General features: G+C 41.1%; 4 protein-coding genes across 7 annotated transcripts in view; 3 read left to right on the top strand and 1 right to left on the bottom strand.

Moving 5' to 3' along the window:
- Nucleotides 1-3,525: 3,525 nt before the first annotated feature.
- Nucleotides 3,526-30,543, bottom strand: LOC127643138 (melatonin receptor type 1C-like). Its single transcript, XM_052125726.1, is given in 3 exon segments — nt 3,526-3,953; nt 3,956-4,384; nt 30,351-30,543. Coding segments are annotated over 3 exon segments (1,050 nt in total).
- Nucleotides 30,544-42,330: 11,787 nt separating this feature from the next.
- Nucleotides 42,331-46,971, top strand: zgc:113208 (uncharacterized protein LOC550591 homolog). The gene is made up of 6 exons (XM_052125727.1): nt 42,331-42,561; nt 43,064-43,234; nt 43,347-43,445; nt 43,535-43,605; nt 44,545-44,675; nt 45,038-46,971. Exons 1-6 carry the CDS (start codon nt 42,429-42,431, stop codon nt 45,270-45,272), a joined length of 840 nt encoding a protein of 279 aa, XP_051981687.1. The 5' UTR covers nt 42,331-42,428; the 3' UTR covers nt 45,273-46,971.
- A 14-nt stretch (nt 46,972-46,985) lies between these two features.
- LOC127643140 (uncharacterized) lies at nt 46,986-49,999 on the top strand. 2 transcript variants are annotated; one of them, XM_052125729.1, is made up of 2 exons: nt 46,986-48,063; nt 48,227-49,999. In XM_052125729.1, the coding sequence occupies exon 2, from the start codon at nt 48,410-48,412 to the stop codon at nt 49,031-49,033; it is 624 nt and encodes a 207-aa protein (XP_051981689.1). In that variant the 5' UTR covers nt 46,986-48,063; nt 48,227-48,409; the 3' UTR covers nt 49,034-49,999. The 2 variants fall into 2 exon arrangements, with proteins under 2 accessions (XP_051981689.1, XP_051981690.1); XM_052125730.1 differs by having other exon boundaries at nt 48,040-48,063; nt 48,278-49,999.
- A 239-nt stretch (nt 50,000-50,238) lies between these two features.
- Nucleotides 50,239-52,635, top strand: part of LOC127643134 (non-POU domain-containing octamer-binding protein-like) — an 11,893-nt gene continuing 9,496 nt past the window's right edge. For 2 of the 3 annotated variants that reach the window (XM_052125721.1, XM_052125723.1), the window contains exons 1-3: nt 50,252-50,340; nt 50,952-51,018; nt 52,442-52,589. In XM_052125721.1, the coding sequence (XP_051981681.1) occupies nt 52,442-52,589 (148 nt within the window). In that variant the 5' untranslated portion in view covers nt 50,252-50,340; nt 50,952-51,018. Of the gene's footprint in view, nt 50,341-50,951; nt 51,019-52,441; nt 52,590-52,635 lie in introns of all 3 variants that reach the window. The other variant, XM_052125722.1, reaches the window with a different exon arrangement.

The following is a 52,635-nucleotide window of genomic DNA, read 5'->3' as shown; positions in this document are numbered from 1 at the left end:
GATGAATTATTCTCATAGAGATGATGAGAATTATATACAGTTCGATGCCATAGTGTGTCAATGAACTTAGACTAAAATCATTCATGTATTGCTTTAACTTAGGATCTTATTCATCATTTTGACTATTTATGTCAAAAAATATAAATTATTTATATTCAATATTTTTTTTACATCACTTTACTCAGTATAATATAACTCTTTTGTGATGACTTTATGGTAATGTACATGAAAATTCAAGAATCATGATAGATATTAGGGCAATCCCACTGATCTGCTCTTCCCAATACATTTTCTTCAATGGTATTGGTCTACAATTTGAAATATGTAGCACTTGATGAATTAGTTGTTTGAAGCTGATTTGCAATAAGTTATGTGCTGTATCTGTTCTTTTGCATCACAGATGATTCAGGGAGGAGAGAGGATGTTGAGGATAGTACTAGAGTGGAAGATTTAGGAACTGTAGAAACAGGCCCAGCCAGAGCAAAACTCAAAGAATACCCTCTCACCAGCTTTGGACTACAGGGAAGTGGTTGCTAGTGTGAAAATAAAATTGTCTGGGCTAAGCCCTGGATGTCCTTCAATGCTGGAAATGCCTCTGCATCTGATGATAAATTACAATTTAAAAGTGGATTGTTTTGTGCATATTTTTCCATCGCTAGCAGATGAGTGAGGTCTGACACAACAAAAATCCAGTTTAAGCCCTATAGTCTAATAGGGGCCCTGTGCCTATCTCTGGGTTCCTGGCTTAGAAAAAGATATGCACTAAAACAGATTGTGTGTAGTATAGCTTAATTTTGTGCCGATTTTTTTGAATTGTTTATGTTGCCCCCCCAAACAAGCCAAATGCCCCCCAAACATGATATCCTGGTAACCCCTCTGCTTCCTTGGCAGAATCTTTTTAGATCTTATGTCACAGAACTGGCTCCACTTATGTTAGAAGTTTACACAGAGTCATTAAAGAAAGGTGAACTACCACCAACCATGGTGTAAGCTCTGATCAGTCTCATTCTTAAAAAAGACAAAGACCCAAATGAATGAATAAGCTATCATCCAAATTCCCTGATCCAGTTAGATGTAAAAAATATTGTCTAAAATTCTGGCTAATTGGTTAAGCAGAGTAATTACATCGATTATATATAGAGATCAAGTGGGTTTTATACATGGCCGTAGTTCTTCTGATAATATTAGACATTTTATAAATAATACGTGGTCAGTAGTGAATGATCAGACCCTGATCGCTGCAATCTCACTTGATGCAGAGAAGGCCTTTGATAGGGTGGAATGGGGACAATCTTTTCAATATTTTGGAAATGTTTGGGAACACTTATATTGGGGGGGATTAAGTTACTTTATAAACAACCGGTAGCAGCAGTGCAAACTAATGGATTCATTTCAGATTTTTTTTCTCTTGGTAGGGGAACCCAGCAAGGCTGTCCTCTTTCCCCTTTATTGTTCTGTCTTGCCCTGGAACCATTAGCAGCCGCAATAAAAAAAGGATAATTTTCCTGGCATTGTAGCAGGAGGTGTGGCGCAAAAACATCTACTCTACGCAGATTATATATTTTTATTTGTCTCTGACCGATTAATTCTTTCTCAATTTTCAGGATATAGGGTGATTTGGTCTAAATCGGACGCTCTTGCTCAGCTTATTGCCCTGCCACAACTTTCCAACCTGGTGCCTTTCAATGGCCCAAGTAAGGCATTAGGTATTTAGGCATTTTATCTCCAGCAAATTTGAGAGATTTAGTTAGTTAATTTTTATCTGGATAGGTGGGCTTCACTACATCTGTCTATGGCAGGGAAGGTCAATATTATAAAAATGTATTGTATCCCCAAATTCAATATTCTACTACAGTCTCCCCCTCTAGATGTTCCTCTTTCTTATTTTAAACAATTTGATAGTATATCTAAGTCTTTAATTTGGAATGGTAAATTTCCTTGGTTGCATTTCAGTAAGTTACATAGACCAATAGCCAAAGGAGGCTTAGGCCTCCCCAAAAGTTGTATTATTAATATGCTTTTAATCTCAGACACGTGGCCCATTGGTCTCTTCCACCCAAGAGAGCTCCTCCCTGTACAACATGGATCAAGCAGTCCTTGCCTCAATTTCACCATTGCAAAGTCTTTCTATTATTACTACATCATATTATTTCACATTTACATTTAGTATGGACATAGGTTTCTCACATGTTCAATTCAGATACTTACCTAAATGTTTCCTCAAGTATATGGCTGAACCCCAAGTCCCCCTTTTGCTGGAAAGAATCGAGAGGGGTGTTGCAACACTTGGAACCTTTATGAAAATGATGCTTTGATATCATTTAAAAATATAACCTGGCAATTTGTAATTTCAGTTATTTACAGTTGCAGTACTTTGTACTATTTTTGGTGGTAGTACACAGCCCCCTAAAGCTGCAGACACCCTCTGTATGGTGCTCACAGCCTTTGGAAAAGGTCATGAAGCTTCAGTGTATTATTCCTTGTTGATTTAGAGTCTTGTTGACAGGGCCTTAACTGCTCTTAAGAGGTTATGGGAAAGAGATTTGAACATGGTATTGGAGGATGGGGAGTGGGAAAGGATTTAAAAAATATATTAAAACTATGTCTTGGGATGCAAGGGTACAACATTTTGCATCATTTCTACTGGACTCCCTCTAGAATGTTTAGGCTTGGACTAAAAGACACAGCTACCTGCTGTCGATGTCAGTTAGAGGATGGAAACCTAGCCCATGCTCGGTGGTTCTGCGCTAAGATTCAAGAATTCTGGGTAAGACTCCAGAATTTTATCTGTGAGGTTTTAGATACTCAAATTTCATTCTGCCCCAGACAAATTATATAAAAAGCGGGGTCCAAACTAGTGTTATACAGTTCAACTGTCAACTGGTGCTCCATCATTTCAAGAATGGTTTACCATATTGGGTAGGGTGGTGGCATTTGAAGAGATGTAATTTAAACAGCTTGGCAAAATAGACATGTTGGTAAGAAATGGGACCAGTATTTGGCCTTTCTGGAGGGCTCTCAGTGAGGACCATGTGGAGAGAAACAGAATTGTTGTGGTAATTGTAAATTCTATTCTTTGTGGAATTCTTTCTTTTCTCTTTGTTGATTTTTATAGTTTCTTATGTTCTCAAATATTTTCTTTGTTTGTTTGCTTATATGTATGCATGGTATAATTTAGGCTTTGACCACAGGGATATTTGTTGAGGGGCCGGGTGGAGTTAGGGAGGGGGATATAATGGGAGTTAAATTGATTCTGTGTGTATATGTTCTGTTTACTCCACATTTCACATAAGTATCAATAAAAAAATGTATAGAAAAAGACTGACAACTGTTCCACGAATACTGATTTGTGTAGAAATGTTCATTCAACAACCAATACTTCTAAGCCTATCCTAGTCATTCATGCCCCAGGCAGACCATAGCAAAGTTGATCATATAAGTGCTTTTTGCCCCCTGATTGGCTAATCTCATTAATAGGTCTATTTTTGGTGAGTGATATACAAGAAAAGAATGTGTGTCACTGTATTACAGGTAAGCCTCCTTCACATTGTTATTGGTTGCTGCCGGAGACTGATGGCTCCTTATGGCCTCAGTATTGTATCTGGAACTTTCAGTGAACAGCGCTCTTGGGGTACAGAGAGCACGAAGAATCTGTTTGTATTCTTGCCTAAAGTTACGGTTTAGCAACCCGTAGACCACAGCATTCAAGCAGCTGTTGAAATATGCCATGAAGTAGCTGGAAACAAACAGCCACTCTGGGACATTTGGTGCCACTCTTGCAGGATTCAAAGCCACGGCGAGCCCAATTAAGTTCAGGGGTGCCCAGCATACGGCAAAAAGCACAAATACCACAAACATCGTCAGGAAATTCCTCAGGTCAGCCACTCGGATCCTCAGACTGGGCCGCACACGACCTTTGACCCTAATCACCAATGTCCATATGCGAAGGTAGAAAAACAAACCACGCCCAGCGGAAAGAGGAAATGGATCAGCACAACACAAACAGTGTAGGAGGAGCTGGCTGTCTGGGTGAATGTGCAGGAGAAGACACGTGGGTCATAACTTAGGGAACCCACTAGGAAGTTGGGAATGGTGGCCAGAGCTGTTAGCAGCCAGGTGAGAAGCAGGTACAGACAGGTGTTCCGGCGTGAAAAAAGCCAGTCGTAGTGAAGACTGTGACAAATGTAACAGTAGCGGTTGATGGCGATAGCCGTGATGTTGAAGACTGAGCCGATCACACTCAGTCCCATAATGAACCCGCTCAGCTGACAGTGCAGGGAACCCATTGTCCAGCCATTATGGAAGATAGCTAGTAGAGCCAGGGGATAGGGGTACAGCGCCACCACCAGGTCAGCAACAGAAAGACTCACCACAAAGAGATTACCTATGAGAGAAGAGTGTGAGGAAAAGAGATACAGGGAGAGATAGAGATAAAGACAGGAGACAGCATGAAAGAAAAATAAGAGTGAAGGAGAGACTGTGAATATATAATGTGAATGCCATTTCATAAAACCATAATACAATGCAAATGAAACATGATTATTTATATAACATATTGGCAGGGTACCTCAGGGCCCATGGGCTCACTGTTCCATGGGACCCCTCTGCCAGTCATCCACTGTTGTGGGTGGGTCTTGCGGAGCGGACTTTTATTCTATCAATATGCGCTACACGGACGGCCTTCACTGTTGTGCAACCTCTCCGTGTTTATATCAGCATCTCTCACTGAACTCATAGATGCGTGCTTCTCCCAGAACATCAACATGGGAGAGAGGGAGCCCACCTCAGGGAGTTGTGGGCCCCTGGGATTCAAGTGGAAATTCTTATGGAATTCTATCTTTTCCAACCCTGGAAAACACCTGCATTGCTGGTCACCAGTATATGTTGGGTTTTGTATGCTGGTGCCTAGCTTGACCACTAAGCCTCCCTTGGTCAACAAACATCATAATTTTTTTTTAAACATGCTGGTTAACCAGCTTTTTTTTGCTGGTGAACAACATGGTTATGCTGGTCCACCAGAAAGATCAGCACTAACCAGCATAAACCAGCATAAACCAGCAGGTAAAAAGTCAACCAAAAGTAAACAATGGCAAGCTATTCGTACATTCAGAAATTAAATGTCACCTTGACGAAAACTGACTAAAGACAACAACACCTAAAAATAGAAATGGCTAGAAAATAAGTCTGCCAAAAGAAATTGGTTGTGTCTGCATTTCAGTCTCAAAGTAATGAAATCTAGAGCATCCTTATTGACTGCATACATCACATATTTGAAAAAAAAAAACTACCTATGAAAATCGCTGTAATACTTACAGCGATTTAATTGCTGGAGGTCGCCTGAACTTTTGGTTGCTATAGGCGTTCTTATTTGACTGCACCCAACTGTATAATGAGGCAGATCCCATTGGTAGTTGCTGTGTCACATGCATTTGCATTAAGTTGGAGACTGCTCAACTTTATTGCATTAACAATGTCGCTGTTGCTCATGTCACCTCAAATCACCAACTCTCATTGCAAATGAATGACTTCCAGTCACTTTGTCACTGCAAATTGCTGTCAGTGTGAATGCCCCTTTAGGGGACCAAAAAGACTGCTATCTGGACAGTATGCCTTTGCCTGTTAGAATATAAGAGCAACATTAAGTAACCTTGACTCCTTGTCTCTATCACTAAACTTTTGTATTGTTACTATTACTCTTTGTAAATTCATTTTTTCACACTTATTTTTATACTTCTTAATTGTAATCATCATTGTACATTACTTCTTTGATTTAATTGCTTTGCACTGTTTTAGTTTAGAAAGAGGCTAATTGAAATAAGAGTAAATAGTCATTCTGTTTTATTTACTTTATTCACAATTTAAGTATTTAATTTTCAACAGCTAATCAGCAAATGCTTTGGCATTGCAAATGTATCATATTTGAATGTAATTGAGGTAATAAAAATAAAAATTACAAGAGAGAGCACTGACTTTTTCCACTTTATTTTCTCCACTGTGTTATTAGCAAATAGAAGGAAAGGAAGAGCCGTTATCTGCATTTCTAAGAGAAAAGTGGGAACAGACTGTGTGTGGTTGTACATGAGGAGAGATTGCGTGTATATGTATGTGTATGCATGAACTAATAGAATACAGACACCGATTAGGAGGGCACTGTAATAACTATTATCCCTGCTGGCTTAGATTAGGTCTCCTTACATTGTTCAAAACAATAAAGATAAGAAAAATGCTTCACTGCCAGTCTGTCTAGCTGTTTTTAAAAGCTCAGTAATTTAACCCCATGTTCCCTCTCAAAAAACTTTCAAGACTGTCATACACATCTGTCTACTCTAAAATGACCCCAATGTATTTTTGATTGAGCTGCCCCCATAAACCCATTTACAAACCTTTCACTGAATTGTAATGGCACTCATTTCTGAACTTTTCATTATTTTTTGACCCTCCACACCACTGATCATGTCACAATTGTTTTGTTTATATTTTTGAAATCCATGAACTCTCATTGGCTGTTGCCCTCCATCACACTCAAAACATGCAGTATCCATCTTGCATGACAGCAGGAGCTGAGAAAATTATGTGCCAGGTCACATTCACTGCCAGATTTATACATACTTTCAAATCACATCAGATTGGGAGGGTAGAGTCACATGGGGTAACCTCCTCATGGTTGCTATAATGTGGTTTGCTTTGCACCCTGTCCGGGTGTGGGTGATATATCTCCCAGTTCGCCTGAAACAACAGGTCTGTGCGTAGAGGGAGGGGCCACGGTTGGGCATGCAGAAGAGGAATTATCTCTGCCAGCCATGGTGGCTTGGGCCACCTGGGTGCTATCAAAATGAGGGACAGACCCTGCTGTCTCACCCTGGCCAGGGTAGGTATTAACAGGCACAGGTGAAGAAATGCGTAGAGCAGCACTTTGGGCCACGGGTGGGCTAGTACGTCCACGCCGAGGGGCGCGTCCTCGTCCTTTAGCGAGAAGAATATAGGACAATGGGAGTTTTCGCGCGAGGCAAAGAGATCTACGTTCGCCTGTCCGAATCTTTCCCACAACTTGCCCACTATCTGGGGGTGGAGTCACCAGTCTCCATAGAGCGGGTTCCACCTCGACAGAAGGTCTGTGCCCTTTCAAAATGCTTGGAACATGGGTCGCGCGTAACGACAGGAAGTGCCGCCTGCTCCAAACTAAAAGCCTGTGAGCTAGGGCATGAAGCTTGGGCGAGCGCATGCCGCCCTGGCGATTGATGTGTGCCACTGCTGTGGTATTGTCGCAGTGAACGAGCACATGATGCCCCTGCAAGCGGGAAAGAAAATTATTCAGAGCTTTCCATACAGTCATGAGCTCCAAATAATTTATGTGGGCTGAACAAAGTTCGCTCTGCCTCAAAAGAGTGGCTCCCCACCCTGTTAAGGACGCATCTGTCGTTACCACTTTTCGCAACATAACAGCCCCGAGAGGGGTCCCATGTGCGTAAATGTCTGCGCTCCAGTGGCGCAAGGCTGCTGTGCACGAGCGCGTCACTGGGACAGAGTGACAGAGGACGCATAATGGGCTGAAGTGGAGGGATAAAACCCACTTCATGAATGCCCTCATTCGCAGAAGGCCCAAAGGCAAAACCTGAATAGCTGATGCCATAAGACCCTGTAATCTGAGACATCTGCGATATGGCACTTTCGTCCCCTCATTGAATTGTGATAGACAATTCATTAGAGAGCGAACACGTTCTTGTGGAAGGTGGGCGCACATGGAGATTGAATTCAGCTCCAGACCCAGGAATATAACACTCTGGGCAGGTGTAAAATTGCTCTTGTTCACATTCACTCTGAACCTGAGTGATGTGATGTGCGTGAGCACACGGCGACTGTCTTGCACCACTTTCTCCCTGGAATTGGCTATGATTAACCAATCGTCTATGTATGTTAGGATCCTTAGACCCGTTATTCTCAGTGGCGCTAAGCCCGCCTCCGCACATAGACAGAACACCCTTGGAGAGGTCGAAAGGGAGGACTGTGAATTTGTAGCATATGCCCTGATAGGCAAAACAAAGTATTTCCTGTGTGGGGGTAGATACTGATGTGGAAAAAAGCATCTTTCAGATTGACTGATGTGAACCAGTCGTTCTGATGAATTGAGCGCGCGAGCGTGCCGTGTGTTAACATTCTGAAATTGTATTTCCTCAAATGTTTGTTTAACACTATGAGATCCATAATAGGATGGAGAGAGCCGTCCATCTTTGGAACTAGGAAATAACGTGAGTAAAACCCCTGATTGCATTGATCTAGGGATACTACGTGACTCGCCCCCTTCGCGAGGAGGGAGGAGATTTCTTCTTTCAGAATGTGAGCAGCGCTCTTCTCTGTGTGAGAAAAAATAACGCTGCCGAAAGGCGGGAGGTTTCCTGGCAAAGTGGAGTCTGTACCCTTTCATTATGGTTCGAATCACCCACTCTGGAGCCGACACAGCCTGCCAAGCTGTTGTGTGGCTCGCAAGTGTCCCCACCTGAGCCGGGGAAACGTTTATTGCTGCGTCTATGCCCGATTTGCTCATTTGAAATGCAATGGCGCCATCTAGTGGACAACCTAGGGGCGACCTAAGGGGTTGCAGAGAGATGTTCTCTCGCTGTAATGGATTTATTAGATTTTTTGTGAAACACTGGGGCCGAAGCCTTTATTGAATGCGTGGGAGAGATGTAATAGGGGCTGTGTGGTGACACTGCTCTCATACTTTTTTCCACTGTAAACACTTCCAGCACGGGGAGGTTTCCCGACATGAGCTGGACAGGGGAACACACATTGTTCTGAACTGAACACACAGGGTGGGCACCCACTGGTGGGGGTGGGGGCTGATCCCACCGAGTGAAAACCTCCTTTTTTTGTGAACTAGGAGGGTAGAATAAGAGGCCCGAGAACGTGGACTCAAAGCCCCCTGAGGCCGTGCATCAGGCCGGCCGCTTACATTTAGAGTAATGTTTTCTTGGCCACAGCTGTGGCGAAAGACATTCTACCCTAGGGCTTAGCAGAGGATGGGTTACTCTGCTGAGGAGGTGGCTTATAGCGTGGCTTTGCCTTACCAGGGTGCTGGAAAGGACGCCCCGAGGCGGTCGCGCGGGGGGCGCCTGCCGCGGTGCCGCTTTCCTAGGAAGGCATAATTTGAGCCCTTCGTCCTCCTTTTTCTAGTCATCGCAACACTGTTACATTAAAGCGACGGCAGGGCCAAAGAGAGCCTGGCCAGGCTTTATAGGGGCCCCCGCAATGCACCTCTTCTCACTGTCAGGGAGGCCCGACAGATTAAGCCAAAGCGCATGTTCTCCAGCCACTGAGAAAGCCATAGAGCACCCGCAGGCTAGGACGGCCTGACGGGCATTACGGAGAACAAAGTCATTGACTGTGACAATCTCCTTCCACAGAGAGGGTGTGGGGGTCCCTTTCTCTAGTTGCTGCCCCATGTCGACCAGGATGCAGAGAGAAGGGAGGAGACGTTGAGAGCCCTAACAGCCAAGGCCGAGGCTTTGAAAGAGGCCTGGTGTATGGAGGCAGAAAATCGGTCCATTTTGGACAGGGAGAAGTTGTATTCGTCGTTCACGTTCCTCTCTTGGTCAGTGGCACTTTGTAGGGCTGGCCATTCGATATTGAGGCGACTGGCCGCTCGCTCACAAACCTTGATGAGAACAGACTGAGGGAGGGCCGTTAGCCTGGGGAGTCATAGAAAACGGGATGGTATCCTCGTCCTCCGAACCCTCGAGAAGGCCCGCATCGTCTTCGTCACCAGAACCAGCCGGCTCATTGGCGAACAAGGGGTCCCCTGAGAGAATGACCTAAGGGAACGCCGGGTTATTTTGATCGGCCCAGCTAAGAGAGGCTGCACCCCGGGAGGGACCCAGGAGTGCGTCGTCATCACCGTTTCCCCCATCGGAGTCGGAGAGTTTGAGGTCGGTGCACTGGGTAGCGGCGACCTTGAGCCTCCGGTGCCAGAGTTTTTTAGGCAGCGCCAAGCAGTGGCTACAGTTTTCCGGAAACTCTAGAGCCTCCTCTGCGTGTTTGAGACCCATGCACACGACACAGAAAGGATGAGGGTCTCTGGCTGCGATGAGGGCACTGCACGCGGCCGGGCAGGCACGCGATAGGCTGACCCCGGAGGAAGCCGTAGGTTTGGAAAATGCCATATTGGGGTGAAACTCCATAAAATCCTTTTTTATGCCAAGCGTGGGCGGCTTGCAATAAACAGCTAATCCTGCTGAAACAAGACAGTCATGTCTGGCGGAGGCTGATCTGAGCGATGTGTCCTCCTGTAGACAAATTAGTGAAAGTCAAAATCCAACCGAGCTGAGAGAAAACAGAATGTCAACTGAGAAGCAGCAGCGCGTGCAGGTTGTTATATGCTCTTAGGTAAGGGGGTGGGTCCTTACCGAGCATAGGTCACGCGCTTCTGTCTGTCTAGCCAGACTTGGTGCAATTGGACGCTTCTGCAGAGGTCAGGTACGGATGCCCTTCCCATAGGTGGATCTCGAACACAAGATGATGAAAGAGAACACGCATGCATGCACGCACACACACACTACTGTCATCCCAAACAAGCCTAAAGTGTGCACCTTTCTCTAATCAACTTGTAACATTTAGCAGCATGAAAAATGTATCTGAACATTTCCTTCAAATCTATGGTGGCATTTTGACTAGTCTCAGCCTGCCAAACATTTGATACAGCTTGCAGGAAGTGTGCTTTGACAAGTTCACCCTCTCCTGCCATTAGTCTAGCACATGTCCAATAACCCAAAGCTTCTCACACAGGACAAAAACAGGGCTGCTTCAGGTCTCTATGTTGAAGGTCATTACCAGAGTCATTCATGGAAAAGCGGTTGGCAAAATTATATCTAACCTCAGCAAATCACATCACTGGATGGCTTTGTTCTTTGAAAACCACCATCACCGAGAAGCAGCAATCAAGTAGGGATGGTAGGCTCGACCCTGAAACGTTGAGACTTGTCATATTGATGTTCCACAAGGACCCCCTTAAATAATAAATTATGGTTTCTTATGTAATTAGTAATTGAATAGTCATCGAGTTTTTTCACACCACTTGGTTTTGTAATGTTATAAATTTGTATATAAAAAAATGCTTTAAAATTATTGATCATGTCCTTTAATTGTTAATAAATGATAAACAAAAACAGAGGCCTCATAATGTGCTGTTGATTAATTATTAAGAGTGATGGTGATTTTTGTGACTTTTAAATTGATATTATATTAAAGGGCTATAATTACCCATTTTATCCTGAACCCTAAAAATGGCTAGAATAAAAAGGTATCTTTAAAAGTTAATTAATTGCTATTTTCCAACACATTAGGACCCACATAACACATTTCCATTTTTTATTTCATATAATTTGTTTATTTTGCTGCTTGTGGATATCATGAAAATAACATTGTGTCGAGGCACAGATCTGGGGAAGGCTTCAACAATTTTGGGCTGCAATGAAGGTTACTAAGAGCACCGTGGCCTCCATAATTCCAAAATGGAAGAGGTTTGGAACAACCAGGACTCTTGCTAGGGCTGGTTGCCCAGCCAAACTGAGCAATCGGGGGAGAAGGGCCTTGGTAAGTGAGATGACCAAGAACCAGATGATCATGTGTGGAGATGGGAGAAACTTGAAGAAGGACAACAATCACTGCAATACTCCACCAATCTGGGTTTTATGGCAGAGTGGCAAGACGGAAGCCTCACCTCAATGCAAGACACAAAAAAGCACCTAAAGGACTCTCAGACTGTGAGAAACCAGATTCTCTGGTCTGATGAAACAAAGATTGAACTGTTTGGCCTCAATTCCAATCATGTCTGAAGGAAACCAGGCACCGCTCATCACATGCACAATACCATACCAATGGTGAAACATGGTTGTGGTAGCATCATGCTATGGGGGTGTTTTTCAGTGGCAGGGACTGCGGGACTGGTCATTGTTAAAGGAAAGCTGAACTCAGAAAAATACAGAGATATCCTTGATGAAAACCTGTTCCAGAGCACACGGGGCCGAAGGTGATTTTTGTGACTTTTAAATTGATATTATATTAAAGGGCTATAATTACCCATTTTATCCTGAACCCTAAAAATGGCTAGAATAAAAAGGTATCTTTAAAAGTTAATTAATTGCTATTTTCCAACACATTAGGACCCACATAACACATTTCCATTTTTTATTTCATATAATTTGTTTATTTTGCTGCTTGTGGATATCATGAAAATAACATTGTGTCAAGGCACAGATCTGGGGAAGGCTTCAACAATTTTGGGCTGCAATGAAGGTTACTAAGAGCACCGTGGCCTCCATACAGGTGAAACTCGAAAAATTAGAATATCGTGCAAAAGTTCATTAATTTCAGTAATTCAACTTAAAAGGTGAAACTAATATATTATATAGACTCATTACAAGCAAAGTAAGATATTTCAAGCCTTTATTTGATATAATTTTGATGATTATGGCTTACAGCTTATGAAAACCCCAAATTCAGAATCTCAGAAAATTAGAATATTGTGAAAAGGTTCAGTATTGTAGGCTCAAAGTGTCACACTCTAATCAGCTAAACACCTGCAAAGGGTTCCTGAGCCTTTAAATGGTCTCTCAGTCTGGTTCAGTTGAATTCACAATCATGGGGAAGACTGCTGACCTGACAGTTGTGCAGAAAACCATCATTGACACCCTCCACAAGGAGGGAAAGCCTCAAAAGGTAATTGCAAAAGAAGTTGGATGTTCTCAAAGTGCTGTATCAAAGCACATTAATAGAAAGTTAAGTGGAAGGGAAAAGTGTGGAAGAAAAAGGTGCACAAGCAGCAGGGATGACCGTAGCCTGGAGAGGATTGTCAGGAAAAGGCCATTCAAATGTGTGGGGAGCTTCACAAGGTGTGGACTGAGGCTGGAGTTACTGCATCAAGAGCCACCACACACAGACGGGTCCTGGACATGGGCTTCAAATGTCAAACGTCTTACCTGGGCTAAAGAAAAAAAGAACTGGTCTGTTGCTCAGTGGTCCAAAGTCCTCTTTTCTGATGAGAGCAAATTTTGCATCTCATTTGGAAACCAAGGTCCCAGAGTCTGAAGGAAGAATGGAGAGGCACACAATCCAAGATGCTTGAAGTCCAGTGTGAAGTTTCCACAGTCTGTGTTGGTTTGGGGAGCCATGTCATCGGCTGGTGTTGGTCCACTGTGCTTAATTAAGTCCAGAGTCAACGCAGCCGTCTACCGGGACATTTTAGAGCACTTCATGCTTCCTTCAGCAGACAAGCTTTATGGAGATGCTGACTTCATTTTCCAGCAGGACTTGGCACCTGCCCACACTGCCAAAAGTACCAAAACCTGGTTCAATGACCATGGTATTACTGTGCTTGATTGGCCAGCAAACTCGCCTGACCTGAACCCCATAGAGAATCTATGGGGCATTGCCAAGAGAAAGATGAGAGACATGAGACCAAACAATGCAGAAGAGCTGAAGGCCGCTATTGAAGCATCTTGGTCTTCCATAACACCTCAGCAGTGCCACAGGCTGATAGCATCCATGCCACGCCGCATTGAGGCAGTAATTAATGCAAAAGGGGCCCAAACCAAGTACTGAGTACATATGCATGATTATACTTTTCAGAGGGCCGACATTTCTGTATTTAAAATCCTTTTTTTTTATTGATTTCATGTAATATTCTAATTTTCTGAGATTCTGAATTTGGGGTTTTCATAAGCTATAAGCCATAATCATCAAAATTATATCAAATAAAGGCTTGAAATATCTTACTTTGCTTGTAATGAGTCTATATAATATATTAGTTTCACCTTTTAAGTTGAATTACTGAAATTAATGAACTTTTGCACGATATTCTAATTTTTCGAGTTTCACCTGTAATTCCAAAATGGAAGAGGTTTGGAACAACCAGGACTCTTGCTAGGGCTGGTTGCCCAGCCAAACTGAGCAATCGGGGGAGAAGGGCCTTGGTAAGTGAGATGACCAAGAACCAGATGATCATGTGTGGAGATGGGAGAAACTTGAAGAAGGACAACAATCACTGCAATACTCCACCAATCTGGGTTTTATGGCAGAGTGGAAATTTCCAACAGGAAAATGACCCTAAGCACACAGCCAAGACATCACAAGAGTGACTTAGGGACAACTCTGTGAATGTCATTGAGTAGCCCAGGCAGAGCCTGGACTTGAACAAAATCGAACATCTCTGGAGAGACTTGTAAATGGCTGTCCACCGATGGTCCCTATCTAACCTGCAGAGAAGAATGGCAGAAAATCTCCAAATCCAGTTGTGCTAAGCTTGTCGCATCATACCCAAAAAGACTTGAGGCTGTAATCGCTGCCAAAAGTGCTTCAACTAAGTACTGAGTTAAGGGTCTAAATACTTATGTCAATGTGATATTTAAGTTTTTGTTTCGTTTTTTAAAACTGCAAATTTATTATATTTTTTTTTGCTTTGTCATTACGGGGTATGGAGTGTAGATTGATGTGAAAAATAAATATAATAATTTAAAGCATTTTAGCATAAGGCTGCAACATAACAATATGTGAAAAAAATAAGGGGTCTAAATACTTTCTGAATGCACTGTATACAAAGTCACATGAACTTCAAAAATGTGACCAACTCACTCATTATTCCTCTCCCAAACCTCTTAAATGTTTGGATCCTCCATAATACAAAAAGTTTTTAAGATTAAAATCACACAAATACAAAAGTTCTGATTATATGATGTTTATATAACTTACAGTAGGCGATCATATTTAAGCTATTTCCAAGATGACTACTTTATTATTTAGGTAAAAGCAAAAAGCCAAGGTTGCATTACCTTTTCTACTGAAACACTTTCAGTTAGAAAAAATTATAAATTCAATTCAAATGTCTCAGTAGTCTGATACTCTCCTGTAGACTAAGTTCCTAAAACTAAGCCCAGCAGTTTCCAACTCCTTTCAAACAGCTACTTTGAAATGAAGTGGTCAAAGGACTGCACACAGGACACCGTAGCTGTAGGTCCTTTGCACTGCCATTCAATATCCCAATTTCTATGGGGAGTCAATGCTGTTAGCGGATTAAGATGTCATCTAGGTGTCATCTCTGTATTTCTCTAGGTGTGCCTCCTTGTGCTATATTTTGATGTCTGGATGAACCTGCACAGCTGTCAGAGAATCACAGTCACATGGCCAATGGTAAGGGTTATGCATCAGTTCTTTAGGGAACTGTACATCAACATCGAATAATGGCACAGTACATCATGAGAGATACAGTATGAATATGAGACCTTTCCTTTATCACTTTCCTCCAGCTCAAATGCAGGAAGGACTTTGGTTTTTAGTTCCTTGTCAAGGTTGAGGGACATAAAGACACAGCAATAATGACAGGCTGATTTCACAAGGGGCTCATTTATCATGTGTTGCCTCTGCTTGCTCTTAGAGAAACAGACAGAGAGTGAAAGAAAATGAGAGAGAGAACAGGATTTATTTTGTCTGTGGTTCAGTTCAGGACAGTTCCTGGGATGGAACGCTGCCTGCAGATCAAAATAAATCCACATGATTATCCTGTATTGAACTATGTAATTGGTTCCCTCTCTAGCAACTTTCATGATACAGACTCTACACAAGAAAATATATTCTGCAGGCCTGAATGATAGATTTGGAGAGCTGTGTGTGTGTCACGTGAAATGGTAATATTTTGAGGGATCTCAGCAATAGTCTTTAAAGTCAACATGAAATCCAAATTGACTATTTAATTCATTCAAGTACATACTGTAAAAATTAGTTGCTACTGCTATTTCATTTTGACATTAACACACACAAAGAGGGTCGGCCACACAAGCAGATGAGGTGATAGACAGTTGCTTTGCCAACTCAGGAGATCAAACTGACACCTCTTTGAAATTATCGCACCTCTCAATCTAACGTTAAACATGTTTACAAACTATCAGCCTGGCCATTAGACATGGCAAAATTCCAAGTATCTGCTGTATTCCATCTGACAATGTTTTGGCTTCAGAAATGCATGCATTGCAGTCTTTGCACTGCCTGGGAAAGCCCAAAATAGATTACAGATCATCTTTGTTACCTTCAATTTACAGCTTCATTAGCTCACATTTTTGTTTGCTTACACAAACAATATTTTAGGCTGGGTTTTCCAAAATACTTTAGTAGCACATACATAATCTCAAAAATTTCCCAAAATGCATCATTATCTCAGTAGTACTGTAACACGCACAAGAAGAGATAGTCACAATGTCGGGTAAAACTGCTTTATTGGCAGAATGGCAAAAAGTACAAAGAGGCAAATCCAGAGAAGCGGAGTCAAGGGGAGCGTAAGGTCGAAGCCGGGAGATTTACATTTACATTTATGCATTTGGCAGACGCTTTTATCCAAAGCGACTTACAGTGCACTTATTACAGGGACAATCCCCCCAGAGCAACCTGGAGTTAAGTGCCTTGCTCAAGGACACAATGGTGGTGGCCGTGGGGTTTGAACCAGCGACCTTCTGATTAACAGCCCTGTGCTTTTAGCCACTACACCACCACCACTCAAATCAGAATATAACAAAGGGGCAAATCCAAAGAAGCGTAGTAAGGGGAAGCGTAATGTCGAAGCCGGGGAATCAGAATACACAGAGACAAAACAAGCGAGTGGTTTAAACAGGGGAAGCTAGCGAAACACTAGAGCTGGCAAAGCAAAGGGGAAACTAAACAATAACCAACAAGTGTGGGGAGAAAGGGCAGGGTATAAATAGAGGAATAGAACAGTGCAGGTGAAACTAATATTCCGGTGATTGGGAGCGAGTGTGAGAGCTAGAGGGGGCAGGGTGAACTTGGGGATTGGCGTTCGTTACAAGTACATAGACTATAAATGTTTGTAGCCTCAGACCATGTTAGTCAATTGTGTGCAACTTTAACAGATCTTTCTCCTTTTTTCCCCATATATTATTGCATCTTGATTATTGTAAAGATATGTTCAAACTATTCAGACAATTCTCAAAAACTTTTTTGATAAGTTTTGCTTTTAAAATTCACATTGTTTTCAATGGTGATTCTCATTACCATAACAGTATAGATTTTTTAGTGTATTGCACAACACTATATTTTTTAAATTTTTTATTTAAAATAAACAAAATTAAAAAGTCCATCACAGTATTTGAGGAAGAACCCAAGATGCAGGAAGACAAAGGCTTTATTAGAAATGAAAAAATAAACAGACTACAAACAAAACCTCACAAAGAAGGGAAACAAAATCAAGACAAGTACGTGAAAAATTACAGAAAACAAAAATGCTAACAAATACTAATGGAGAGAAAAAACAGAAAAGACAAGAAAGAATTATTAACAAACTAACTAAGAACGGGAACACACAGGAACTCACATGCACCGACTGAAACAAAACTGGAGCGCATACATAAAAATGATCTGGCAATGAAGACGAGACAAAGGAGAGAATATATATATATGTGTGTGTGTGTGTGTGTGTGTGTGTGTGTGTGTGTGTTTTAAATGATTCTCTGCAGTCTGTGCATGATAGGCCTGATTTTACATGACAGATAGGGTAGATCATGAGGTGGAGACAAAGTTTTGGACTTTGTTCATCATCTCTTGGTCTGACAGCTCCCATAACAATGCCATACTTAAAGGGAAAGCTCACCCAAAAATTAAACCTCTGTTGATCCAAATCAGTATGACTTTGTCTTTTATGCAGAACACAAAATTTGTTGTTATAGGCAGAATGACAGCATTTAAGGAATGTTCTGTGACGTCACGTTAGAGCAAGCCTTGCCCACGACTGGTGAGGGACAAAACCCTATTATCATAGATCCTACCATGAGTGATCTACACACAGTCTACCATTGTTTCAGCACTGGAGCAGATAAAGTGAGAAGAATAATGTCTCAGCTTCATAAGCATCATAAGTGTTCTGTTGTTGGTGGTAAAAATAAACATAAGATTCTTCATGTACTCCCGGCATCAGAGCCACTGAAGACGCAGTGGACAAGTGTGCCCCAAAACATACAAGAATTTGTGTATGTTTGTCCAAATCAGTACCGACTGTTCGTGCTCAAGCTTTATAGCCTGTATTAAGTATCGCACTTTATATTTTGTGAATGTTTGCAAATCGCCTTTCCGAATGTACTCCGATATTTACGCTGTCAGTCATATTGGCTCTGATTTGTTGTTGCTGTAGTATCTGAAGCACAAGCTGTAAAGGCACAGTCTTCTTCTGGAAAGGGGAAGCAGCAGCTCATTTGCATTTAAAGAGACACACATGAAAACAGCCTGTTTTAATGGAGTGGTGGTGGTTAAGCACATAACTGTAAATCAGATGGTCGCTGGTTCGATTCCCACAGTCACCACCATTGTGTCCTTGAGCAAGGCACTTAACTCCATGTTGCTCCAGGGGAATTGTCCCTGTAATAAGTGCACTGTAAGTCACTTTGGATAAAAGCGTCTGCCAAATGTAATGTTTTTGATTCCACCCAAAAAGAGGCATATACAACATGGTATAATAAATGAACCATGGGGTATTTTGAGCTGAAACTTTACAGACATATTCTTGGGACACCTGAGGCTTATATTAGATCTTGTAAAAAGGGGCATAATAGGTATCCTTTAAGAGCATGATTTGCATCATAAATGGGCAAACCTTAAAATCTTTAGTCAGTGTTTTTCAGTTGAAGACCAGGGTGTCAATTTAATGAAATCTGCCTCATTAAAATACTGGAAGTGTTTATGGTTAAAGATTTCTTGTGGAAAGAGATGGACCACAAAGCTGAAAACTAGGATTTTATCTTTTGTAAATTTACCATTTAGATGTGCAGAGAAATGCAATAAAGCTGTGGTTTCTGCAGAGGCAATTAAAAATGCAATTACCTGTTAACGTTCCTTCAGTACCTCTCTGAGCCTGATGTTATCTCTTATCCGTGAATTATATAGTGGAGCTGTAAGGATGGTTCTGGCTGAACTCAGAATAGCGTTCTGATAAATGCATTTAATGGATATTCTGGCTCTGCTCATCTGGAGAATCTATGCTGGAATGCTGATTATATGTGTTAAAAATTAAAAGCTGCTATTCGTCTTCTGTTTAATTCCTTTTGGATTATAAGGATAATGAGATACAGGCTCCTTCACCAACCCCAAAAACTCTGACCAAAGCTCCTATCAGTCACACACATAGCACCTATATACATTTGTACATAACCATGGGAAGTAAGGGTACTCAATACCAATTTCGATACCACAGCAAAACTATGCTAATATTATAATGTGCTATTGAACACACCCATTTAGTTATTTTTAATAATTGTTTTAATAATTATTATAATTTTCCAGAACTTTGTTTTAAAGTATCATTTAATTTCATCAACAAAATTATGTCTAATCAATTCATTCTTAAACTTTTAACAAGTGAAAATAGAACTTTTCAACATGTCATTGCATTTTTTTCAACAGCAGTCTTGCTTAATTATTATTATTATTATTATTATTATTAATAATAATATTACAGTGAATATACAATTTTACTATACAGTTATTATATATTTCTGTCACAATTTCTTCAATTTCAGGCATCTAGCTATTATTTTGAATAAAGCATTTATTATTATGTGTTTTTTTGCCAGATGCTTCACTTTTCCATTTCAGTGTAAAAGGAGTAACAGAGCACATGTTCAAAATAAGCCTGTGAGCAATTTAAAGCTGTCGTGTGTCAGTCATACTGCGCACTGTACCAGATAGAGTCGGTACTACCGGTACTGCAGAAACCATCCAGGTTACTGTTGTAACCCCCATTCCCTTATGGAGGAATGAGACGTTGTGTCGAGGTAGTGACACTACGGGTCTTTCTTGAGAGCCTCGGTTGCCTCTGAACTTTGAGAAAAGGCCAATGAGAAATTGGCGAAAAGAATTTCCATATCCCTCCACCAGACATACGGGTATAAAAGGAGGGAATCGTGCATCTGTTTAGTCAGGTTTTGTTCTGAGGAGCCGAAAATAAGGTTTGGCCGTTACAGCGGTTGGTACAGTGTTGTGGCAAGAGGGACACAACGTCTTGTTCCCTCCATCAGGGAACGGGGATTACAACAGTAAACTATACGTTCTCCTTCTGGCACTCACTCGACGTTGTGTACATGTAGTGACACTAGGGGCCCCTATCCAATAACGCCACGACATTGAACCGTGTTACATGAACTGCTTATGCAGGTGCAAGCAAGCTGTTGCGTGCCAAAGGAGCAGACCGCATCAGGCTGCACGTAACCTTCCCCAACACCCCATAAGACGTCATATCCCTGCATCCCTGAGGGGGTGAACAAGCGACGTAACAAGCATGGGAGCAGGCCGTGCCAGCCGCAGACTTTTCTCTCTCTATGTTTTCTCTCCATAGAGTGTTAGATGTGGCTGGGGCCATCTAACGCTATAACATGCATCAGGGAAGGTGTTCTTTTCCAATCCTATTCTTTCAGGGGGAAAAGACCCTGCGGAGACCACATCCTACCCAGGCTGGGGAGGTCAACATGTGGCAAATACGTCACATAAACTTAAAAGCCACACATGGAAGTGGCGTGGAGGTAGGTCCTGCCTAGTTAGGGAGGAGCTCTACAAACACAGCGACTGGGGGTAGAGGGGACTGCCCAAGGGAGATGCGGGTCCGCCAAGAGCGGGACCGTACCGTGGAAAATACGACACAGGGGGTTACCAAGATAACTGACACCTGTGGAGCACCTATACCAGTACAGAGTAATTAGTACCCATAGTTGGTTTGGTTGGGAATTCCTCCGCCGAATTCGCAAGCCAGAGGGTTAGGGAGGAAGGACATCCAGGGAGCACAAGTTTTGTGGGCTGCCTGGGAGTAAGAGTGCACGCATTTGCCTCTGAGGAGGGGAAATGCGCTATGCGCAAGCGATACACCTGGTCAGCTGTTATGTATTACCGAGTTCTACGTGCTCGGACCTGACAAAACAAGGGACGAGACTAACTCAACCTGGAGATTTTAGAATCTCGCAAAGGTATTGGGTGTTGCCCTGCCCACTGCTCTGCAGATGTCTGCTGGAGAGGTACTGTTGGCCAGTGCCCACAAGGATGCCACACTCCTCGTAGAGTGTGCTCAAACCTGCAAGGGGGTGGGCACGGCCTGGGTGTGATAGGCCAATGCAATGGCGTTGACAACCTAGTGGGCAGGCCTCTATTTCGAGACAGCGTTCCCTTTCTGCTGTCCACCAAAGCAAACAAAGTGCTGCTCATAACATCTAAAGCTGCATGTGTGGTCCAAATAGGTGCACAAAGCATGCACCAGACACAGCAACGATAAGGCTAGGATCTTAGGTCTTAGGATGACATGAGCATCTGCCAGACCGAACTCCAGGCAAGTGTTGCTGACAGAGAACACTTGCAGGTCCCCAACCCTCTTGATGGAAGCGAGCGCAATCAGGAGGGCGTCTTCAGGGAGAGGGCTTTTAGCTCAACTCTAGTGGCTCGAGGGGGCTCTCTGAAGGCCTGCAAGGGACAGCCACACCTCCATCCTCTCCTGCAGAAATGAGAGCACTGACCCAACTGTGCACCTCTGTGGGTCTTCTGATCGGGAAGAGCACCAGTTTGCAAACAGACACCACTTTAGGGTGTAGAGTTGCCTGGTAGAGGTAGCTCTGGCTTGGTTGATCGTGTCTACGACAGCTGGTGGTAGGCCACTTAGATCTTCCGTGTCATGTCCAAGGGCCAGACGTGGAGGTTCCAGAGGTCTGGGCACAGATGCCAGAGGGTACCCTTGCACACAGCACCTGTGCAAGTAGGCTCACTAGGGGAAATGCATATTTGCGCAGCCCCCGGGGCCTGCTGTATGCCAGTGTGTCTGTCCCGAGGGAAGCCTCCAATAGGGAGTACCAGAGCGGGCAGTGGGGGTTTTCCTGGGAAGCAAACAGGTCTACCTATGCCTCGGCATATTGGTCCCAAATCAGCTGGACCATCTGGGGTGGAGCCTGTGATATGAGTGGCATGCGGCGACCTCAGACTTCAGAGGAGGAGATGGCAGGCGCGTTGTGACATTTGACGAGAGCGCACTCCACCATAGCGATTTATGACCGCTACCATCATGGTGCTGTCTGAATGGATCAAGACGTGCTTGTCCCAAATCAGCGGGAGAAACCTTTGCATGGCAAGAAATACAGCCAGAAACTCTAGGCAGTTGATGTGCCAACAGTAGTCCGTGGTCCTGTCCAGGAGCCGGTGGCTGCATCCCCATTGCACACGGTGCCCCAACCCAGTTTGGAGGCATCTGTGGTGACAACGATGCATCTGGAAACCTGCTGTAGGAGGACTCCTGTCCGCAGGAAACCGAAGTCTGTCCAGGGGTTGAATAGCTGATGGCAAAAAGGGGTGAAGATCACATGGTATGTGCCGTGGCGCCATGCCCATCTTGGGACTCGAGTCTGAAGCCACTGCTGAAGCGGTCTCATATGCATCAACCCGAGCGGCGTGACCGCCACTGAGGATGCCATATGCCCTAGGAGCCTCTGGAACTTTTAGAATCAGCCAGTCATCAAGGTAATTGAGTATGCTGAAGCCCACTTCCCTTAGTGGGGCAAGGGCTGCCTCTGTGACCTTCTTGAAGACGCGAGGGGACAGGGACAAGCCGAAGGGGAGGACCTTGTACTGACAAGGCCGGCCCTTGAACACAAACCAAAGGAAGTGTCTGTGTCGGGGCAAGATTGAGACGTGGAAGTACGCGTCCTTCGGATCTACCGCTGCGAAACAATCTTGATGCCGAACACAGTTAGAATATGTCTCTGCGTGAGCATCTTGAATGGGAGTTTGTGTAAGGCCCGGTTGAGAACTCGCAGGTCCAAGATTGGCCACAACCCACCGCCTTTTTTTGGGAACAATGAAGTAAGGGCTGTAGAAACCCTTCTTCATCTCGGCTGTGTAAAAGGGTTGCAGTTTCCACCCGCAGGGTGTTGGCATTCTCGCCGTGCACCGAAGTGAAGCGGATGCTCCCTGAATCGCATAGCCGAGTCGGGTGGTCCTGGCCAGCCAGCGCAATGGGTTGGAGAGCAAAAGTCAAGTGTCCAAGCTCCGCGTGAGGGGCACTGAGGGGACGACCGCATTTGACGTACTTGGTGGGGCTTTGCAAGGTTGCGTCCTGAGGCATCTGTGCTGAGGAAAGACTCAAAGCACTTACCTTGCTCTGCGTACCCGGCAGGGGGCAGTTGGTGTCTGAGGAGGAGGTCCTGTGGAGATGTCCTCTGGACTCATCAGAACCGGCCGGCCGGGGGTCTGTATGTGATACAGTCTCCACCGGGGGATGGAGTGGTCTGTCTATGGTGAACATCTCGTTCCTCAGGTCATCCATTTCAGGAACACTTGGGAGCCTTCCAGGTCCTCGAAGAGGTTCGAGAGACGGGGGGCGTCCGCTTCCTGTGGGGCACTCTACATGGGGGCTGAGAGCTTGGACCAGGTTGAGCCAGAGCTGCCTGTTGTCTTGCAGCCATAGGGGGACACCCCCTACGAGCAGACAGGGCTCAGCAAGAGTTGGAGCGGCACCGAGCATGATGTGCTGAATCGCCTCTATCTGCTTTTTCACCGGCAAAAACTGCTGGGAAATGTCTTGCTGAATAGGCCGAACTGGGAGATGGAGGCCTTGAGAAAGCGGGCTTTGTCGGTGTCCCGCATCTCGACCAGGTTCAGCCACAGATGTCAATCCAGTGGGAAGAAGGTACGATGCAGGGGGTGGCTGTAGTGGTGTTTCCTTTCAGAAAGGAAAGCCGTGACTGCAACGTTGCCATGGTCATGCTCTCAGAGTGAGAACATGAACCATCCACAAACGCTGCCTCGGTGTGATCGCAGCCCAGACACACGAGACAACGCCTGTGGCCGTCTGAAGCGGAGAGCACTCTACCGCATCCAGGAACTACGCAGGGGAGGAAGGGCATCTTTATAAAGACGCATCCTGAAAACGACGTTCAACGCCCGATGCGTACTGCTCTTTTAGAGAAAATAACTCTTTTAGAGAAATCACTCTTTTATGGAACTCTTTAAGTTTCTTTGCGCTGTCGAAGCACCAAGGGGCAAACTGCACTGCCGTGCAGAGAATGGAGAAAGCCGCTGTAATGCGTCATCGAATCCAACAGGCAAAGCGTCAGAGGAAAACAGGAACAGGTGTGTGAATCGCAGCTGACTGCAACCCTACAATTGGCTCCGAAGAAAATTTCTGAATGAACTCGACGTATTTGCCCACTTTTATACCCGTATGTCTGGGGGCGGGGTATGCAAATACTGTCTGCCTAATTCCCATTGGCCTTTTTTCATAGATCAGAGGCATATTCGGCACTCAAGAGAGACCCCTAATGTCGCTTCTTCGACACAACGTCGAAGTGAGCGACAGACGGGGAACCCAATTTTTAATGCACGTATCCTCCAAATGTATGACCTCTCCATCCCCAAAAATACAGAGACTGGGGCTGAATGAGATTTGAGTGTTCAACACATCACATACAAAACTTTGCACCTTCAACCAAAATTCTTGGATCTTACGACACCCCCCAAAAATATGGTTGGTGTCCCCATCTTCTGAATGGCATTGCCAGCAGGTGGGTGTGTCCTTAAGACCAAGCCAATACAATTTAGAAGGGTTCCGATAAAATCTATGTAAAATCTTAAATTGCATAAGGTGCACCCTTGTATTTCTAGATGCAGACTTGACATTTTTTAGAATCCTTGCCCACACTCCCTCCTCCAAAAACAAATTTAAATATTCCTCCCATAATCTTTTGAGAGAATTTAAAGCTCCGTCCCCCAGACTCTGAATTATCATTGAGTAATACACTGATGCCTCATGACCCTTCCCAAAAGCAGCAATCACCACTCCCAAAGTATCTGCCGCTCTAGGGGGTTGCGTGCTACTCCCTAAAACAGTACAGAGCAGGTGGCGCAGCTGTAAATACTTAAATAATTGAGATCTGGGAATCCCAAAATGTTGAATAAAATTTTCGAAAGATCTCAATACTCCACTCTCATATCGGTCATCGAGTGTATTAAGGTCACAATCCAATCTGACCAACAGAAAGGGGACTTATTAATACATAGTTTAGGGTTCAGCCATATGCTCGAGGCTACATTTAAATAAACATCCAAGTTAAACACTCTGACTGTATTGAGTGTAAATGTGAGATAACAGGGTGTGACTTAACTTCTACAATTAGTTTGATAGAAGGGCTTTGCAGTGGCGAGATAGGGGCAAGAACTTCCTTTTCAGTACAAAACCAGGGAGGGGCTCTCTCAGGTGGAAGCGACCAATGAGCCAAATGTCTAAGACTGAATGCATAATAATAAAACAAACTCTTGTGTAAGCCTAACACACCTTTATTAATTGGCCTATGTAACTTATTGAAATTTAACCTGGGATGCTTATCATTAAAAATGATAGCTATGTTATCAAATTGCTTGAAATAAGAGAGGGGGACATCTACAGGGAGAGAAACAGGTATTTTAATTTTGGAATACAATTAATTTTAATTAGATTAACCATCCCAATCTTAGATAAATGTAATGAAGCCCACATCCTTTAAAAATCTTTTTATTAAGGGATCAAAATGACCTCTGACTAAATCAGACAACTTTGCTGGGAAAAAAGCCCAAATACTTAATGCCCTGTTTGGGCCACTGGAAGGCCGTTACTGGAGAGTACACTGTCAGAGCCAAAGCTTGGGATTTAGATCAATTGACTTTGTAACCTGAGAACTTGGAAAAGGAATTCATAATTCTGTGGAGGCAAGGCATAGATCTAGTAAGGTCAGAAACAAATAATACAATATCATCTGCGTAAGAGCAAAAGCTTATGCACCACACCTCCCGCCATCACCCCTGGAAAATCGTCTTCCTTTCCTATCATGGCTGCTAATGGTTCCAGGGCAAGACAGAACAATAATGGGAAAGAGATTCAGAGTAAAATAATCTGAAAAATAATACATTTGTTTGTACTGCTGCTACAGTGTGTCTAAAGGAACTTAACCCAACCAATAAATGTACTCTTGAATCCATACATTTCCAAAATGTTAAAAATATAATCCCATTCTAACATACTAAAAGCCATTTCGGCGTCAAGTGAGATGGCAGTGACCGGAGACTTATCATTCGCTACTGACCACATAATACTGATGAAACACCAAATCTTATCAGAAGAGCTACGGCCCCTAATAAACCCACCTGATCTATATGTATAAGAGATGTCATAACTTTACTTAATCGATTAGCCAGAATTTTTACATCTAGCTGGATCTTCTACACTCGCTTGGATCTTTGTCCTTTATGACAATCAGACTGATCTGGGCTTGCGTCATGGTTGGCAGAAGCTTCCCATTCTTTAATGATTCCATATAAATTCTAACAAAAGTGGAGTAAATTCTGTAGCATAAGATCTTAAAAATTCAGCTGCAAAACCATCTGTCCCCAGAGCCGTGCCTGTAGGTAAGGTATTAATTACCTCATCAAGCTTCTCCTAGGTTATCTCAGAAACAAGATAATTTATTTCACTCAGTCGTCAATTTAGGGCGTTCTAATGGTTCCAAAAATGGTCTAATATCCTCATCAGTAGATGAAGACTTGGAACTATAAAGACCAAGATATAACTCTTTAAAGGCATTATTAATATAAATGGCCAAGGTAAAAATGTCATCACCAGCAGATTTCACTGAGGGAATGATAGAAAAATATTCTCTCTGCTTTATATATCTAGCCAAAAGCTTTCCTGCTTTGTCCCTCAACTCAATGTATGATTGGCATGCCCTGAAAAACCAAAACTCCACTTTCTGCAACAAAATAGTATAAAATCTTTATTTCAATTGGGTCAATTCTCTGATGCCATCAGACAACATTCAGCACTTCAGCTCTGCCTCTGCACTTTTAATATTCCCTTCCAAGTTCTCGTGCTTTGGATTTTCTGGTAAATGAGGCCTCCCAAGCCATGCCCACAGAAGATACTGAGGACCAGTTGGTCTCCATATAAGCATTGAGTTCAGTCTTTAACATTTGTAACATTCCCTAATTTATCTTTAATCTGTTTGAGACATTTGAATTGTAGATGTTTATTTATCAATATAATGACCCCCCTGCTCTTAAAAGCCATACCTAGTCTGCTTTTTTCTTAGAGCCAGCACTCTAGAGCCAGATTTTGTAAATTGTCTAAAATATTCCTTTGAGTGAAATGGTTTACTCAAAAATAAATTCTATCGGCTCAAAATAAGGAACAATTTAAAGACTGTTTGTCATGCTTTAATATATGAACCAACAAGCATATACATCTGTGAGTCATTAATGCCAGTCATTCACTTGCTGCACAATGCAGCCAATCAGATCAGGCCACTTTTTTGTTTATGCGTATCACTTTACTACATTTGTCATTCTAAAAATCTAAATGGCAAGCTTATAGCAGTGTGCAGGCAACACCACGATAGTTTGGAGTGTATCGATTCAAACATTTGTCATGAGCACTTATTTATGGTTATTGATCAATTATTTTTTTAAATACTCTCTTGGTTAGTTTTAGTTGGTTAATTTTTGTTCTTTTATTTAGAACATTTAAGGTATAACATACAGTAATTGCACTCCTAAAAGCACAACGGTCCCCACATGATAATATGGTCCAGAACAATCACTGAGAACCAAAATCCCTACCTCCCAAATAACATTTCAGTTTTCAGCACAGGGTTATAAAATTCCATCAACGATCACAAAAATTGTGTCTGAGCTGTGGCAAAGTGGGCAGTGCACATTCGCACAACGCAAAAAAAGCCAGTGTCATGTCCTGATACCATTCCTCCTCTCTCTTCCCAATGGTTTCCTGTCTCTCTCTACTTGTCCAGCCCTTAAAGGCATTGCATTTTGTATAATGTGTGGAGAGGGGTTTTTGTAAAATAAGATTTTTTTTTAATAAGCACAAGCAAAATTGCACAAGCAGATTGCATGCCTCTCTTTTTTACAGCATTCTAGCCATCACACTCAGGATTATGATGATTTCTCTCCACATCACATGCTCAGGAGAATTTCCCATGCCCCATAATGCTTTCAACACTTGTAAACAGCACACTGGGGTCTGATGATGGGCTTTCAGCCCTGATGGAATGCATCATCAGCACAGAGGCTCTCCTCAGTTTCACTCTGTCTATTATATCATACCAACATCTTAGCAGAGTCCAACTATGTGAAAAAACCTAACCAAAACCTTATGCTTCTCTACAGTAGTGAAATCATTAAACACATCTCTCCTTCTTGCTCTCCCTTCTTTCTCATCTATACCAGACTGAAAAGAGAAAAAGAAAAATAGGAGATAATGCAACAAGCATCAGGTAATTTAACAGTGTGTGTGTCTTTTTACCTTATAACGGTCTCACATATCTGGTAATTATTCTGCATCACACTGCCTGCCATATAAAGTGAAGCTCTTTAAAGTGAGTTGGAAGAATACAAACTGCCAGTGTCATGTCCTGATACCATTCCATCTCTCTCTTCCCAATGGTTTCCTGTCTCCCTCTACTTGTCCAGCCCTTAAAGGCATTAAAAGCCCATAAATAGATTTTTTTTTTTAATAAGCACAAGCAAAATTGCACAAGCAGATTGCATGCCTCTCTTTTTTACAGCATTCTAGCCATCACACTCAGGATTATGATGATTTCTCTCCACACCACATCCTCAGGAGAATTTCTTATGCCCCAAAATGCTTTCAACACTTGTAAACAGCACACTGGGGTCTGATGATGGGCTTTAGCGGTCAAATGTATCTGTCAAATGTATCTGTTAGATGACACCTGGCTTTATTTCAAGAATGGATTCGCACTGTGCCAATTTCAGTTGATGAAAATGGTACAGGTGGTACTGTCATACCTTGGGTTACTTTAAATGTGCAAAATCACACAAAGAGCCTTGGTGTGATCATGGACTCATCATTACTTTTAAATAGACAAATCAGTGATGTTAAGAGCAGCTTAAGATCAATAGCAAAATTAAAACACTTTCTCTCTAAATCAGATCTAGAAATTGTGATTCACTCGCTAATATCGTCAAGGTTAGATTTCTGCAACTCGTATACCGGACTGCCTAAAACTGCTTTGTCCCATTTACAGTTGGTCCAGAATGCGGCCACTAGGCTCCTTACAAGGTCTAGAAAGTTTGACCACATTACTCCAGTATTAGCATCCCTACACTGGCTCCCCATAAAATGGAGGATAGATTTTAAAATGTTGCTCTATATAAAGCTCTACCTGTTCTCGCACATCAATATGTCTGTGACTTTCTTGTCAGTTATTCTCCTACTAGAGCACTTAGTTCAGCTGACCAACTTCTGCTGAAAGTTCCTCATTGTCACTACAAATCAAAGGGCGATCGTGCATTTGCTATTGTATGATAGGATCATTGCTTACTGGCTGCTGGGCGAAATGTGCTCATTTTATTTATATATGTATATATGGTGGTATTTTTACCTGCTGAGAAAGAACGAAGAGCTACTAAATGTGTAAAGGAGTCAAAACAGCACCAGGAATTCCTCTGTTGCACACACAAACGAAGATATGCTGCAAGGACAACTGACGGCGGTTCCGACGCCTGTACTGAACTGTAATGGGCAACATAGCTCCTATGATGAGAAGAACCAGTTATGCTTGAGGTCAGTATTAGGCAAATTACTTCCAGTTTTTGGTCCGTTTAGACGTCTTTGGTCCATGTTGCATTCATATATCAATCGAACCGCACTAGAGTTCGTTTGGGAGCAGACCGAGACCCCCTATTCAGGCGCTCTCTGTTCGCTTGTTTGGTGTGCACCAAGGTTCAGGTGGCAGCGTTCACACTTGTTCAAATGAATCGCACAAACAGAGCAATCACACCAGAGTTCGTTTTAATCAAACCAAATCTGCCAAGTGTGAACACACCCTTAATGTGCTTTTTGGAGCATCAAAGTTCTGGCCACCACAACAGAGCTGAGATTTTTTTCTAAAATTCTTCGTTTGTGTTTAGAGAAGATAGAAAGTCATACACTTCTGAGAAGGCATGAGGGTGAGTAAATGGTGAGAGAATTTTCATTTTTGGGTCAACTACTCCTTTAAACTTTCATTCTGCATGCTGTGGCCAATTTGCTCCCTGTCTGTAACAGTGTAATTATTAACTATTATCAAATGAGATAAAAAAAATAAAAAAGATTCGTGCCAAACTGACACCAACAGCTGGAAGCAACTTCAGGCAACACATAATAACGCAATGCTGCTTTAACTTTAATAAGTAAATAGGCCTACATACGCATAATATGCAAGTTCAGTGACATTTCTTATAATAAATAAATAAAATTAGTTCTACAGTATGACATTACAGTTTCGGGGTTGCCACACCTGCATTCCTCAGTTTCCTGTTTCTGTACACGGACAAGATGACAAGTAGATTTCCAATGATATCTGTCACGGTGGTGAAGATGAGTAAGCCGGCGAGGGTGGCCGATACCCCGGGAGACGTGCTCCTGACAGCGAGACAGTGGTTACCTCGGGACAAACTATCGATGCAGCTCAAGTTCACCTTCATCGCCATTCTTACGGAGCACTGTAACGCCAAATTAAAGTTTCTCCTTTGATTCCCTCTCCATGAAAAAAAAAAAAGGCAAAGTTGCGCTTATCGCGTATTCCTAAACGCCCTCCAATCAACACATCCAATTAATTTTACGCATTTGCACTATTGTCTGATAAAATGTGAAATGTTATTCGACACATCTGCCAAATGCAAATAGCATTCAAATGTAATGCAAATGCCGTTTTCATTTGTTTTTCCATCGCACAAAAGAAGCCCCCATGTTTTAGAAGAGGACCCTTCTGAATTTTCCAGTAGCTCCAAATTAATGTTAGATAAGCTTTTGGTAGTCCCTGCATTGTCAGGCGCACAGTTCTCTCTGGATTGTCACCTCGGATCAGTGACTCACACACTCCGGGCAGTTATTCAGATGCCACACACATCACGGCACAGACATCAGCAAGCGTCTGCGTCGCATCCCCGGCGCCGGAGCCTCTCTGTCCCTTTAGATATCTGCACGGGTCTTAAAATGAAACCCGACCCTACGCGGCCAGAACGATACCGTCAGATTTTAAGCCCTAATCCGAAATCGCTTACTAGCCTATCTAATTTCTTCTCCTAGCATTAACTGTTGCAATAGGCTGTATTTTATGTAAGCCTATAGGCAACATTCGTAACAGTACTGAAACAGTACCTAACAGTTTTAACAAGGCACAGCAGCCCCTCAGCACACTGGGGAAAACACTGCCTTACCATTTATGTGCTGAAACTGTATGGGATGATTTTAATCTCAATATGATTAATGAATGCACACACAATTATATATGTACTAGATACAGTTTGTGAATGTATTTTACTAACCACAAACAAATGCCATTTGATTTGAATCTGTGGAATTCGGGATTGAATGATTGTGCAGCGATTTGTACAAATACAGACATGTTTGCAAATAAACATGTTCTGTTCTACATTAATAAATCAAAAATTGCTCTTGCAAAAATGAATCCGTGCATTTGTGGATCAGAAGACACGCGTGCATTTATTGACATCTTGTTCGAATCGATCGTGTTCGGTTCATTTGGATTTTGAGACTTCCTTTTCGCAGTTTACAGCATTCCACCCACACATACACACACACAACTAACGAACAAGCCAGTGCTATTTATTAACGTGAACACGATTCGTAAATGGGTGTCACTATACAATGAAACAAATGCTTTTCAACCGGTGTCTGTAGAATTAAGAATTACATAAATGTGCAGCAATTTGTACAAATAAAGTCATGTTTGTGAGTATAAATGTTCTGCTTTGTATTAAAGTGTGACAATTTCCGCGTGCAAAAAGGAATCCGTGCATTTCAGGCGGCATGCGTGCATTTATTGATTCCTTGTTCGAGTCGATCCTGTTCGGTTCATTTGGATTTTGAGACTTTCTTTCCGCACTTTCAGCATTGAAGATCCACACGCAACTGAAAGGCAAGGCAGGCAGCTACCACTAGATGGCAGTCGCAGAGAATTACCGAGTTGGCCATACATCATACATGTCTAAGGTTTTTACTATGCATTGAAATACACATTGGTGATGTTTTTATAAGCTATTGTATTGATTTGTTTTTATTTTACAAAGAAAATAATTTAATATATATAATCAAAGTTGCATCTGTAATCAGCTACAATAGCAAGTTCTGTGATTTTCGATGAACTAATACATTTTCACATTATATGATAAATATATTATATGAAACGCATATAGGCCAAACCCAAAATGGCCAAAACAGTTAATAAAGAATATGAACATTCGCTAAACTGTGGGAAAACGAACTGATTTAGAAAGCAATATTTGTTTTACTGTGAGCAAAAATATCATGCTGTAAAACTATAATGAAAATAGTATGCTGTAAAATCATTATGAACGAATTCTCCTAAAAGTGGGCTCACTTGAACAAGGCATCTGGCTGTTTTGGGGGCAAACCCCGCACATCATTCACTGACGCTTGTGGATCGATTACTCAACACATGTACTCTCTACCTTCCATGTGTAGATCCCACACACTACCTTTTGACATTTGTCACAAGTGTCCTTAGTTTTGTTTTTCTTGCAGTTTCTCCACGTACAGAAAACATCAGACGAGCCACGCCAACATTCTCTCCTCCCTGATCAGCTCGCACTCTAAACAATAATCTATAATGAAGAGCCAACATTTTTTTGTTAATATCTCATCAAATGAATATTTATAAAATGTAATTAATATGTCAAATATATCAAATGTACATTGATTTTAACTTGCTAGTCTATAGGAAGTTACTTTTTTTTTCTTCTTTTCAGTATGCAATAAAAGAAAAAAAAGAAAAAAAGATTAGTGTTACTTACCCAACCAGCTTGTTGGTTTAAAATGGTATTATCCATGTTTTAAAGGTTCTTCGGGAGAATGCCAAAATGTCCATTATCACCTGTTCTCAAACCAGGGCAGGCCAACTCGGTAATTCTCTGCGACTGCCATCTAGTGGTAGCTGCCTGCCTTGCCTTTCAGTTGCGTGTGGATCCTCAATGCTGAAAGTGCGGAAAGAAAGTCTCAAAATCCAAATGAACCGAACAGGATCGACTCGAACAAGGAATCAATAAATGCACGCGTGCCGCCTGAAATGCACGGATTCCTTTTTGCACGTGGAAATTGTCACACTTTAATACAAAGCAGAACATTTATACTCACAAACATGACTTTATTTGTACAAATTGCGGCACATTTATGTAATTCTTAATTCTACAGACACCGGTTGAAAAGAATTTGTTTCATTGTATAGTGACACCCATTTACGAATCGTGTTCACGTTAATAAATAGCACTGGCTTGTTCGTTAGTTGTGTGTGTGTATGTGTGGGTGGAATGCTGTAAACTGCGAAAAGGAAGTCTCAAAATCCAAATGAACCGAACACGATCGATTCGAACAAGATGTCAATAAATGCACGCGTGTCTTCTGATCCACAAATGCACGGATTCATTTTTGCATGAGCAATTTTTGATTTATTAATGTAGAACAGAACATGTTTATTTGCAAACATGTCTGTATTTGTACAAATCGCTGCACAATCATTCAATCCCGAATTCCACAGATTCAAATCAAATGGCATTTGTTTGTGGTTAGTAAAATACATTCACAAACTGTATCTAGTACATATATAATTGTGTGTGCATTCATTAATCATATTGAGATTAAAATCATCCCATAAAACTGCACCTGGTGCAGAACAATCTGAAGTAATATGAAACAATGTCACAGTCCCTCTATGCAGCCTGAACTTGTTCAGATTGTTGCATCTTTGTGACACCTGTGCTAAAAACAATCTGAATGAAACAGTGCAAAGGTGTCTCAACGCGGTGCAAATGTCAAAGACATTCTTCCAGCATTTGTTTACATTGGAAAATAAGGGGAAAACAGAAAGGAGGCGCGCAAAAATACTTTCGTTGTATTTTTGCGCGTTGTAAAAATACCCTCATCTCATTCATTTTTAATGAGAGCTTGCGACTTCTAGCAACACGAGCGATGGCGACCGTTGGTGACCGGATGTGGGCGTGTCCAGTGGCGAGACAAAGTTGAGACGTTTTAAAATTTTATGCAAATGAAGAGCGACTTCTGGAGCGACAGCCATTACAAGAGAAGATGTTAGAGCTCACGTGATCCTGATATTTTAATAATAATATTAATTGTAAAAAAAAACTCTCCATAAATACCACAAGCGACCTAACCGCCAGCCACTGGCGATATGCAGCGACAAAGTAGCTGGCAGTGGGAACGCAGCTTGAGAGTGCGAAACAAGTTCGGTAAGCCTGTTTATTTTTCATTCAAACCCGAACCGACCCATCTCCAAAGTCTTACTTGGAAAAACTGACCGAACACTACCCAAAACCCGTCTGGTTCTCGAGTCCCGTCGGGCCTGGCTGGGTTGGGTCCCTTAGTTCAGCACTCAGTCAGCTGTTCAGCGCTTTGGGCTTCAGCCAAGCAAAACAGTGGTTAGTGTGAAGAGTTGCTGATTTAATTTAGGCCAAGTCTACATTAATCTGGATACATTTGAAAATGCGTTTTTGTTTCAAAATGTTCTCCGTCCACACTACCATTTTCAAGCATTTTCCAAAAGTTGCTCGTCCACACCGAAACATATGAAAAGGCTTAAATCATGTTACTACGCATGTGGAAAATCCCTGTTGCATGTACGGTCTGAAACACAATTGTCCTCGTGTTCCGTCGCTGGACAACAATTCCGAGTAAACTTCCCTTCGCCTTTGAAGGAACGCAATGAGATGGTTGTACAAAGTAACATTTATTTTTTTACAACGCTATCAAAGTGAGTATCAAGTACAACAGCGCCGCTATAACACGGGGCACCATCTTGATTGTTTTTGGTTGGATAGTTCACATGACTGCATCACATGACAACAAATACATCATCATTTTCAGATATATCCATTTTCACAGTCCACACTACAACGCAAAAACAGCGTTTTTAAAAAGCTCAGTTTTCGTGGACAAAAAAACGCTGTCTCAGTGTGTACGGAAGGCCAAAACGGAGAGAAAAAGATGCGTTTTCGAACGAAAACCTATTTGTGTGGACATGGCCTTAGACATCACCTGTGCGAACCATTAAGGCAGTTACATTGCATGAATTAGAAATAAGTTTGTGCGTATGGGGCTGTTCACACGAATACGTTTTTGCATCCGTCCGCACTGTTTTTCAATTGCTTCCCTCTGTATACATGCGCTAGCTAGACGGACGACTTTGACATGTGCATTCTATTCTGTTCGTGGAGCTGCTTTTTAGATTGAGGATGCGTTTGGTGAGAACGGCCCCTAATGGCATAGAAGTTGAAGTTGAGTGGATGAGTTCAAATATCCAAACTACACTCAGTAACTCTGAGGATTTAGGCCTAGTAGTTAAAATTGTGGTCCCTGGTAACCGAAAGATTGTAGGCTATTTTTACATTATTTTAATAAGGGTTTGGATTACAGATTGGAATCACTTGAAAGTATGAATTAGATCATTTGGTTAAATAATCACTTAAATTACTAAAGGTTTAATAGAGCTCATACATAAACCAGTTTAAAATATGAATTTGATATAAAGACATCAATCACAAAACTGAATGTACTTACTTATATTAAATGTACCTCAAACACATTTAGAAGGACGTGGAGTTTTATTTACTAATGCAACATGACTGCTTTCAGCTATATGAGTGATTTGATATCTAGATAAGCTTCTCTGCTTTGTAAGGGGGAGGACACCCACTGGCCCAAGGATGGCATCCAATGGCGTGGCTGAAGGTCTCCTGCATGTTCTGTCTTATCGTGCGCATTAAATAATACTTTGAATATTTGATTTGAGTTCCATGTTTTATTAATCTTATAATTTATTATTTTCTTTATTTCATCTGACTCCAGTTATGAAAAACCTTGTTGATGTATCTATGCTCTGAATTTAAGTTTTGTATATTATTATTTTTAGTAATTCTCTCTTCTAGACTGCATTTGTTATTTCAATGTTATTTGGGTCCTGTGCCGGCCGGACGCAGATCCTTTAACTACAAATACATTTGTTTCAGATATTAGTACGTTTTAGACTTCCTCATAGGTTTAGAATCATCATAAGTTCTCGGCTTTATCCGTTTAGGCTTATTTGTCTAAGTTTAGTATAGATTCTCGATTCACCGTTTAGCCCCAGTCAATGTAAGCACAGCGTAGTTCTAGCTGGAAGACTAGCAGCTGTACATCATTGCACCATTAGCTGGGTGATTCCCAGCCAATCACGTGTAAGCTGTTACTTTATAAGTCTGCTCACAATCTATCAAATTGCTGTTTCAGTGTGCTAACACGGCAACCTCCACCACCACCACCACCAGTTGAGTCCCGTCCTGCATGGGGCTAGGCTCCTCGCCCCTGCCTCCTATCTCCGGCAGGATATGACGGTTCCGAGTGCAGCTTCTTTGGACCGCCAGACGGGGCCTACACCAAAGAGAGACATTACTTTTCTGTTTTATATTCATCAAATAAATATCATCTTAAATCTCACTCAAGTCTGCAAGTCTTCCTGATAGAAATCAAATTATGTTTCACAGAATATCGGTCCTACTAGTATTATCGTTTAATTCTATTTGGCTAACTCCTTGTAGATTCTTAGTTCGCCTTTTAGCCTTTTAGTACATACTTAACTAATGGGTTACTTCTGAAGTAGCTTCCCATACATTTGTAGTTAATAAGAAATATAGTAGAAAACAGTCTGTCAGAATGAATCAAAAAGTAAAAATGTATTTTACCAGGTAATAGTAATACATTCAAACAATTCAATTGAAATAATAAATCAAACTCAAAGCAATCAATGAACCATAATATAATTAAAGTTGCATTCCATTCAAACAATTACCAAACATAAGAAATTCAAATAGTATTTACCTGGTAGAGAAACTATACACAATCTTTTCTGTGTGGGTCAATCTGGCTAGAGAGACTTATATTAAAACTACACACATCAATTGTGTGGGATAATCTGACTACAGACTCCATGAACATTGTGTCACATTTCCTTAAATACCCAAACCAGGGAAACATAAACAAAGGGAATATTGGAAGTCCTGGGGCCATACTTTATCTGAATACAGGAGGTAATTTAGATGGAAGACACAGGAGGTAAGCACACCCCCAAGCAATTGCCAGAATTTTTTACATTGTTAAAACTGTATTACCAGATATTATCGGTTGTGGGGATGAGACCATAGTACCAGTTGCACTGAGACCTCTTGAATGATACCAAACATGTTTGATCAAAAAACCCTTTACATTACAGAACAGGATAAGTCATTACTTAGTTTTAGGTAACCAGCACAAACACACACTTGTTTCTGTGTGTTAATTAGGCTCACTGTTAATGTGTTAATTAAAGGTGTAGTATGTAAGATTCAGAAACCCTTGTTATTAATGATACCTGTGGCAGTTAAGTGAACTGCAGCCAGCTACAGGTTGCTCGTGCACACAACATCATGGTGACAGACGAGGTAGCATAATTAAAATTACACAGTTGTGATTGTTTTACTACAAACTTTGAGACTGTATATTATATTTGACTCTCCAGTACTGGAACAGGGCTAAAAGAAAGTGTGGATATAGGTCTGACTATGCAAGACTGTAGTTTGAAGTAACCACTTTTCTTTGCATGATAATTTGACTGCATTTATACGATTGTCTATGTCGGTGTTAGCTAGCTAGCCAGCTTTATCAATGATGACAGTAGCTGTTTATAAAATTGACTGTACATAAGAAATATGTTGACACAATTCAGTATTGATGTGATTCAATCACAACTGTCATTTTGATATATCGATGCGCTATTGTTTTATAATAATAGAATGTATATATTTTCTGTATAACCAAGTTACGTTTCACTAATGAATGTGTCTTTTTCATTATCTTGAACATCGTCAAGCATTCATTTCATGTGTTATTGTACTTTACCCTGCTGAATAATTACAGATGAACATTATGTCAGTTACTGTGAATCAGCATACCTGACTTTTTGTATAAAGAGAAGATCGTTTAAATTATTTGAAAGTTATGAAGCAAGGTAGCTTGCAATTCGTCAGCATTAGCAGGCAAGATTAAGTTAGCTAAAATTACACAGATCCTTATAGCACTGTATTTCACATGCTTTGAAGTTATGTAAGCTCACCTGTCCAATAAGAAGAACGCCAATTCAGGGTCAGTTTTGATCCCCAAAACCGAACGAAGGTCCCTCCAGGAATCAAATACCCTGCCATTGTTCATTCTAGTTTTCGCTTGACCTCGATCATGTTCCCGCTTAGCCAGACGGGATTCAGTAAATATATATATTTTTTGGTTTACTCTGAGTTTGTGTAGGAGTTGGTATTGTGCTGGGAGCCGGACGTTTGCTGGAATCCATCTCTAAGATAACATTACCTAGTGTTGTAGACAGTTGCCACTGTTGAATAGCGGAAGAGAAGCACTGAGGCAAGGCTCTCGGGAGCATGCATAAACGTCACATCGCAAAAGCGACCTGCTCCCTTCGCGTGAAAATCAGTCTACAGGCTTTAATAGGCAACCTAGGAAGTCCGGGAAGGGCACATTTTTTAAGTTGCGTTACAAGCCGTTCACATATTGGCAAATATAAGGCGAATATCACATGAAAATTGTTACATATTTCACCTTTAAGAACAAATTTACAGATATTTGGCTGTTGAAGTTCACCAACAAAGTCAGGTCATAAATAGACACAATATGTCCTTTTTTTATGTCTATTTATACTCTTAACTTGTTTTATATTCTGTGTCTCACTGTAATGTTCTGTGTGCACTTGCTTATTTCTCCTATGGCCAAAAATAAATACAAAATCCTTGTGTACGTGAGCACACTTTGCAATAGAGCACATTCTGATTTTGATTCTGAATAGCATTCTGACATATGGGAGCTGGGATAGCTGAATAGAAAACAAGCTGTTGCTAAAAATAATCAGCTTGGCTTTTCAGACTCATGCATACATACTTTTCCCTGAATATCACAGTGGATTAGCAAATGAAAACAAAAACACAATAGGCTTTATGGGTAGTGTTTGGGAGATATTCTCCCAATCACTCCAGTGCCCTCAGGGAAATGGAAGTTATGCAATTATATATAATGCAAAAAAAAAAAAAAAAAAAAAGAAAAAGAAAAGAAAGAGAAAAAAGCAGTGAAGCAGAGGACATTTAGTTATTTGTGAGCTTCTGTGTCTGATTCTCAGAATATTTTCTTTAGCACATTTTAATGCTATTACTGTTTAAACCCTGTTTATTACTGTTTCACATCATAATTTGCTGCTTAATATGCATGTGTTTGACAATGAACTACATTTTTGGACAGTAATGTAGAAAATACTGTATATTTACAGCAGAAATTGGAAAATATATTTCAAAGAAAATCTTTTACCTTACTAACTCAGTGAGTGTTGTCTGGCAATAGAGATAAAGCAGTCTCTAGCATTCGTTCTCTCTTTCCTGGCTAAAACTCTTGAGAGGGTTGTTTTCAAAAAGTTGTCTTCTTTTCTTTCACAGAACAACCTACTTGACAAACATCAGTCTGGCTTCAAAAAAGGACTCTCAAATGAGACTGCCCTCTTGTCAGTAGCTGAAACCTAGCAACTGGCGAGAGCTAACTCTGAAACATCTGGCCACATTCTCCTTGACCTGTCTGCTGCTTTTGACACAGTGAACAACCAGATCCTCTGGTCCACCCTCTCTGACCTGGACATCACAGAAACTGTGCTTGGTTGGTTTGAATCATACCTCATAGAAAGACCCTACAAGGTCTCCTGGGGAGAGGTGTCCAAGTCACACTAGCTAACCACTGGTGTTCCACAAGGGATCAGTGCTTGGACCCCTCCTCTTCTCAATCATCACTACATCTCTTGGATGGATCATTAAGGCACATGGATTTTCTTACCACTGCTACACAGTGAAATTCAGCTTAACCTGTCGCTCCAGCCTGGTGACCCCACCAAGCTCGTATTTGTGTCTGCCTCTTGGAGATCTCGGCCTGGATGAAGGCATGCCACCTTCAACTCTACTTTGCCAGGACAGTAATCCTCGGGATCTCAGCCAAACCTTCTGTTGACCACTACTCATCATTCATCTCGTTTCAACTACACTACAGCTAATCTTTTACAACATCAGGAAAATCAGACCTTTCCTGTCTGAATATGCTGCACAGCTCCTGGTCTAAGCTCTAGTCATTTCAAGACTGGACTACTGTAACACTCTGTTTGCGTTAGTGCAATTAAGTCACTGCAGATGGTCCAGTATTTATTGGGCAGTGTGTCTAGTCTTCAATCAACCAAAGAGGACTCATAGCACACACTTTTGATTTCACTTCAATGGCAATTCAAGGCTTTGACTCTGGCTTTCAGGACAGCCAATGGAACAGCACCATTTTACTTCAATTCACTCCTCCAGGTCTATGTCCCCACTCGCTCACTGCATTCAATGATCAACCTGTGTCTGGTGGTCCCATCGCAAAGATGCACAGTAATTTCAGGATCATTCAATTTCTCTGTTCCTCTGCAGTGGAATGAGTTTTCTCAGCATCATCCACTGACCATTTGCCTGATGCGGCGAGAGACATGACATCGTCATCATCCCCAGCATCAGATCCACCAAACGAGACGAGGCCGCACGCTTCATCAGAGGGCCGGAGCTCGTCTCGCACATAGCGTATGGGGATATATGTGCTTCGTGGAGATTGAGGGGCTCGTGGGGTGTGTGCTGGCACGAAATCCACCTCAAGTTCATCCTGCTTGGCCTCGCGGCCCTGCCGTGCCTCCTCGTGTGAACCCTCGGGAATCACAGAAGAGGCTGGTGGGAGGGCGCGAGAGGCTGAATCGTCCCTCAGAACGAGGGCGATTCGTGAGCGAAGCGACTTGAGACTCATGTCCTCAGAGTGAGGTCAGTCTGTCTCCATGAGAGCTGACTCTGCGTGGGCACGGCCCAGACAGAAAACGCAGCTCCCATGCTTGTCTGACGGCGGGATGTGTCTCTCGCACAAGGAACACTTATGGAACAACATCTTGAAAAGGTGGCTCTTCTAGATATATAAATATAAATATAGATTTATATTTATATAACTTATATAACTTACATTTATAACACACAAATACAATTTTGCTTTAAAAGGATACTCTGCACCTGCCGACGTGCTGCGGAGAATCAGGATGCTGAGGTCCGTTCACCAGCAAAGAGTAAAGCGTCGAGGCGGAGTGATGTTCGCCGGAGCACTGCAGGGGAGCGGAGAGTCTTCTCACTGCCGTGAAGATTCCGTCCGCTGACTGGTGTAAATCGACGGCGAAGGTAGAGGGCTTCGAGAAAAGAGGTAATCGCTGTCTTGAAGGAAGAAATTCTGAGGAAATGGTGTCTGTGCATCTGTTTTTTTAGCGGTCAGTTCACGCCGAAACGAGCGGTCAGTTTCGCGACAATACAGGCTGGCTCAAACACCATAGCCAATATTCGAATATTGGCGTTATTGTAGAGAGGTTTCAAATAGGTCGTGTATGAAGGCACTCCCCATATGCGTTAGTAAACGCACTGTCTCGTTCCCTTCGTCTCAGGGAACCGAGGTTACGTACGTAACCGATAGACCTACGTTTCCAACCTCCACGATCTGCTGAAACCTTCTCAACATTCATGAACCTGCTGAAAACATATCTCATCCGCAAGCAGCAAACCACACAAACTGCATGTACTACTGAATAATAATAATAATAAAGAAAGATGTAAAGTTTTTTTTCCTTTACATATTTTGTATTGTCTGTTTGGCCTTCGCGTCAATCATACTATTTACCAGTTTAGTTCAGTTAAAGCCCATTAAACAAACAAACAAACAAACGATTCAATCAATAAAAAATAGACTTTAATATTACAATAATGTACAACTAAACGTTGTTGAAAAAATTAACCTGAGGAGCCCTCTCTACAATGCAAATAATCACATGGAAGAAAAACTTAAATTTGGGGAGCGGCGCTTAAGTTCTATATGGGTGAAGATTCACACATTTACCAACGTCATGGATCGAACCTTCGGGGTCTCGCAGGGGTGTCACTGGTTAAGTTTGTGTTAACTCATTCTAAATGATCAATAACGGTTCAGTGTGCTTAGATAAATTCAATAATACATGTTTTTTGTTTCGTTTCATTTATTAGTAAAGTTTGCTTTAATCGTTCCTGATCAGAGAGACCGCCTCTAATCTATAGTGTGAGCATGCGCATTGTGGACTATACTCAGTTGCGTAAACACGGAGTCTGTTGTTGTCAGGGAGCTGTGCAGTTTAATTATTGTGCTGTTAATTAGTAAAGGCTTCGCACATTTTCTAAGCAAAGTGTTCAAAATGAATGACGAGGACAAGAGAAAAAGCAAGAAGATGAAAAGAAAAATAAGTCCGGACGATTCAACTGCGAGGAAGAGACAGAAAATAAAAGACAAAAACGAGAAAAAGAGCGGTCCAGCTAAAAACACAGACGGTATCTATCTATCTATCTATCTCTCTGTCCGTCCGTCCTTCCTTCCGTCAGCTTGGGGCTTTAATTGTCTTGAAAATAATGTAGCAATTCAAGAAACGCTAAATATAGTTTAACACAGTTAAAGGATGGGCAAGGAGGAGTCGAGAACCGGCTTGTCAATATAAACCATATTTAATTAAACTCAAAACACACGAACATAAACACACATGACGGACATGCCCGTAATTCTCTCTCTCTCTCGAACCATCGTCACCGGCCGCCTTTATCCCTCGCGCGCCTCATCAGGCCGATTGGGGACCGGGCGCTTGATATTCCGACCCGGCCCCGCCCCCCTCTGCTCCACATATAGTTTCATCTTTTTTATTTTACTTTCTTATATATAAAGTTAAATATGACCTCATCCACCCATCCGTCTACCCTCTCTCTTTACTAAATTACATTTTGTAGTGTATACATATTTAAGAGATTGTGTTTTATTATGTGTTTTCCCTCTGATCTTCAGCTCTTGGGGTAAAAGTTGACTCCACAAAAACTAAGGTGAAGCATTCCGATAAGGAGAAGGAGAAAAAAGAAAAATCTGCCCACTCTTCAGACGAGAAGACAAAAAACTCAGATGGAGGCAAAAATACCTCTAAAGTAAAGACAAATGAGAAAGGACAACTTGTATTTAAAGGTGAACCTATCCATTTTGTGGTGCATTTCTCTGTGTCAGATGCAAATTTCACTATATTGTCATTCACTAACTAAAGTGAAACTGCACATTTTTCTTCTCTCTGTGGTTGCAGACCACCCAGAGTTCCAACCTAACATGTCGCCCAAAGAGGTACTGCAGGCAGGTAGTTTTGGGGGCACCTATTTCAGGCCTATCTACTCCAGCATTACAAGTATGGCTCTCTGTGAATTTCCAATCCAAAAGACAAATCTTATGTGTCATTTATAAAGCATTCATTCATGAAGGGTTTGTTTTAAACAGAGCAGCACTATAAAGACGTTTGGCAGGAGCTTCCTAAAGACTGGCTGGATGGACTGGACATACCTAAACAGGTATTATTCATTATCAATGAATTGTAATATAGATTAAAAAACATGTATGTAAAAACATTTTCTTAATGGGTCTCAAGAAGATAAATGAGCTGAATACACTCCTTTCATGCATATGTTTGATTTAATTGACTTAGTTTGTCATGATTGTAGTTTCCAGTAGACCCATTTGAGCTCAGTTCATAGGAAGTGGTTTATTAATATTACTTAATATAATCATTATTTATACCATGATTACTGATTGGCCGTTATCGGAAAAATGTACTTCATTTCAATTCGGCAGATTTCTGTCATTTGTGAAAGGATTTACCCATTTAATTTGATGCTCAGGGGTATGAGCATGTGATAAGTGACTCTCACACAAAAGATAAGGAAATCCATGAAATGTTATTCAGCCATAAGACCTTGCTTACACTTGCTAAAATTAGTTTGTATAAGATAGATTCCCATTGGTTAGTAAACACATCAGAAACAGCAAATTCAGCACCATGTTGGACTGTCTATTTTGGAAGTTTTTCTGTTTGTTTGTTTTTCTACCCTTTTATTCATTTGGCAGACACTTAAATCAACTTAAAGTGCTACTGGGACAAAATGGTTTATTCAGTCCAGTATTAAAAGGCCATGAAATTGTAATTTAACTGACCATACCACTTAGAGACAATCCAATGTCAAACCTGTATTTGTGGAAAGCATTTGGTTCTTGCTTGCCATAATGAGTACATGAAGTAAGGCCATGTAAAAACAAAAAAGCTTGCATTAGGAGAGCTTACTGGATAGTTTACTTTAAAACATATTCAATCTTAGGGTTGATTTACAATTTCTGGCTTTTGCATTTGTTCACCAGTTTAAACTACTGACCCATGTACATACACATTTGGGTTCAGTTGTATTTTACCTGACTGTATAGTGCAGGTGCATTTCATAGTGTTGTGTTTATCTCAGGTGGCATCATCAACATACAGGGAAATTGTGAACACCTATAAAGTGAAGTGTGGAGGCAGTCTAGAGATGTGGGAAAGCAGTGGGTGGATCGTGCCCCAGGACCCATATGGCTGGTTCCAGTGGTTCTGCAGGCAAGAGCTGCTACAATTTACTCTACAAATACATGGTCCTCTGTAGTGACATATTTTGAAAACTGAATGTGTTGTGATGGCAGCTGTCTGGTTTAGATACTTTGAAATCTAACTGGAAGAAATTGTTTTAAGATTCTCAGAAGTCACAGCCCAGTAGCAACAAACAGCTTAAATTAAGAAAGCCCTAATATATAAATCCTTCATAATTTAAAATTGTAAGGGTATTATCACTACGTTTTCTTCACTTAAGGGGTTTGTTGCAGTTAGTTGCAGTCTTTAGTTCACACATACGGCTCTGTATATATGCACTCTCTGGATTAAATTAACAATACTCGCATGCTCATGTTCTCTCTTCCCAGCAGATTTTACCAGGGCAGGCGCACAGAGGATGATGCGCGCCAGATCAGTCGCTGGGCCAAATGTGCAGGAGTTAAAGGTCGCTGGCGGAATAACCTCATCACAAAAGTGGTCAGGTCCGGTTGTGCTTACGACAACCACATCGTTTCCCCGGTAGTCAGGCAAACTCTACAGCACTGGGGCTACAAACTCACCTTGGATGACTACAAGGAGGGAGCAAAGAGAGTCAAACTCAAATAACATTAACTGACTCTGACAAATAGATCTAATTCAGTTGAACGCAAGGTGCAGATAGCACTGGCAATTGTGCAGGGAAATTAAAGGAGTAGTTCACCCAAAAAAAAATAATTATCTCATAAAAATTTCTTCTGCAGAAGATTAATTAAGAGTTTTAGAAGAATCTATCTCAATCACAGTTCTGTATGTCCATTGAATGCAAGTGAATGGTGACCAAAACTTTGAATCTCCAAAAAGCACATAAAGGCAGCATAAAAGTAATCCATAAGACTCCAGTGATTTAATCCATGTCTTCTGAACCGATCCAATCGATTCTGGATGAGAACAAACCAAAATGTAACTCCTTTATCTCTATAAATATTGACATCAGCAGTTTCCTTGGAGATCTTGATTTCAAGCTCAATTACACTTCCTAGCGCTCTGTGCATGCATCAAGAACTAGGAAGTGTAATCAAGCTTAAAATCATGTTCGCCTTGAGAATCGTGCCTTGAGACTGCAATGGCAAGATGTACAGTGAAAACTGAGTTAAATTTTGGTCTATTCTCACTCAAAACTGATTAGATCTCTTCAGAAGACGGATTAAACCACTGCAGTCCATGGAGTCTTATGGATTACTTTTATGCTGCCTTTATGTGCTTTTTGGAGCTTCTACGTTTTGGTGACCATTCACATTGTATGGACCTTCAGAGCTTATATCTCCTTCAGATATATTCTTCTAAAAAACTTTATTTGTGTTCAGGAGAAGAAAGAAAGTCATACAAATTTTGAATGGCATGAAGGTGAGTAAATTATAAGAGAATTTTCATTTTTGCGTCAACAATTCCTGACAAATTTGTTCCAAAAATTGCCTTTTTTTTTTGGAATTCAAAGCCTTTTGCTGAATGGACCTGTAGGAATATGACTTCTTTATCCATATTCAATTACCTCTGCACCCTGTAACTCGCAAGTAAATTTGTAGACTTTTAGACATGCCTTGGAGAAATTATGAGAAAGGATCTGGGATCGGATATGGGTGTTTTTACAATGATTTTATTGTGACAATGCTACTTTTTTTTCAAGGTTTATTTTTATACTTGCTGAACACGCACACATTGTTATCACTTATAAATGCCTCATGATATAACCTTTTTTTTTTTTTTAATGAAATTACAAACCTACTTTCTCTATGACATCTGAATGCAATTTATCAAAAGTACTAGACGAGTCCGCCGTGGTACTATTCTGTGAAACGACAGGGGGCAGCCCAAAGAAAATATAATCTGAATCAGCAGAAAATAGTAGTGAGAAGAAGTCATTTGCCAGTCAGATACCACTACTTAACATTTAACATTTTTACAAGAATCTTTGAAATAAAAGCATCAAACTGCAATCTGGTTTTGTTTTTATTCGATATTAATGTATCTGACAAATAGTTGCATCATGCCTTAAAAATGCTAATAGAATATTTATTGGCATTACTCGTACATTTAGAAATGCTACATTATTTTCACACAATCTATTCAAAACAATTTCAATGTAAAGAGCGTAGTCTGGTTAAAACTGAGCGAACAGTGCGCGCGGCGTCGCATATAAAACGAGGCAACATTGGCTATAATGTTAAACATGTTCAGATACCATACAAACACAATAAAATTAGTTTAATAATAGCAATAAACTAAATAAAGGAGGGGCTTCAAACATTTTAATTTATTTTCTTTTATTATCTTCGTCAGAAATACAATAAAATTAGTTTGGCAATTTAATTTTATGTATAACAAATCTTTAATAAATATAATAGAAGTTTGTTGCTTTTTATTACAAATGTTCTTAAGAAATAAAAAAACATTGAAGGCATAAAAAGATAACACAGCTTAATGAAAATTAGGTAAATTTGCCTTTTCATGAAACACGAGCAGAACAAAACTGTGTGCAAATCGTCTCTTGTGATTTTTATACTATTTGGCGAGGCGCAGACGTCGCGCAAGAAGAGCTAATCCTGCCGCTTTCACGTGCACATCTCTTCGCGGGATAATAATATTTTATTTATTTATCAGCTTTAATCACAGCCAATCATGCAACATTTTACTAACTCATAGCAGACTGCTATGACCCCCTGTCACCACACTTCTATAAATGTTTACATGCATATGTTACAGTATTTAAAAAAAAAAAAAAATGCACACAAACTATTCAAAATAATTTTAATCTAAACAGCCATGCTATAGTCTCTTAAATATCTCATTAAAATAAATGTCAATTTACACAATTATTGTTTAATGCTATGGCGGCAGGACACCACTTTGTTATAAGGTGGTAAAGAATGATAATTTACAGTACCCAATCCAAACGTATAAAATCAGTCTTAGAAAAATGTTAGACTACATAGTCTGCCTGTAGCCTAAACTTCCCCTCCTGCTTTAGAATGAATGTAGCCTTGTTTTTTTTCCTTCTCAGTAGTTATTGTTAGTAATATCGAAATTGTAATGTAGCCTACAAGTTAAAATGAATGAATGAATTTACAGGTGTGCAAGGTGTGTGCAGAATCTCAGGAATGCATCTTTGATGGGGATAAGCTCTCAGCTGCTCCATCAGAGCTACAGGGTGTGCCGTGCACGTTTTCACCCTAGCCAGTTCAAGAGGCCATATAATGTGTATTTATATTATGAAAATAATCAAATAGAAAATGCTGTTAGAAATTTTTTTTTGATTATCTTGTAGCCATGCTGGATTGAAATGGGATGCAGTGCCCACAAGGGTTAATGCCCCTAACCCACCGGAGTTAAGAAGAAAGCCACCAAAGTCATCAGGAGTTAAGTACGTAAGATTCTCATTGTATAAATACAGGGATACTGAGGGATCACTTTATCCATTTAGGAGTTGGTCTTATTGTCTGTTAATCGATAGTAATACTTTGCTGTATTGCTGTAAAGTGATTTTAGTTCATATTTTTCCAAATATGTGTGGGGGTTTTTTGTAGGCAAAAAGAGTCATTTTGTTCACCCATCAAATGAAGCCTCATCCACTGCAGACAGTGTTTCAGAGACAGATATCACAACACCTGATGCTGCTGTAGCAGAACCTTCGATGCCACCGACCACTGTTGCCACCAAAGTCATTGCCAAAAAACCATGAAGCTGCTGCCAAGGAACGTGCCCTGAAGATGAAGATCAGGAGTCTGAAGTCACAGGTGTGCAAGCTGAAGACAAAAGTGAGGAAACAGAACCGGCTAAAGAAGACCAGCATGGCAGGTGTTAATAAGAAGTCAGTGATGAAGCAGTTGAAGAAACTCTTACCAGCCAAAGCCTATGCTTTTGTGAGTACACAGATACGCATGTCTCAACGCAAGGCTCTTGGTTTCTGGTGGACCACTCATGACAAAGCTTTCTTCTTGGCTCTGCTACATGCCAGTCCAAAGTGTTACAGGCTACTGTTCAAAGTGTTTTCTATGCCATCTGTCCGCACACTGCAGAAGCTTATGAAGTCCACTGATTTGAAACCTGGCTTTAAACAAAGTATTCTTGCCACCATTAAGAACAACTCAGAGAAGACCAGTTGTGAGCTTGTGCTGCAGTTCAGAGCATATGCCTCCCAGGAGAGCCCCCAGGTCATTATCGACACAGACCAGATCTCAGATGAACATCGTTATACCTCCCAGTATAGTCCCAGGATAACCATCAGTTCTGAGATTATAGACGAACACAGCTATGCTAGAGTGACTACTGATTGTGGAGAAGCTGAGACGGGTTCCGTGCGGGGAATATGCAGATCCAGTTGTCACTGCTAATAGAGTCTGCATACATAAGGGAGTTTGAATGGCTGGCTCACTGGTTCAGTCAAAATAAACTGGAGCTGAACACGCTCAAAACAGTGGAGATGATAATTGACTTTAGGAGGAACACCCCAGCATCGACTCCGCTCACCATTCTAAACAGCACTGTGGCATGAGTGGAGTCATTCAGGTTCTTGGGCTCTACCCTCTCACAGGACCTGAAGTGAGAGACTCACATTGACTTCATTGTGAAAAAGTCCCAGCAGAGGTTGTACTTCCTTTGCCAGCTGAGAAAGTTCAAGCTGCCACAGGTTCTGCGGATCCAGTTCTACTAAGCAGTCATTGAGTCTGTCCTCTGCACTTCTAACTGTCTGTTTTGGTTCAACTACATAATCAGACATCAGAAGACTTCAAACGATAGTCCAGACTGCTGAGCAGATTATTGGTTCTCACCTTCCCACCCTTCAAGTACTGTACACCTCCAGAGTGAGGAAATTGGCTGGAAAATTGCTTTGGACCCCATTTACCCAGTACATTACCTTTTTGAACTGTTGCCTTCTGGCCAGCGCTACGGAGCACTGAACACCAGAACAGTCAGTCACAAGAACCGTTTCTTCTCTCAGGCATTCCCCTTATGAACATTTAAAACTGCACCCAATACTCTCCATTGTGGCAATACAAGCATGTGCATATTCAACAATTTGTTTATATTTATATTAATTTGACATATCCTACCTCTTCTGCACAATAAATTAAATCACCTTGCACATAACAGTATATAACATATTTGAACAACAGTATTGCTCTAATGCAGTTCCCCCTGTATATTTATCTGTTGTATCTTATTTTGCATTCATATTTCACTGTTTACGTATATATGTATATATCAAATGTTTGTATGTATATGTTGTACTAGAAGCTTCTGTCACCATGACAAATTCCTTGTGTGTGTATGCATACTTGACAATAAAGTTCATTCTAATTGCGCTTCCTTTGTTCAACGCTGGTAGGCGCTATCAGTTTTAATTGCACACCGTTATCTAACTTGTTTTACGTCATTTCCTGCCTCATTTCCAGCCAATGGAATCCAAGCAAATGGTTTGAAAACGATGGGAACCAATTAAACGGCCATAAAATGTGTACGTCATATTATTGACGTAAAACCGACCAATAGAAACTGCAAAGCGCACGCCGAAAAATCCAACCTTAGCCAATGTGCTGTTAGAGCAGGCAGCAGTTTCAGGTGTAAGGTGTCCCTCCCCCTGCTCTTTGTGATCAACGTTGCGCGTGTTACTGGAGCGGATTAAACAATTGTATCGAAGGTAATTAGACGCTTGCATTTCGTTTATAATTACTGTATATGATGCATGCTTTTAACTTAGATTCAGTGTGCTTGTGTGTATCAACTTGAGATCAGTCTCTTGTTCGCTACGTGGATGAGCGGTACGGCTAAGGCTTTGCTAAACAAACCCACGCAAATTGATGAAGTCAGATTATTGATAAAAGAACATATAACAATTTACACTCATGCATGAAGTAAGAAGACAATTAATAGATCAGATGTTTTACAATCCAGACGCTGTAGTACATTCGTTAATGACATCGCTATTGAAAACAAAGATATCAAATTGCACTCACAGACACATTCGAAGTGAACAATTCTACTAAACATCACACATTTAATTAAATAACACATTTGTGAAGAAATCAGACCATTACTTCAAATGCATCAAAATAATTACTCGCCAACAGAAAAATCACTCATATGCAATATGAGCACTTCGGCCTAATTCGTTCATACATTATCTAAATCAAACACAATTTATGTTAGTGAATGCGTGATGTGGCTAATATTGCTGGAATTCATATCAAACAAGCTCTTTTGTGATCTGATTGTTATCTAATCAAATTCACCGTGATTATTTTTTTTCAGCTATTTGGACTGATTGCAGTCTCCTGTTCATCTGTGTGGTTCACTGTGTTCCTGATGTTGATTGAGGGTATAATAAATGTGTACTATTAAAAAGTCAGTGGTGTAAAGGTGCTCTGTGTGAAACTAAATGGGGATCCAGCAACAACATCATTGAATTGTAGGGCTGCAACTAACGATTATTTTGATAATCTAATGACTATTCTGGTGCTTATTAGCTCTTAACTAACTATTCAGTTGTGCATCAACTTAAAAGGTTGTATTAACCGTGCTTCCTAACAATAAAGAGGTCAAAATCATCTTTAAAATACCTCCTAAATGACATTCACTGAATTAAAGGGGAAAATAGATTATTGTTATCAAGCGTTTTTCTCGTTTTCCATTTAAAATGATAAAAAAAATCCTTAAAACAAGAAACATTTACTTCAGAAGCAACATATGAGATATGTAGACTTTCTTTCAGAGATTGTATCTTGAATATGTGTATTTTTTCACTTGCCAGTGCATTAAAGACAAAATATATTTATATTCAAGATATATTCTCTGAAAACAAGTTTAAATATCTTGTGTTCTTTCTCAGGTAAATGTATCTTAATTTAAGGATTTAAAAATATAAAATGTTATATTCAACATTCTTCAATACATTTTTCTTCTGCAGTAGAGCTGCTAAAGTATATGTACGCAAGGAGTTTTAGATATTTATATTGGAAAAACCAAAAAAAGACAAATCAAACCAATTTTTTTGCATTGTATTATGGGCTAAGACTACACCCTCTTTTACATTTCTGTTCACTTCAATCCATCTTTAACTCACTAAAAACAAACTCTCTCTTAATAGATCTGCATATCTGCGATTTTCTTCACGATAAGGTACACACCGTAACACACAGTATATTATGATTCACTATGTTGTGAGCCATCATGTTATAATCTAGCTGCAGCAAGCGCGCGCCCGTGATGAGCATCTCTGCGTGACAGTGTATCAGCCGGGAGAAGTTTGAAACTCTCTCGCACTGTTTTTCACGTGACTTCTATAAGCGGCTCTGACTGCACAGAGTTTGCTTATTTATACAAACAACTTCCTTATTATTTTAAGTTTTATAAAGGATGCATTAAATACTGTATATTACACCAGAGTGTTTCCTTTTTGGATGCTCTGACAGGCAAGTTTTGCTCAAGCTGAATGCCAGGTACGGCTTCGCTTTATTTCACGTCAAAATGGCACTGCTTCTGTATTTACTTAAAATTTTTGTATTATAATTCCCTCATACTTCATGATCTACATCTCCTTAATCTGTTTGGATTTCACATTACGTTAAATGAGATGAAATGACTATTCAACAACGAATAGTTGTAGATAATGTCAAATAATCGTTTCAGCCTTATTGAATTGTAATACATAATTGAATGAGTGCTTTTTGCTGGTTTGCATTTCATTCTCTTGCGACATTCTGGATGTTTTGTACTGGTGATTCATGTTGTTTCTTTAATAGATGCAGGGCAACAGAGGACCACGGCCAGAGCAGCAGAACCACGGCCCTCCCCGACAGCAGCCCAACCCCCTGCAGGAACAGCAAGGGAAGCCATCAGGAGCCGACAGCAATGGCCAGCACACTAATGCTGCAGACCAGAGTAGCCCAAGTAAGCAACATATAAGTGTCTGTGGTTGAACCAATTGTGGTTCACA

This window comes from Xyrauchen texanus, chromosome 4 (genome assembly GCF_025860055.1).
Source record: "Xyrauchen texanus isolate HMW12.3.18 chromosome 4, RBS_HiC_50CHRs, whole genome shotgun sequence".
NCBI lineage: Eukaryota > Metazoa > Chordata > Actinopteri > Cypriniformes > Catostomidae > Xyrauchen > Xyrauchen texanus.
The sequence above is the reverse complement of the archived record's forward strand: the minus strand, read 5'-3'. Positions and strand labels throughout refer to the sequence as shown.

Coding starts and splice junctions, on each gene's coding strand:
- zgc:113208 (XM_052125727.1), top strand. CDS start 42,429: ATGAATGACGAGGACAAGAGAAAAAGCAAGAAGATGAAAAGAAAAATA. Junction 42,562..43,063: donor TCCAGCTAAAAACACAGACG/GTATCTATCTAT, acceptor TCTGATCTTCAG/CTCTTGGGGTAAAAGTTGAC. Junction 44,676..45,037: donor TGGTTCCAGTGGTTCTGCAG/GCAAGAGCTGCT, acceptor TCTTCCCAGCAG/ATTTTACCAGGGCAGGCGCA.
- LOC127643140 (XM_052125729.1), top strand. CDS start 48,410: ATGAAGATCAGGAGTCTGAAGTCACAGGTGTGCAAGCTGAAGACAAAA.